The sequence below is a fragment of the Leguminivora glycinivorella genome, chromosome 2, assembly GCF_023078275.1.
Source record: "Leguminivora glycinivorella isolate SPB_JAAS2020 chromosome 2, LegGlyc_1.1, whole genome shotgun sequence".
In the NCBI taxonomy this organism is placed as follows: Eukaryota; Metazoa; Arthropoda; class Insecta; order Lepidoptera; family Tortricidae; genus Leguminivora; species Leguminivora glycinivorella.
The window spans coordinates 10,818,156-10,877,416 of record NC_062972.1 but is presented as its reverse complement, the minus strand read 5'-3'; the positions used below and the strand labels follow the sequence as shown (position 1 = coordinate 10,877,416).

General features: G+C 38.0%; 3 protein-coding genes and 1 long non-coding RNA gene across 4 annotated transcripts; 3 read left to right on the top strand and 1 right to left on the bottom strand.

Annotated features, from left to right (window-relative positions):
• The first annotated feature begins 5,327 nt into the window (after window positions 1-5,327).
• LOC125241743 (pyrroline-5-carboxylate reductase 3) lies at window positions 5,328-12,340 on the top strand. Its single transcript, XM_048150360.1, has 6 exons — window positions 5,328-5,455; window positions 5,759-5,845; window positions 6,731-6,990; window positions 7,732-7,953; window positions 8,965-9,176; window positions 11,316-12,340. The coding sequence occupies exons 2-6, from the start codon at window positions 5,773-5,775 to the stop codon at window positions 11,377-11,379; spliced, it is 831 nt and encodes a 276-aa protein (XP_048006317.1). The 5' UTR covers window positions 5,328-5,455; window positions 5,759-5,772; the 3' UTR covers window positions 11,380-12,340.
• Window positions 12,341-20,264: 7,924 nt separating this feature from the next.
• LOC125242247 (protein TRACHEARY ELEMENT DIFFERENTIATION-RELATED 7-like) lies at window positions 20,265-24,432 on the top strand. Its single transcript, XM_048150992.1, has 3 exons — window positions 20,265-20,407; window positions 21,138-21,494; window positions 23,444-24,432. The coding sequence occupies exon 2, from the start codon at window positions 21,153-21,155 to the stop codon at window positions 21,471-21,473; it is 321 nt and encodes a 106-aa protein (XP_048006949.1). The 5' UTR covers window positions 20,265-20,407; window positions 21,138-21,152; the 3' UTR covers window positions 21,474-21,494; window positions 23,444-24,432.
• A 1,049-nt stretch (window positions 24,433-25,481) lies between these two features.
• Window positions 25,482-28,796, top strand: LOC125237972. Its single transcript, XR_007178399.1, has 2 exons — window positions 25,482-27,405; window positions 28,464-28,796. It is a non-coding gene; the product is annotated as an uncharacterized LOC125237972 (long non-coding RNA).
• Window positions 28,797-33,377: 4,581 nt separating this feature from the next.
• LOC125242230 lies at window positions 33,378-45,174 on the bottom strand. The gene is made up of 5 exons (XM_048150963.1): window positions 45,036-45,174; window positions 39,302-39,511; window positions 38,051-38,262; window positions 36,902-37,051; window positions 33,378-33,642 (listed from the first exon to the last, which is right to left on the bottom strand). Exons 1-5 carry the CDS (start codon window positions 45,043-45,045, stop codon window positions 33,538-33,540), a joined length of 687 nt encoding a protein of 228 aa, XP_048006920.1. The 5' UTR covers window positions 45,046-45,174; the 3' UTR covers window positions 33,378-33,537.
• Window positions 45,175-59,261: the final 14,087 nt, after the last annotated feature.

Here is a 59,261-nt window from a genome sequence, read left to right as displayed (position 1 = left end):
TAGGACCATACGTTGAGTTTTTAAATTTTTTAAGTTTTATTTTTTTATGGCGAATTTTCTACGAGTGCCCGCAAATGACCTGTGTATCTTGATTAAGCAACGTCTTATGAAGGTATTTACAAAGTGGCATCGTAAGGACCCGATCCCAAGTATTTATTTCGGCCTTCGACATAGGACCATGAGTTGAGTTCTTCAATTTTATTTTTTTATGACCAATCTTCTACGAGTGCCCGCAAATGACCTGTGTATCTTAATTGAGCAACGTCTTCTGAAGGTATTCACAAAGTGGCATCGTAAGGACCCGATCCCAAGTATTTTTTTGGGCCTTCGACATAGGACCATAAGTTGAGTTCTTCAATTTTTTAAGTTTTATTTTTTTATGGCGAATCTTCTACGAGTGCCCGCAAATGACCTGTGTATCTTGATTCAGCAACGTCTTCTGAAGGTATTCACAAAGTGGAAACGTAAGGACCCGATCCCAAGTATTTTTTTCGGCCTTCGACATAGGACCATAAGTTGAGTTTTTAAAATTTTCCAGTTTTCTGCTTTTATGGCGAATCTTCTACGAGTGCCCGCAAATGACCTGTGTATTATGATTGACCAACGTTTTATGAAGGTATTCACAGAGTGGCATCGTAAGGATCCGATCCCAAGTATTTTTTTCGGCCTTCGACATAGGACCATATGTTGAGTTCTTCGATTTTTTAAGTTTTATTTTTTTATGGCGAATCTGCTGCGAGTGCCCGCAAATGACCTGCGTATGTTGATTGAGCAACGTCTTGTGAAGGTATTTACAAAGTGGCATCGTAAGGACCCGATCCCAAGTATTTTTTTTGGCCTTCGATATAGGACCATAAGTTGAGTTCTTCAATTTTTTCAGTTTTATTTTTTTATGGCGAATCTTCTACGATTGCCCGCAAATGACCTGTGTGTCTTGATTGAGCAACGTCTTCTGAAGGAATTCACAAAGTGGCAACGTACGGACCCTATCCCAAGTATTTTTTTCGGCCTTCGACATAGGACCATAAGTTGAGTTCTTCGATTTTTTAAGTTTTATTTTTTTATGGCGAATCTGCTGCGAGTGCCCGCAAATGACCTGCGTATGTTGATTGAGCAACGTCTTGTGAAGGTATTCACAAAGTGGCATCGTAAGGACCCGATCCCAAGTATTTTTTTCGGCCTTCGACATAGGACCATAAGTTGAGTTTTTAATTTATTTAAGTTTTCTGCTTTTGTGGCGAATCTTCTACGAGTGCCCGCAAATTACCTATGTATCTTGATTGAGCAACGTCTTATGAAGGTATTCACAAAGTGGCATCGTAAGGACCCGATCCCAAGTATTTTTTTCGGCCTTCGACATAGGACCATAAGTTGAGTTTTTAATTTTTTTAAGTTTTCTGCTTTTATGGCCAATCTTCTACGATTGCCCGCAAATGACCTATGTATCTTGATTCAGCAACGTCTTCTGAAGGTATTCACAAAGTGGCAACGTAAGGACCCGATTCCAAGCAATGTTTTCGGCCTTCGACATAGGACCATAAGTTGAGTTTTTAAATTTTTTAAGTTTTATTTTTTTATGCCAAATCTTCTACGAGTTCCCGCAAATGACCTGTGTATCTTGATTTAGCAACGTATTGTGAAGGCATTCACAAAGTGGCATCGTAAGGACCCGATCCCAAGTATTTTTTTCGGCCTTCGACATAGGACCATAAGTTGAGTTTTTAATTTTTTAAAGTTTTCTGCTTTTATGGCGAATCTTCTACGAGTGCCCGCAAATGACCTGTGTATCTTGATTCAGCAACGTCTTCTGAAGGTATTCACAAAGTGGCATCGTAAGGACCCGATCCCAAGTATTTTTTTCGGCCTGCGACATAGGACCATAAGTTGATTTTTTTAAATTTTCAAGTTTTCTGCTTTTATGGTGAATCTTCTACGAGTGCCCGCAAATGACCTGTGTATCTTGATTGAGCAACGTCTTATGAAGGTATTCACAAAGTGGCATCGTAAGGACCCGATCCCAAGTATTTTTTTCGGCCTTCGACATAGGACCATAAGTTGAGTTTTTAATTTTTTTAAGTTTTCTGCTTTTATGGCCAATCTTCTACGATTGCCCGCAAATGACCTATGTATCTTGATTCAGCAACGTCTTCTGAAGGTATTCACAAAGTGGCAACGTAAGGACCCGATTCCAAGCAATGTTTTCGGCCTTCGACATAGGACCATAAGTTGAGTTTTTAATTTTTTAAAGTTTTCTGCTTTTATGGCGAATCTTCTACGAGTGCCCGCAAATGACCTGTGTATGTTGATTAAGCAACGTCTTGTGAAGGTATTCACAAAGTGGTATCGTAAGGACCCGATCCCAAGTATTTTTTTCGGCCTTCGACGTAGGACCATAAGTTGAGTTTTAAATTTTTTTAAGTTTTCTGCTTTTGTGGCGAATCTTCTACGAGTGCCCGCAAATGACCTATGTATCTTGATTAAACAACGTCTTCTGAAGGTATTCACAAAGTGGCATCGTAAGGACCCGATCCCAAGTATTTTTTTCGGCCTGCGACATAGGACCATAGGTAAGTTGATTTTTTTAAATTTTCAAGTTTTCTGCTTTTATGGTGAATCTTCTACGAGTGCCCGCAAATGACCTGTGTATCTTGATTGAGCAACGTCTTATGAAGGTATTCACAAAGTGGCATCGTAAGGACCCGATCCCAAGTATTTTTTTCGGCCTTCGACATAGGACCATAAGTTGAGTTTTTAATTTTTTTAAGTTTTCTGCTTTTATGGCGAATCTTCTACGATTTTCTACGAGTTTTTCAAATTAAAAAGTTTTATTTTTTGTTCTCTGTCTGTTTCGATTGCCCGTAAATGGCTTAACTATCTGCGATTGGCAAGGTTTTCTGAAGGTATCCACAAAGTGGCATCGTTAGGACCCGATTCCAAGCAATTTTTTCGGCCTTCGACGTAGGACCATAAGTTGAGTTTCTCAAATTTTCAAGTTTTATTTTTTTTCGGTGAATCTGTTTTGAGTGCCCGCAAATGGCTTAACTATCTGCAATAAAAAAGGTCTTATGAAAGTATCCACAAAGTGGCATCGTTAGGACCCGATTCTAAGCAATTTTTTCGGCCTTCGACGTCGGACCATAAGTTGAGTTTTTAATATTTTCAAGTTTTATTTTTTTTCGGCGAATCGGTTTCGAGTGCCCACAAATGGCTTAACTAGCTGCAATCAGCAAGGTCTTATGAAGGTATCCACAAAGTGGCATCGTTAGGACCCGATTCTAAGCAATTTTTTCGGCCTTCGACGTCGGTCCATAAGTTGAGTTTTTAATATTTTCAAGTTTTATTTTCTTTCGGCGAATCGGTTTCGAGTGCCCGCAAATGGCTTAACTATCTGCAATCAGCAAGGCTTTATGAAAGTATCCACAAAGTGGCATCGTTAGGACCCGATTCCAAGCAATTTTTTCGGCCTTCGACGTAGGACCATAAGTTGAGTTTTTCAAATTTTCAAGTTTTATTTTTTATCGACGAATCTAGTTCGAGTGCCCGCAAATGGCTTATTTGTCTGCAATCAGCAAGGTCTTCCGAAGGTATCCACAAAGTGGCATCGTTAGGACCCGATTCCAAGCAATTTTTTCGGCCTTCGACGTAGGACCATAAGTTGAGTTTTTCAAATTTTCAAGTTTTATTTTTTATCGACGAATCTAGTTCAAGTGCCCGCAAATGGCTTATTTGTCTGCAATCAGCAAGGTCTTCCGAAGGTATCCACAAAGTGGCATCGTTAGGACCCGATTCCAAGCAATTTTTTCGGCCTTCGACGTAGGACCATAAGTTGAGTTTTTCAAATTTTCAAGTTTTATTTTTTATCGACGAATCTAGTTCGAGTGCCCGCAAATGGCTTATTTGTCTGCAATCAGCAAGGTCTTCCGAAGGTATCCACAAAGTGGCATCGTTAGGACCCGATTCCAAGCAATGTTTTCGGCCTTCGACTTAGGACCATAAGTAGAATTTTTTAAATTTTCAAGTTTAATTTTTTTCGGTGAATCTGTTTCGAGTGCCCGCAAATGGCTTAACTATCTGCAATCAGCAAGGTCTTGTGAAGGTATCCACGAAGTGGCATCGTTAGAACCCGATTCCAAGCAATGTTTTCGGCCTTCGACGTAGGACCATTAGTTGAGTTTTTCAAATTTTCAAGTTTTATTTTTTTTTCGGCGAATCGGTTTTGAGTGCCCGCAAATGCCTTAACTATCTGCAATTAGCAAGGTCTTATGAAGGTATCCACAAAGTGGCATCGTTAGGACCCGATTCCAAGCAATGTTTTCGGCCTTCGACGTAGGACCATAAGTTGAGTTTTTCAAATTTTCAATTTTTTTTTTCGGCGAATGTGGTTCGAGTGCCCGCAAGTGGCTTAACTATCTGCAATCAGCAAGGTCTTATGAAGGTATCCACAAAGTGGCATCGTTAGGATCCGATTCCTAACAATTTTTTCGGCCTTCGACGTAGGACCATAAGTTGAGTTTTTCAAATTTTCAAGTTTTATTTTTTATCGGCGAATCTAGTTCGAGTGCCCGCAAATGGCTTAACTGTCTGCTATCAGCAAGGTCTTATGAAGTTATGCACAAAGTGGCATCGTTAGGACCCGATTGTGTTATGAAGGTATGCACAAAATAGCATCATAAGGATCAAATCATCATAAGAATCATGCAGGAGCGTAAGTTGAATTTTTCAAATTTTCATTTTTTTTTGGAAAATCTAAGGAGGTCCTAACGATTCTAATATGTGAACAAACGTCAACTTATGATTATCTGTCGATTGAGATCAAAAAAACTTGCAATAGGTGGTTTGGGGTGGCTAGCGTGAAGACAGCCACCCCACTTTGAAAAAAAATAAAAAAATGAGGAATAGGGTCCTAACGATTTTAATATGTGAACAAACGTCAACTAATGAATATCTATCGATAGAAATCAAAAAACTTGGAAAAAGTGCTTTGGGGTGGTTAGCGTGAAGACAGCCACCCCACTTTGAAAAAAATAAAAAAATGAGGAATAGGGTCCTAACGATTTTAATATGTGAACAAACGTCAACTAATGAATATCTATCGATAGAAATCAAAAAAACTTGGAAAAAGTGGTTTGGGGTGGCTAGCGTGAAGACAGCCACCCCATTTTGATTTTTAAAAAAAATGATGTTAGGATCGGGTCCTAACGATTTTACCTACTGAACAAACGTGAACTAACGATGAACTAACGATTCCGATATGCCATTTGCGGGCAAAAAAAATGGGGTGGTCAACTTCACGAGCATACGTCAAATTATCAAATTCTATTCTATTCTATGTCGAATGTAGTCGAATTGCTCAAACTGGACTGGGCGAATTTGGTTTTGGTCAAGAAACTCTTAAGCCAAATTCTTCTCTATTGTATAAGAAGGCTTGACAATAGTCGCTATTTAGTTAAGACAGGTGAGATAAATAAAATTATTTCATTTCAATTTTATGTTAAAATATTGTCATTTGTTCACAAAGTGCTTTTTAACCATTGTTTACGATACTATATTTTCTAAACTTCGAGTAGCGTTAATATTGTGGTAAGCTAAGGATGTACTCTTACTGTATTACACGAATATCTACAAATTTTATTCTAGTTTTTAATACTAATATAAAGACTACATTCTAGTCCAACTTAAATATTCGAGGCCACTACGTCAAAAAGCACATGTCATTAAATCTTGGCATCTTATAATGTAACTATTATTTATGTTACAGATTAATCCTTCACAATGTCATTCAACTTAGGATTTATTGGTGGTGGAAATATGTCCACTGCTATAGTGCAAGGCATTTTCAAAACTAGTAAGTATTGTTCAAATACAAAAACCAATAATCTAAAAATAAATATCTTTAGAAACTTATAGCAGATACTTATAGCATAACAGCAGCACAAATAAATGCCATTCACACTAAATAGGTTCATGGCCTCAATTGATACTGCAAGAATCTGGTGACCCCTTGTTTCTTTTAAACCTGGTGCAACAGCTGACAGAACAAATAACAATTCTTCTATGCTCAATAGCATCAATTGCAGACATTTCTGCTAAACTAAACTAAATGTATGTCACCCTGTATGTGCTCTCCTCTGGTTATCAACAATATAAATCCTAATCTCCCTCTACCTAGCCCATTATCTGGGACAGCTGGTGACACCTCAATATTTATTACAGTTATGATTATACCTAGATATTTTTCTGGCACGAACGTCAAGTGCTTGACAAAATAAAAACATCAACAATCCTTTTATCGATAAAATAGCCTTACATAAGGTTAATAATTACCCCTAATAATAACCTCTAAAATCTTGAATAATAATGTAAGAACTTATGTAAACTATTAAAATATGGTTTGTTTTATTATTATTGTCCATTTATTTTCAAACATGTTACATTTGTATAAAATATTAACCTAAATTTAAGTCTATATTCCCTAAACGGGGTAGGCAGAGCACATGAAACTACTCAAGATCCAGTGCCACCGCAATAATTAATGACATAATTATAATAATTAATGACATATTATAATGTAAGTTATCGATGAACTAAATATCGGAAGGAAGTCACTAGTGTCACTTCGTTCGTGCTAGAAAAATATCTAAGTATCATTATGATAATAATAGGCATGGTCCCTATTGTGTTGATGTTAATCGAATATTATAGTTACAAGCAAGTTTTCTTTTCTTTACAGACACACACCCACCATCCAAGATATGGGTATCAGGACCTCGCCTTAACAACCTTAAGCACTGGAGTGACCTAGGTACCAATGTAACAAATAAAAATGGTGAAGTATTCTGTGAATGTGATGTGATTTTTTTGGGTGTTAAGCCAAGCATGCTCACAGCTGCTGTCAGTGACTGTCTTAAAACATTAACGACAACTGCGTCTTGTAAAGGAGTGCTTTTTGTTTCAATGTTGGCCGGGATTACTATTGCTGATTTGCAAAAGGTGTGTAATATTGATTATATGTAATTGTCATTAATTGGTGGTTTAAAAGTACTTGTCATTTTCATGCATTCCTTTTTTACCTTGATCTTTTTCCAAACTTTAACCCCCTTATTCATAAACATACACTAAATTTATCAAGTTGATAAAGTTCCTTTGTCCCTTTCTATCACACTGATACATCGGAAAGGGACAAACGAACTTTATCGGCTTGATAACTTTCGTGTATGTTTATGAATAAGGGGGTAAGTCTATAATGGATTGACATGCCACAAAATATACCTACTTCAGTACCTAACTATAGTAAATACCATGCCTATATATAATTTTCAATCCATTCTTTGTTAAAAAACGTAGCAAATTTACAAAAACATGGGTGAGGAAAGTAGTTAAGCTGAGTTTAGACATGCAAGTTATTGCTGCAAGTTTTGAGACAGAAGTATATGCTAGAAAGAGATGCAGATATTTGCCACTCACTCTTACCTATAGTTGCGTCTCAAAACTTGCAGCAATAACTTGCTGGTCTAAACTCAGCTTTATAGTGAGAAATAAACTTTGAAATCGCGTCTTTTTCAACTGACAAGGTTATTTAAAAAAATGAAGTTGTTCATGGACACATGAACCCTGCGAAAATAAATTACGTTTACTGGGTCAGTGTGTGTATAATTTTGACATTTTACTTAAAAATTATAATTTTTTCGCTTTCCAAGTTATTCCAATAAAAATTACTCAATGTAATTTCAGGCATTGAAGCAACTATCCAAAGATGTGAGAGTAATACGAATAATGCCCAACACCCCAATGACTGTGGGGGAAGGTGCCTGTTTGTACACCCCGGATGAAAGTGTGTCAGATGACCAGTGCCAGATGGTGGAAAAGCTACTCCGCAGTTGTGGCATGTGTGAGAGAGTGCCAGAGTATCTGATAAATTCTTTAGGCGCATTAACAGGATGTGGTCCTGCATTTGTAAGTATATTATTATGCCATATAAAAATGTCATAAATCAACCAGTCTTGTCTGGCTGTGGCCAGTCCACAGGGTGAGGCACATCATGCATCGCAAGACAATCTGCTCGCGCTGCAAACATCCAACATAAACACACTATGACAATTACTATGAGTATAGTAGACAACTTAAGTCCTATGGACCTAAATTTGCCTGCCAAGAACTACCTTCACTACTATGTATGGAATTTGTAATTATTATCATTATCACTGACCTGATATTGAACTCTTTTTTTATTATTATTATAAATGGGCTTACTCTTGGCCACAGACTAGCCCTGATACTTAAAAAAACCGGCCAAGTGCAAGTTGTACTCGCGTTGCTAGGGTTCCGTACACTACAAGAAGGGCTTAAGCGCCTCCTTTTTAGTAGGAACTTAAGTCATTTTTGCGAATAATCGATATTTTAAACAAAACGAAACAGAAATCAGTTTATATGTAACATCCGAACGCGCTCACACAATTTCAAGAGATTTGGTAACTCCTTGCAGCGGCAGTGAGTGAAATTCGTAATTTGAGTTTTTTTTATTTTAAGTCCGACTTACGCTTTACTGTAGATTTATAATAGGTTTTCCTGTAATCTATCGATTGAAAACTATCTCGTGTATTTTTTTGAACATATTACACTTAGTAGTTTCGAAAATAAGGGGGGGGGGGGGGATGGTAATTTTTTGCCTGTTTTCTTAAATTACTTGAAAATTGGCTGTGACAACGGACAGACAGAGATACGAGTGATCCTATAAGGGTTCCGTTTTTCCTTTTTGAGGTACGGAACCCTAAAAATCAGGCGAAGCCCGACGTACCCAATCACAAGCCGAGCCGAAGGCTTTCTCATACTAAAAGAGACACGCAAAGTCCAACGTCTGGTCAAAAGCTGGACGCCAAAGGCACCCTCATACTTAAAGAGACACAGTCTTACCGTTCAGATTGCGTGACTCAAGCGTTGATTCATTTGTTTACTTCTATTTTCCAGGTATACATAATAATCGAAGCTCTAGCAGATGGAGCAGTGAAGCAGGGCGTTCCCCGCGACTTAGCCTTGCGTTTTGCAGCGCAAATGGTCGCCGGCAGTGGCAAAATGGTCTTGCAGTCGGGGAAACACCCAGGACTGCTGAAGGATGAAGTCTGCTCTCCGGGAGGCTCTACTATATGTGGAGTTACTGCCCTTGAGGAAGGGAAAATAAGGTATTTTACATTTCTCTTTAAATCTGTAAGTAAATAGACTGAAAAAGTATACCACTCTCACGCAGCTCAGGTGCGCCTCGTGCGGTGGTCAGAAAAAAGGCATTTTAAGTGTTATGTGGAACTTTTAGCGAAGAATCATGGGAACTGATTAAGGAAAGGAAGATGCTGAAAAGTGAAGGTATTGACTCTGAGAGTAGAATGAACCGCTACAACCAACTACATGCTGAAATTCAAAAATCCACTCGTAGAGACAAAGACAGGCACATCAACAACATATGTGGTGACATCGAGAAACATGCTGACAGGTCGCAGACCAGGGATCTCTTTCTAAAGGTAAAAACACTTACTGGTACCTTCAAACCAAAGAGTTGGACAATCGATGACAGTAGAGGTAACACATTAACAGAGCTAGATAAGGTTCTGGAGAGATGGAGAACCTACTGTTATGAACTCTATAGGGATGAAGAGGGACTTAGCTATGAAAGAAGATGGGATTACCACATAAGGGAACCAGACCTTCTGCTTTCAGAAGTGCAAGATGCCATAAAACGATTAAAGCATAAGGCTGTGGGTCCTGATGGCGTGTCAGCGGCTATGTTACAGCATATGGGCAGCGAAGGTACAAAGATCATGTATCAAATCTGCAACAAGATATGGAGAAGTGGTCAATGGCCAAAGGACTGGACACAGTCAGCAATAGTACCACTGCACAAAAAGGGATCCACAAGGAAATGCGAAAACTACCGAACATTGTCACTAATGTCGCATGCTAGCAAAGTTCTCCTACGCATTATAAACGTTAGACTCTCGTCCTACGTGGATCGCCAGATACCGAGTGAACAGGCGGGCTTTGTGGCTGGTAAGGGTACTCGCGAACAAATTCTGAACGTCCGTATTCTTATCGAAAAGTGTCGTGAGTACAAGAAGCCGATGGTCCTATGCTTCATTGACTACGCTAAAGCGTTTGACTGTGTTCAGTGGAAGGTCATGTTTGATGTGCTGGTGGAGATGGGTGTACCTGAACACCTTGCTTACCTAATACAGAATCTGTACCTTGAGGGTTCATGCTTCGTGAAGCTGGAGAATCAGAAATCAAATGATTTCCATACAGAACGGGGCGTCCGTCAAGGCTGCATTCTGTCACCCAAGCTTTTTAACCTGTACGGCGAACAGATCATGAGGAAGGCACTTGACGGCTGGGAAGGAGGTGTTTCAGTTGGAGGTCGATTGATCAGTAACCTGAGGTACGCAGACGATACGACAGTAGTTGCGTCGAGTGAAGTAGAGATGGCGGATCTTCTGAACAGAATTGAAGATGAAAGCGCTAAGCTCGGACTTAAGATAAACCATTCCAAAACTAAAATAATGGTAGTTGACAGGGCAAATATACTTCCAGTTACCGACGCACTTCGCCAGTACGAAAAAGTTAGCGAGTTTATGTATCTTGGGTCGTTGATAACCTGCAACGGTGGCAGCACTGACGAAATACGCCGTAGAGCCGGTATGGCGAAGAGTGCTATGGCTAACCTCGATAAAATTTGGAAGAGCAGAGGAATCCGACGTCAAACTAAAGTGCGATTGGTTCGAGCACTTGTCTTCTCGATATTTATGTATGGTGCCGAGACTTGGGCTAAGATTGACGCTTTTGAGATGTGGTGCTGGCGAAGACTGCTACGTATACCTTGGACAGCTAGAAGAACTAACATCTCTGTTTTGGAAGAACTTAATATCACCACACGCCTCTCCAAAATATGCCAGGAGCGAACCCTTAGATTTTTCGGTCACATCATGAGATCACCAATGCATAATATGGAGAAGTGTATCATCTTGGGGCGAATGAATGGTAAACGCGCTTGGGGTGGGGCTCGTAAGAGATGGTCTGACTGTGTGAAGAAGTCGACTGGCGGCAGCCTATACCGTGCAGTCCACATGGCTTATGACCGCGTTCAATGGAGACACGCTACTTGTGGTCGCGATCCTCAGCATTGAGGGAACGAGGAAGAAGAAGGAACTTTCATGTATGCAAGACATATTGCGCATTCGGAAATGGATCGAAACATGTCCAGTGTTATTTCGACTTAATTAAAATGTTACCCACATTTTACACACCCGCTTAAAAATATTTTAATTTATTTTCAGGTCCACTTTGATCAATGCTGTAGAAGCCTCTACGTTGAGAAACCAGCAAATTGGAAAGAAGTAGCAGAATTGCCAGGCAAAATTTTTATCTATTTATTAAACACAGTATATTTTTTATTAATTAGAGAAACTAGGTTATTTCCACTGGTGACCTCCAGCTGGCAATACACCACGACAGTTAATTAAATATTTTAGAGCCAAGTTCCCCAATTCCAATATAAATTGAACCCGCCTAGTGGGTTTATGGCAGCAATAACGACTAGGACCCTCATTTGCTAATTTTCAAACATGCATAAAAATTATGTACCTATTCATATGTGGCAGGTCGTGCCGCTCGCGAATCGGCCTCCACAGTCACCAAACCCGTTGTCGAAGCAGAAATGTGTAAATCGTCTGCAATAGACGCAAAGGCCTGTGATGATTCATATATAATACATTGCGTAACGTCAATCAGCCAAAAAGTGCTTAGTTGCCAACCACAGATAACAAATTTTTGTCAAAAATCTATGCAACCACGGATTGGACCGATTTTTATTATTGCAACCTATTACAGTTGATATACACTGAGGTGCTAAAGACCCGCAGATTTAAACCAACGGTTCTAGAGCCTAATTAGAGTAAGTACCTACAGTTACATAGCATACAATCCAAAACAAGGCAAAGGCCCTCCCTAGATTTCCAACTGGAGGACCCTGCCTGAATGTACCGAGAAATCTTTAATAAAAGAAGAGAACCTACCTAGGTTCTCTATTATTTAAAACTAGCTTTGCCCGCGGCTTCGCTCGCGTTAGAAAGAGACAAAAAGTAGCCTATGTCACTCTCCATCCCTTTAACTATCTTCACCTAAAAAATCACGTCGATTCGTCGCTCCGTTTTGCCGTGAAAGGCGGACAAACAAACAGACACACACACTTTCCCATTTATAATATTAGTAATATAATATTAGATTAAGATTTGACAGTGGTTTTATGAATACGGCCAGTCATTTTCCGCCAAGTCTACGTTTTTTTTTCTAAGTGGTGTTTGTGGCGGGTCCATATTGGCTCATATAAAATTATTTGTTATAAAATTATTGCTTATACCGGTTTGTGCTCCGAATGATAATTTCTCATAATTTTACTTATCATAATTTTGTTTCATAATTATCAATAGTACTACTATCACTGTTCATAATAATCATTTAGCCGAAAAATTTTAATCATAAATTCTATACAAATATTGAATAATATTCATAATTTTGTGTTAAGGAAAATCATTCATCATAAAATTATTTAAAAAGTTTTGGGGAAGTTCTATGAAAAACTTGTGCCATTTATAGAAGCGTGCTTGGAGCTTTTACAGTGACATATACAATTTACATTAAAAAGTCGTTTCTGGTTTGCTCACAGTCAACCTAACACGCTCCTCCTCGCTACGCTCGTCGTCGCACCTAACTGGACTGTGTCATGTGATTTCTGTTCTGCTAACAATAATATAACGATAAATTATATTATTCGCAATCGTTATGATCAATAAGTATATAAACATTAACATTAGTATAAAATGTGTTTATGATGAATGACATTATGAACATAAGTCATTCGAAGTGACGATGGTTATTAACATAAAATTGTTATAAATAATGATCATTATAATGTAAAATTTTATGAGAAACATTTTCGGACTACCAATAATCTATATACCAATTTTATATGAACTTTGGCGCACCCGTTTGTGGCGTCTGAGTATTATTTTGAGACGTGGTGACCATTGGAAATAACCCTGTAGCTTTCTATTCTATCCTATTACGGTATATCAGATCTAGTCATCATATACTCTAAAGTGGTTACTTAAAGTATTTTCATTATTACCTCAGTTTAGTTTTAAACAGTATTTATAATAATAATTTATTTATTTGCATACCATTGACAGTAAAACTGTACCTACATGACATTTACATTTGTAAAAGATCTGAAATAACTGATTAAACGAGTAGTTGGTGAGACTAAGTATTTTTATTGTTTTTTTCCTCATCATGATAGAGTTGTGATTTATTTCTTTCTTTACTAAACTTAGTAGTTCTGTAAAGCCAACAGTGTCATTATAAAAAAAATCTTAAGTATTAAGTATTTACCTACTTATGATAATAAAGGGACCAAGCCAATGCACATGAGACTAATAGACATCAACATTAAGATGAGTATATTTTTATAACACTTAATGTCACATCACATGATATTCGTCAATCAAACGAAAGACCGAGCAAACCAATCAATACTTAGTGGAAAAGCAACTGTTCTAGGATCAGTGGGTGGAGTCATGGGTTGACTGGAGGATCTTTTTTTTTTCAATGTGTATTCTCACAGGGGACCTTCTGGCTTCTGCTACTTAGGTAAGTGTAAGGTACTGGTCACTATCGCCAAAGTAATCGCAATTGTTGAGACTTAATGTTTTCGTCAGTAGTTACCATTTTTCTGAATGAGCGAAATGCATATCAACAATCCCATTAGCACCGATCCAAGTTCCCTCACATCGTCACATATGCATATGATGCCGTTCAATTTATCAGTTTTTTTTAACTTCGTGATATTCAGCATACTTTTCATATCTGCCCCAAAATATATCTTCCTCGATGTTACTTTCGGTGTATACGGATGATAAGGATGCATACACACAGATTTTCTTCTAAAGAGGAAGAGCGAGGCGCGCCTGGCCAGGCCTACACTGATGTCTATACTTTTATGCCTGGGTATGTCTAACATGGGGAAATCATCACAATCATCATCGCTTTCTGCTTTGACGCAGCTCAATTTTCGGAAACGCTGGCGGACAGTGCTCAGTTTAGGCGTCACCGTGGAACGGATACTTGGTAATCTGCGCAGAAAAGACACTTTCTTTTTTGCTCCATTTTGTTTCGAACTCTTGGTAGTTTCCTCCGTCGTAATTAAATTTGAAACATTTTGTTCTGTTTCGATGTTTGTATATTTATTACCACTCATCACTATTGCTTCGGCAAAAACATTTTTACGTGGATTTAGTTCTTTATACCGGACTACTTGTGAGTGATGATCTCCAGCTTAACTGACAGCGTTGATTGAGTACCTGCTGTACGACGCAAGCTCGCGATAAGATAGGATTTAGATAGCAGTGATTGTTATGATTTATACGTTAGTGATTTATACAGCGATGCTAATAAATGTTTAACAGATTCCTAGGTTCCACTTAATGTATTTTACACATCACAATCATGGACAGTTTATTCGCCTGTTTTTGAATTTCTATAAATAAAAATTCTACGCTAAGCGTTAAATCTTGATTCCTATCCTTCTTTTACATTTCAAGGTATTACAGAACATATACTCATTGGTTTCTTCATATTAACAAATTAAAACTAGGTTTTTTTCTCCAATTATGGATTCTCCAGTAATGGATCCCCCATTATTTATAAGTTTAAAATTTTACGTTTAAAGCATAGTGCATCCAACAGTGGAACTTGTTTGTTAGGGACAAATTGAATTACTTTCATCCATGTGCACGACATCAAATTAATATAAATACTCTCCAGATTGATTTTATCTTGTCGCCAAATCCTTCAGACAGAACCTGAAACAGTCTACAACTCTAGTTTATGGTACATTGCGTAAAAGGATTTGTGTTTTTTTGTCCATAATGGCATCACCGTAAACAGAATGATTGGTCTGAATTATCATCCATGATCGAGCTCTCCGATTGATAAGACAGAACAATCAAAGAAACAGAATGATGGTCATTATCATGATCGAGCGGCCAATCAAAGACCTTTCTTAGTATAGGCAAAGAGGATCGAGTATTATAGAGAGTTACTGTCAAAGTAAAATGTGTAATCACAGCGCATAGACTGCCATCTCTCGATACAGGCTTAAAACTTTTGAACCTCAGTTTTGACAATTTGGCCCATATTTTAGTTTGATATGTGTTAAAATGTCAAATATTAATATTAGCGCCATCTAGCTGAGCGTACCCCAAAGGTGTAATGCCATCTAGCCCACCGTACCTTTTTCTGTATGGTACTGAGGTACGTTTTTTTCTTAGACTTTATCTGTCTATACGGAGTTATAATAAGTATGTCTTTGGTATAGGGCACGTGCATGAAAAGTATAAGGTAGCACAATGCCTCCTGTGTCCCTATATTGACACGAAGTTTGTGCTTTTAAGGAACGTAGAACTTACCCTATAGGTACCGCCACTTCCGCCGTCTTACGGCCCAGCCACGACATTGGTCTAAGCGCGACAGCGGTGAGCGGCAGCCATACGTGCGAATGAAAAGTCCCATCGCTGTGTCTCGCTCCAATGTATGGCCGCCGCTTACCGCTGCCGCGCTTAGACCAATGTCGTGGCTGAGCCGTTAAGGGTTACATTGGAAGTGCGTAGTATTAGTAGGTACGCAACGCATACGCACTAATAAAACGTGTAGGTAACGTACCTATTCTGTAAGCAAGTAAAATTAATTGGTGAACAATCATACCGCCTAACCGATAAATTAACGAGGTATTTTTAGATAAACAATAATTATAGGTATCTATGATAAATAATGATTAGATTTTATAGAAACTTCTCTGCTTTGCCCAAAGGTTGACTGGTAGAGAATGCCTCATGGCATTAAGTTCGCCTTTTGTACATTAAGTTTTTCTTTTGTGCAATAAAGTTTAAATAAATAAATAAATAAATAAACTTCCCAATATAATAGCTACTACAAAAGTTTTTCGAATAGCAAACTAAGCCTTTACCAGTTGGTGTGGTGAAAATATTTTTTACATAATAGGTACAACACTTACCTACAACGCGGTAGAGATTGTTGTTTTTCTTCCGCGGTAGAGATACTTAACGGAGTACTTACAATAATAGGCAAATATCGAAGTGACGAATTCTGTAGCAACCTTGAGCCCAGTAACCGTGACGTACCTTGCAACCGTTGCACCATGGTAGACTTCCGATGTCCAAAATTGACGTCAAGTTACAGAAGCATTCCAATTTTAAAAATCTGTTTTTGATTTGACATAGTTCCCTGTTCGCCTCTTTAGTACTTACGTATTTACTTGTATTATTTTGATATAAGTAAGCTGCAGAGAAAATTAGACCCCTTGGAAATATAATTAAGTTTGTGTGTAAATGTACTAATGAGTTCAAAATAAGCGATTAGTTCTTATTGCTGAATGTACGTACCGAAAATACGGTCGTATGCAATAAAGAATAAACATTGGTTATCAAATGTTATACTTATGTTGTTTTAAATAAACGCCCAATGTTAACATTTTTTTACGTTAAACTATTGTAAACTGTTTAGTACTTACCCAGGCACATTATATCCCTTCGGGTGGCAGCACGGATACGTCAAATAGCTGTCAGGTGGCGGCGCCATTTTGCGCGAAAATGCTCAAGTGCCAGAGGGTCTGAAGTTGGTCTGAACGGTGATCAGCGAGATATTGGCGGGAGATACAAATTTAATGATTGTTTCTTATTTTTGTATGAAAGTTGTATATAAAAAGTTTGACGCTAATATGTGCATAAAATAGGCTTTTAATTACACTGACAAACATTTGCTGTCGATATGTAAGTAATTAGCAAATCCTCATTTTAACCTAAACCAAGGAAAAATAATCCGGATTCTTGTATAAAACAGACTAAAAAATACAGAAAAAGCACTACTCTTAAGAAAAACACTTTTTTTACAAACATATACATGGATATACATCAGAAAAGGTAATAAAATTACACTTTGAGATTTTACATATTACAAGCGTATTAAAATTGGGTATGAAATCCGTCTCGTAAAAAAACTGAGGTAACTTTGAAATCTTGTTTCGTTATTATTTATCAATTATATGTTTGAAATTATATACTCGTTTTGTAGAGCGTCTTAAGATATATGTATTATCACAGGCTTAAGTAACAAAAGTTCCGATTTTCAAAAATAGATGAGTTCAAAATAAGGCATGCGAAAGCTAAAGTAGATAGATGACCTTCGTACATTCTTTCATAATACCAAGTTCTTAAAGTGGTTTAATTAAAATTTTGGGGATTTCAAAGCTACATTAAATAACAATGTCTTAGTAGTGACATATTTTAATAGAAAACGACATACAAATGGGACAAAATTCGTCTAAATTATTACGCACATTTTATCCACATCGAAAATTGAATAAAATGGCCACGGTCGTGACCTTGAATATTGTGTCTCGGTGATGAAAAATTATCGAGTTTTCAGTATAAAGATTATAAACATTGGTTATCAAATAGTTAACCTAACGATTAAAGTGTTTTTTTAGGTTATTAGTACTAGATATATCTAAATAAACGCCCAATTCCTCGGGCCAAACCTATTCATCACTCGATTATTTGAAATAAAATGCCAAATCAATAAGTAAAAACAATCAAATTTACGATTAAACTATTGTAAACTGTTTAGTACTTACCCAGGCACATTATATTTAAATCCGTAAGTATAGAAATACACACATAAAAACACAATTTGTTTAACATCAAATTTTTAGCAAAGGCCCTGTTGCCTGGCGCTTTTAAAATAAGGATTTTCTAATAATATTTATATTACAGGTAGGCAGGTGTTTTCCGCTATCTATTGTTAAAGTTTTTGTAGCTTAGGTGCGCGCGCAAACGTTTAATTTTCCCGCCAAATATGCAATGACCATTCGTGGACCATTCGGTCGACTCCCGGCGCCATGGCACTTGCGGACATTAGACAACATATCTTGTATTACCCCTCTCATGTGGACACACTTTTTGGCCTAACAACTCAATCTAGCTTAATAATATATAAATCTATGCTAGCAATTGCCGCTTTAATGTACAGCCATAGTATGGTTCGTGGAACGCTGCGTGTGCCATCTGGTGTATTATTAAATTTAGTGTGTTCTGTTATAAGTACCAAAAAGGTACAACAGGAACCCTTATGGTGCGACTCTGTCCGTCTGTCACATTGTTAAATATTAGAACTACATATGCTATCGATATGAAATTTGGAATAGTTATAAACATTGTGAACCTCTACATATTTTTTTATATAGATCACTGTCTGTTGTTATTTTTCTTGTAACGTTTTCACTTTTATTCTTTTTAACTGTTTGACCACTTTTCTTGTAATTTCTTTTGTCTGTTACCCTGTACTTTCTCACTTGATGGTCTCATCGGAAGATCAGCGCTAAGTCCCCAGCAACACGCTGAGATGAGGCCATTTCGTGGCACTTCATTATTTTCTGTCTTATTGTTATTATGTGTATTTTTGTCTTGCCTACGAATAAATGTTATTCTATTCTATTCTATTCTATTCTATTCTATATAAGCTGCAGATTAGACCCCTTGGAAATGTTATACTTATGTTGTTTTAGTGTTAACATTTTTTGTTGAATTAGACACACCAATATTAAATCAAGATCAGATTATTATAGCTCGGAATACGCTTTAACTTGTTATTTACCGACAGTGACTTAAATAAAAGGAAATTTACACAACGATTTCCTCATGTTTTATGGGCTTCCGTTATTACGGCAAGTCATGACAGTTTTCTCCATGATTAATTTTCATCAATACGTCTGTTCAACCGGTAAGACGAACGAAAGAATTTTGATGTGAATCAGAAGCGAGTCATTTAGGCTTAAACATGGCCCTACTGTTACCTACTTACCATGTTAAGGTACCTATATCTGTATATCTAGTTCAAAAATGAATAGTACCTACATCGAGCGAAAGAATTCTCAGCCTTAACAACACAACTACTCCACACGAGATGGCGCGCATTTCGCCACAAAAACTCAAATAGTGTATTTTCTATTCGTTTTAGCCTTGACCAGTACCTATCCTTAACAGGCACACGAGATGGCGCGCGAATGGGCGTTTTCCGGGATTTTAACCGATTTTTCACCCCCAAAAACCCCCACATAACAAATTTCTGTCGTTAGAGCGGTTTCCGAGGCTCGTTTAAAAGTATAAGATATGAATTTCGTATTAATAGGAATTAAGCGTGTGCCTATCTAATAACAAGTTTAAAACGTACCATACTTATTACCAAATTAATGTTCAGTTTTCAAGCAAAACATAGCCCTTAACTTAGGCATCGCTCTAATAGACAAATCCTATACCTAAAGATTGAGCTTAATTTTGGCCTTTTGGTAAGTGATAATGAGGTAACTTTTACCCGAAAACGTCACAAATGTGGGTAAGAGCTATAGTTGCTCATGTGAAACTTTGCTACATAATAGCACGTAGGCACTCGATGCTTAGCATGTCTGGAAACCATAAGGTTTTATGCTTGCGTGAGAAAGTTTAGTGCACTTAGGTAATGGACACTATTTTATTTTAATTACTATTTAAACAACACGACTCGTGTTGTTCTTGAACGTTCTTAGGCTCTTAGCTTGTTGCTATTACACTGAATCGAATCGAACAGAATAAAACTTTATGTTATTTATATTAGACTGGACAAATAGGAATTGTGCTGTGTTGTATTGATTTTGCGCCGAATGTGTTGGCTCTCAACTATTACAACTTTTCATTGGTAAAGAGGCTATTAAAAAGTCGACGCTTTTTACTTTTGTTCCCGAATTATATTAAAAATCAATGTGATTTCAATTAAATTCGAATAGATCTCAATTCAGATCACGGTACTCGGTATTTCTCAGTAAACTACGCGGTAAGGACGTGAGTAATAGCAAGGTTGGTTGGTTCTCATTTTCCAAGGTGTGACGTATTTTGTTGGTCTACCTGTTTCTTTTTTCATGCCTTTTTCTTATAAGCGTAAGAGAGATAGCACAAGGATTGTGTAGGCAGTCTGCGCAGGCGTTTACGTCATAGCTCCTACATAATTTTGATCGCATTTTGTCGTGGACTGTAAAGTAAAACTAGTGTAACTTGAGCTTTGTAATACGTGACAGCTTTGGGTTATGAGTGATTACATTATGACTGGTTAGTCTGAGGCAAACTGCACGTTGAGCGTTGTAAACAGCAGGCCGGTTTTCCTCGCCAGCACGGCTGTTAGTAATAATGCTCCAACACTGGAACTAACACGGATTTATTATTTTTCAACTACTTGAAACGTGAAGGTGAAACTTGAAATTGAAAAGGTATTGTAAACTATTCTGAATAACCTTCGATTTTTTTTGCTTACTTCTCAGTCATCCACTTGGGAAATTGGAAATCATGTGGCGTTTGTTTTGAAGCTTTTTCATTTTTCATTTTTTTCAACAAAGTTATTTAAAACTGTTTACGATGTCATCGATATCATCGTTGATGCTTGAATAGACGAAGTATTAATGAGTTACTACTAATAATAATTATGTTATTAATATCTACCTATACCTAACTACGTCGAATGTCTTTCTCACTCTGTTTGTTTTGTAGTCAGTTGTCAGTGTTGTCACACATTAACAATCACTGAATAAATAGCTAATACATAAACCTTCTTCCATTGGATTTAATGTAATTGTTCATTCTTCCAGATATTAACCTATCATTAAAAGTAATCTAAAATAGATCTAGTGATTGTCATAAAGATGATTGTCCTATGATGATGATGCGATGCGAGGATATCCCTTTTATTTATCATTGTGAATACTCGCATTTTTTTCTTTAACCGTATAAAGTGCCATTTATCGAGAACTAGGTGTGACTAACATTGCATATCTCTTTATCATTAAGATAAAACGCCAACATGTGATAATAATAAATATGTGATAATGATAACCGCTTTGTTGGAACAACCAATTAAATACCTATTTTATTTTCAAGACAATAAAGCCTTTAAATAGTTCAGATAGCGTGTATAATTTATAGCGACGGTTTGTGTAATTTTAGTCAAAAGCGGACGTGATGGGATTGTGCTTTTCACTCGACTGCGGGGACTGTGACGTGTGTTGTAACCCGTGCTGCCTGGCGCTGAGTGCTTGTTGCCTGGTGCCCTGCCTGTGTCCCAACGCGTGCGGCCAGCAGCAACAACAGCCGCCGCAGACAGTGCACATCCACCACCCGCCCGTGGTGGTCGAGCAGCCGCCGCCACCGCCCGGAGGCTACCCGTACCCGCCGCCCCCGCCTGGCGCGTATCCCGGCTACCCGCCGCCACCTCACGGCGGCTATCCTCATCCGGAGTACCAAGGCTATCCTCCTCCGCAGCCTCACCCTATGTATAGGTGAACATAGGCTAAAATAAATAAGGTGAGTCATTTTATTTCACGTACGCAATTTTCGTGTAGTGGATGACTGTTGCGCATCAATTAGGTATTCTAAAAGTGCTGGCAAAAAATAAATTTAACTGAAGCTAACTATGGAACAAATCAAATTATTTTATTAAATATTTTTCTAATTTGTTGCTTTTCAAGTAGTCACACTATATTTAATAAAATGATTATATCTTATACTATTAAACGAGCAATTCTTGTATATTTATTTATTTATTTATTTATTTATTTATATATTTATTTATATATACCGACGATCTTGGAAACCGCTCTAACGATTTCGCTGAAATTTGTTTGTGGGGGTTTTCGGGGGTGAAAAATCGATCTAGCATAGCCTTAGATCCCGGAAAACGCGAATTTTCGAGTTTTCATGAGTTTTTCTTTCGCATTTGTAAACGTAAAATATGGTCCTTAATTTCGCCGCGCGCGCATCGATTCCGCTTAGCTCAGTCGCACGAGGTCGGTCTAATGTACGCAGATAGATCGTAGGTGTCAGGGTTTCGAATCCCGGTCAGAAATTAAGTTTTTGTTTTTTGTCTTTTTTTTTGTTTTTGTATTTATAAGAGTTTTTTTTTATCTAAAGACGTGATATATTAAAATAGAACCGAGCGAAGCTCGGTCGCCCAGATATTTATATTTAATAAAATAATTTGAGTTTCCTAGTTGTATAGAAGATGGCAGCACCATCTCTCTATACCGCAATCCTGTAAAGGATTCGTATAGGAGGTGCAAGCACACTTTGCTGGCCCTTAGAGTTGATGGTCAAAGGTACCTCGGCTTATCAGAGATAACATACACTAGAGAAATTTCGTCGGGTACCACGGCGGGCGGGTGGTCTAGTGGTAAGGATGTTAGCCGCGTAAGTTGCAGACCCGGGTTCGATTCCCGGCTCGACCACCAGTGGGCCTTGTCGTTCTTCTTTCGTGTATGATATCTATTTCAGTTTAACTGAAGCTAGGTAATTGAAAATCTTTCACAGCAACATTGTATTGCAAATCAGCTATATTTAAGCGTCTGTAATATTTTAACAATACCAAGTACATTTTTTTAAATCATCTCATAAATAGTGACTGTGAATGAATAGGAGTGGACATAAACATGAAGTGCTATAGGTATTGATACCTACTTAGTAAAACAGTGCGCCGTTTAAGGTAATGCAGCGAGCGTTAACCATTGTGATAAGTTGCACCTTGCTCCGCTTTTCACCTTGACACTCTGTTTTTGTCACGAGTTTGCTTTTTGTTGTTTTGTCTATTTTATTGATAGTACGGGTATTATTATGGATTTACGATGCACAGTGAAATCTAAATTTATTTATTACGATATAAATATGTAGTAATAATTACTATAATGTTAATGTTTCACGTTTTGATAAGATCTAAAATGAATTCAAAGAAAATACCATTCATATTACAATTAATAGTAACAGTGGTAACGTTTGACAAAACATTAGTTTAACCTATTTCTATTTTAACAAAAAAAATATGGACAAAGATTGACCGAAACGAAAAATCATGGCAAAATCTACGAGTCAGATCAGGGTGCGTAGCCGAATGGCACTAACGCTCACAAAACGCTCACGAAACGAAACGCTAGTAGATATCTATCTCTATCGCTCGTGCGTATTGGCGCGACAGAGCCGGACTAAATAGCGCGGCGTTTCGTTTTCGTTTGGCGTCGGAGAAATGCCATTCGGCTACGCACGCAGAGGATTCAAAAGTTGATAATCTAATAAGTAGGTAAGTACCTAATCCTGCGCTGCGGGCGTAGCAAGCTAGAGTGACATAGCTTATCACGTCGGTGCGTCCTATTCTCATTTACAGAAAAGGCCGTAAAGTTTCCATATCCACCAGGGTTTTAAAAATTTAACAAAAACATGGCGTTTTCAAAATCCCACATTATAAAGGAATTATTTCGCATTTCCAGTATGGGTTGCAACATCTCCTGCCGGCCGTGCTGCTGCTGCTGCATCCCGTGTCTCTGCTGCGACTGCTGCGCGGAGCCGCCGCCGCCGCCACCGTGACGGTGGTTCACCACCACCCACCACCCGTGACCGTCGTCAACCAGCCGCCACCACCATACGCCAGATAGAACTTTACTATAGATAGAGTTATTCATGAAGACGCGCGCCTTGACTTTGTATCATCGTTTTATCAAATGTTAGATTTGAAAAATGATAAAATGTATACGTCTTCGTGGATGACATGAACTATAAAACCGTCAACCGCCACCGTGACGGTCGTTCACCATCATCACCTGCCGCCAGTCCCCGTTGTTAACCAGCCTCTACCATACGCCAGATGGAAACTATACTTGATGCGGTGTATGATGATCTGTGATATCCATACAGGCAAGCATGGTCGAGTGATAAATTATATAATATCAGGCCGTCCCTTTCGCACTATTGGTAAGTGCGATAGGGACGGCCTGATGTTTTAACGTTTATCGCGCGACCATGCTATCAGTGCAGTTTGTCAACATTTTTGGAAGGATTTCATTTAAAAAATAAATGATGAGATAGATTTTACGGTACATTTACTGTTTAATTGTTAGGTACTTACATGTCTAATTCAAAAACTTTGTTGTAGGTAAAAAAAATACAAAAAAATTACATTGACAGTTTCTTGCTACAAAACTGTACTTTACTGTCATATGGATCATCAACCATCGTATTCATCATCACCTGAAGTCTAATACCAAACACGATCATTTATGACTACATTTTAACTAGATATATTATATCAAATTAATTAAGAAAATTCTGAAGTGGACAGATGTCGGCATGGTTCTAGTTTCAAACGTCTATGCTCTTTGCCTGTTATTATGATGAATAAAATAGATGAGCGGTTGAGCATAGTGGAATCAGTACAATAAATGTACCTATAGGTTTTGTTATATTATACGTAATAAATAGTTATTTTTCTCAAACATGCAAAGAAATATTGTCTTTATTTTGGGCAGACTTTTTGGGCGCAACAACTCGAGAGGAATTTCATATCATAGGCGTAAATAAAATATTGTCCTTGAGCATTTTTTTTATGTACCCACTTGTATACCCACTTGCCTGGAAATCCTCATTTTCCCGGCTTCTGATGTAATGTACTATTGCAGACTCCAGGAAATCATATCATAGCGTGAAACATAGCTTGTTAAGCAGATACTGAAAATATGTGAAATACTTACTGTACTTATATTACAAAAACATTTCGTGTAAATTATTATGTTTTCTTGAAAGTCAAAATTACAGGAGAATTTATATAATTATGTTGTAAATGCCTATTACAATTCAACTGATAGAAACATAATCACATCAACCTTGATTATTATCTTTAATTACCTAGACATTATATGATTTGACTGTAATAACAAGTTGTTAAAATGTATAGGTATCAATGAATGCCAATGAGCCTTGTAAAGCCTGACCAGAATTATATGACTATTGTCAGGAGGGCGCTGTTATTCTTATGACAGTTCAGAATAATATGAAGATAACCACAAAATTAAAATTTTGAAAAAATCCCCGACCGCGACATAGTTGACCGATTTTCATGAAACATGGCTAAGAACTCAGCTTTCAAACAAAAAAAAACTAAATCTAAATCGGTTCATCCGTTCGGGAGCTACGATGCCACAGACAGACACACACAGACAGACAGACAAACAGACAGACAGACAGACAGACAGACGGACAGACAGACAGACACGTCAAACTTATAACACCCCTTCGTTTTTGCGTCGGGGGTGAAAAATAGTTCTAATGAAATTACGGAACATGGCGCGTAGTCATATATTTCTGGTCAGGTCAGGCTTTATAACTTGAGGTACAATAAGTACAAAATCTCTACTACATGATTGCCGCGAGATAAATCACACGTCTTCTTCTAACTGTATTTAAATGACATAAGGATGGGTAGTCTATCTTACGGCGACATACTCTCGCGGCAATCATGTGCTAACGGCCTAGCCACGACAATGGTCTAAGCGCGACAGCGGTGAGCGGCGGCCATACATTGAAGCGAGACACAGCGATGGGACTTTTCATTCGCACGTATGGCTGCCGCTCACCGCTGTCGCGCTTAGACCAATGTCGAGGCTGAGCCGTAACTCTGCTGAAGTACGTATAGAGTGTATAGTTTATAGTAGGTATATTCAGTGCTAAGTCGCTAACTGCCCAAACCTTGATAGTACATAGGTGTAAGAACAAACCTCAATGATGGGTTAATTTTCCATCCTTCTCTTTTTTTAATTATAAATAATTAAGTATTTTATACTATAGGTAAATCATTGCAGAGTAATCTGAACATCTGACGGGCAAGCACGGTCGCGTGATATGGCCTGTGCGTCTTTTTCGCACATTCTGTAAGTACTAAAGTCTCGCACCGACACGATAAGCTTTATCACGCTACCGTGCTTGCCCGTATGAACAGGCCTAGGCTCTTCAGGCTCGTGTCTAACATCTTGGCATTGGCTATACATAATTATTTAGACGCGTTATCTGATACGCGTGAGTACCTTGGGCGCTCAGATATATCTGTCTGGATGGCTAATTGGCTATTATAAATATTATGTAGGTACTTAATAGTTAACACATTCGTGGACACGTATGCTATATACGCGTAGTCATTTGTTTCCTTTGGTCTATGACAGATGACGTCACTAGCCTTCTGTGAACGTGTTAAAAGGTATTCCTGAATTTAAATGTATAGATGGACATAGTCCCCAATATACCTGTAATATAATTATAAGTGTAAATAATATTTATTAAATTATAAGAAAACATTTCATCTATTATTTAGAATCTTATACATTTAAGTTGCTAAAGCTTCCAATTACCTTTACGGTTTATTTTATGTTTCATGGTTTTGCATGGTTTCAACGATCTTGTAATATACTATTTTTTACTCCCGGACTGTTATTCGTCATTTACAGAGTCGTCATAGATCTTTAAAACCCTACGTAAAAGTCCCCAAAGCCAGCGCCCGCCGGTATCCCGCGCACGCGCGCAGTAACAAAAAAAAATTGAAAACGCATAGTTTGGCTCTGTAACCATGGCAAACGTTCGATATTTGAAACAAATGACTAACTATGATCGGTCAATTCCATCATCGCAAGTATGATTATTTTCTCAAACATGATATGAAATATTGGTGTTATGTTCCTTATGTCTAGGCAATATTTTGGTGCCTACGGTTTGATTTTTTCGGATTTTTTTTTATTTTTTGCTTTCTCGCTTTTTACCAGTTCCAGTTGGTGTGGTGAAAAAAATGAAAGTTAGCTAGTTAATATTACTTAACCTAATTTACTTATTGTAAATCGATAAAAGTTTCAAACCTACAATGAGCGTACTCCCTCTTAAAGGCCAACAACGCATCTACACCATAACGTCCATAACCCTTCAGGTGTTTCGGGTGACAATAGGCGGCGTTGACCGCTTACCATCTCTGCTCGTTTAGGTAGAGTTTGGTGAGATTACTAGTGTAGCAAATGTTAACCTTAATGTAACCCATTCTCCAAATGCATGAATAAATAATTTCATTTTCCTATCTTTTAAAAAAAGTTGAGTAAAAACATATTTTAATCATGTTAATACGGAAACGTAGAAGCCTATCTATTCAAAGAAACTATTCTGATTAATTAAATTTCATACGCAAAACAATGAATTGACTAGTTTCTGACATAATTATCATAATTCAGATTTGGCAATCAAATTTCCCTGAAACTGTTACTGCCTAGCTATGTGTCATGATAGACAACAGTTTTATCGATGAGATACCGCAAGTGGCCATACATTAGTATCTTATCAGCCCATAACTGGCATCAATTTGGCCAGAATTGAAATAAAATACCTAGCAATATTAGTACATTGCTGTAACTCACAAAGACAAAACGTAAGTTTTCGATTTTTTAACACTTATTCATTAAAAAATTAACATGTCGTTATCACCTATTTAAACCGGATACTGTAGTTTGGTTTTCTTATAAGTAAAAGGTAGGTAACCTTTCTGGTTACCTTTTCTAATCCATTAATTATGTAATTAGTTACATTATTTTGCATGTGTATATTTGTTTCATTTCCTCGTCATGAAATACAAGACATCCTAAAAATAATCAATCTGAGATCTTATCAGCTTTAATTGTATAACACTGGTACCGGTTGATACAATTAACTATTATTTACTTTACCCATACAAAAGAGGTATTTGCTGACTTCAGTATAAGCACAGAATATATAATAGTACAAGTACAGAAGGCCCACTGCTTTGATGTTCACGACATGCCGCCTTTTTAAATGCCTACAAAATTCTAACAAAGAAACGAGCCGCACGTCCGCGGCGCCCGGCGATAGGGTTGCCTTTGGACTAAAACGAATTAATACTCAGATAAAATGTTATACTATTATATTCAAGTCTTAGGTACTTTCTAGGTATATATATAGTATTTACTCGTATATATTTTAGTTTGAGTTCCAACATCACAAGCCTCATTGAATCTTTTTGGGGGAGTTAATCAGTAGTAGATCTGTTTAAAAATGTCCTATGGTATTTATTTTATTCATGATATCTATTTAACTATGCATTATTAGCCATTCCACACGCGGGCATCGCATATGAACCTTAAAAAAAACTCGCGATGTAATGTAACATTAGAAGGTGCGAGCGTGCGTTCCGTGAGAACGCGCGCCACCCCTGATTAGGCCGCGAACTCGCGGCCGCCGGCATGTACTTGTAGCGCGGCGATAGAATCGCGGAGTGAGCCGCCCCTGGTATAAGTTTAGTCTTCCGTGACCACGGTCAGTGCAGTCGAAACTTTAGAAAAATGGTAGGTAACCATTGATGACGGTTTAGCATACCTTGCGCTTGCTATGGACTCGCGGGCGAGAACGCAAGGTATGCTAGCCCGCCTGATATTGACTTTAGATATGAGTTAAGTATATTTTCTATTCCAGAATAAACATGGGTGGGTGCAGCAGTTGCTGTGGCGACGATGGCGGCGGCGTGAACGTTGCAGACCAGCCTCCGATGCACGACATGGGTTACCCTCAAATGGCGGACGATGGCGGTGGTGTGATGGTGGTCGATAGCCCTCCTGGCCCGGGACCGATGGGAAGATAAAAATATGTTCAGTGTCACTAGAAGCAGCAAATTAAAAAAAAACCATTATATTATTATATGTCTAGTGACAAACTTGTTTGATCGGCTATGGATTGAAATTTCTGCTTGTTAATGTTATTTTGTAGTTTATGGGTAATAAATAATAATAATTTATTTTAATTAAGTAAGTGGACCTTTGTAATTATGCACAATGGTAGTGTATGTACGAACCTTTTACTTTTTACTTTAGCCCTAATACTCTTGGGTCGACTCGTTCGTTTTTCGTCACTAAATTTGTCCGATTCTGCTTTCGTCAGCCATTCATTCGCCAACTTAGTCTGCAGTCATTATCGTTTTTGACCATAATGAGTTGTTGGCCTTTTTCTTATTTCGACTCAATCTTTTTTCGTCATTTCGTATTTGGTCATATTCTAAGTTGGTACCGACCTAAGACTACAAAAAAACCGGCCAAGAGCGTGTCGGGCCACGCTCAGTGTAGGGTTCCGTAGTTTTCCGTATTTTTCTCAAAAACTACTGAACCTATCAAGTTCAAAACAATTTTCCTAGAAAGTCTTTATAAAGTTCTACTTTTGTGATTTTTGTCATATTTTTAACCGTCGCCTCATATCTCTCAAGAAGGACGGTTATCAAGTCGTCTGTATGTTTTTTTATTTTATTATTATTATTTTTTTTTAATGTTTGTTCCTCGATATCTCCGTCGTTACTGGACCGATTTTGAAAAATTTTTTTTGATTGAATGTATATGCATACAGATTGGTCCTATTTTTCTCAGAACCCAGTTCTGATGATGGGATCCTGGAGAAATCGAGGGAACTCCTCGAATCTGAAAGGCATACATGTGGTGATTTTTGTGTTTTTAAAGGAACAGCATGCATTTAGGTACGGAACAGTGACATGTGGTGCAGTGGAACTGCTGATGATGGCCAGAACGGAACTCTTCAAATCTGAACGGCACGCTTATAGTGACTTTGGTATTTTTATAAGAACAGCATGCACTTTCGTCCAGAACAGTGACATTTGGTGCAGTGGAATTGCTGATGATGGTCAGAACCGAACTCCTCAAATCTGAACGGCACGCTTATAGTGACTTTGGTATTTTTATAAGAACAGCATGCACTTTCGTCCAGAACAGTGACATTTGGTGCAGTGGAACTGCTGATGATGGCCAGAACCAAACTCCTCAAATCTGAACGGCACGCTCATAGTGACTTTGGTATTTTTTATAAGAACAGCATGCACTTTCGTCCAGAACAGTGACATTTGGTGCAGTGGAATTGCTGATGATGGTCAGAACCGAACTCCTCAAATCTGAACGGCACGCTTATAGTGACTTTGGTATTTTTATAAGAACAGCATGCACTTTCGTCCAGAACAGTGACATTACTGAACAGAACAGGGCAAATACTGTGGAATCTAGCGTCTGCATGCATGGCAACTGATCATGGTACCTATGTCACTAAACAATCAAGAGGTGTTGAATATAAATGTTTGATTTCTAAAGTGTGTTATCGATTGTTAAGATTGTTGTACAATTTACATAAGTAAATAATTTTATGACTAAGCCGTGATTAATCAAATCACATATCATATAGATAACGTTTGCGTAGACCTTGGTTCAATAGCTACATTACATTAGGTATGTTAGGGTACATAGCAGGTAATTGATTAACAATAAAATAATAATAGGACCATATCTTGCAAGTAAGTCGTCCTTATGTACATTTGTAGGTAAGGTCAGTGCGGGCAATACCGGCATAGTTTATTTGAATTAAAGTTTGAGTGGATAAAACTCTATAATTAATGTAGTCTGGCGTTATGCGCATGGTCCTATGGGATAGCAAATATTATATTTTACAAAGATTTTACAACATTTTGGTGAATTAAGGTACTTTTAAGTGATAAAAATCACATTTTATAAGGCTCGGCGGGTTGACCGTCCTCCCGCGATGAGTACAGAAAGACCGTCTAGTGCTTGTTGTCGCGTAATTTCATATGAGACTAGGTTCCAAAATCATGATCATTGTTATTTTACGTAATAACAGAGCAGAATGTGCTAGATAATTAATAAAATAACGTTGAAATTTTGAACATATAAGCATTTTTCTATTTATAAGGCAAGACCGGCATATGTCCCGTAGATGGGGTTCATAACCTTTTCTTTTCAGGTCCAGATATTGCATAATACTGTTTTTCCAACGAACACCTGCTAATCCAATTTAGTCACGATAATTGACCCATGACACCCTGACCCATGACCCGTTGACCCATGACAACTTTTTTGTCAAAGTGACAGTCAGCAATGTCAGATTTCCAATTGGTCATTAATTTTGAAGTCAGCACCCAAAAACCCTATTTGACGACACCCATGACGACTTTTGTGTCAAGTGACAGGCAGCAATGTCAGATTTCAGATTGGTTATTCATTTTGGAACCAGAGCCCCCGAGAACCTATTTGACCACACCCATGACCACTTTATGTCAAAGTGACAGTCAGCAATGTCAGATTCCAAAGTGGTGTTCAATTTTGAAATCAGCACCCCCGGAAATCTATTGATGACACCCATGACAACTTTTATGTCAAAGTGACAGTCAGCAATGTCATATTTCCAATTGGTCATTAATTTTGAAGTCAGCACCCCCACAAACCTATTTGACCACACCCATGACCACTTTTATGTCTAAGTGACAGTCAGCAATGTCAATTAACGGTCGGGTAGCCGTAAAAGAGTCGGTCAAAGCCGTTTTAAAGGGTACCCATGCGGTCCCTGTTGGGTAATGCTGATCATAAAAATATAAATTACCAACTTGAAACCCTACTCTCTTTGGAAATATTTGTCGTCGTATGTTGCACAATCTACATAATTATACAATACTTAAACAAAAATAATAAAAAAAACCGGCCAAGTGCGAGTCGGGCTCGCGCACAAAGGGTTCCGTAGCAGCAAATATAATAAACTTATTATGTCAATTTATACACCTGCCAAAATTACAGTTAAATCAACCTATCTCAAAAACTATAAGAGATACTTTGATCAAACCAAAAATCGTTGAAAGAGTTAATTAGCATGCATCACCTCTATTTTTAATTTTATACCCCGTAGTTATAAAAATAGAGGGGGGGGACATACTTTTTACGACTTTGAGAGCTGATATCTCAAAAACCGTTCACTTTAAGAAAAATGTTTTTTAGAAAACTTTATATCATTTTAAAAGACCTTTCCATTGATACCCCACACGGGTATGTACATCGAAAAAAAATTTTCATCCCTCAGTTACATGTATGGGGGCCCCACCCCAATTCTTTTTTTTTACTATTTAGTGTCATAATTTTGTAGCGGTTCATACAACACATATTCCCATCAAATTTCATCACTGTAGTACTTATAGTTTCCGAGTAAATCGGCTGTGACAGACGGACAGACGGACAGACGGACAGACGGACAGACGGACAGACGGACATGACGAAACTATAAGGGTTCCGTTTTTGCCATTTTGGCTACGGAACCCTAAAAACGGGTAGAACTTATGATAATTCTACCAACTTAAATACGATGATGAATAATGCAGTGTAGGCTTACTTCTCTTCACCTCTTATCATTCTTCACAATTATGTCACATATATTTTTTTTTACTTAATACTTTCGAATGATTTTTGTAACATCATACGAATCATTATCAAAACTGTATTTCGAAGTTAAAATCAAAAATGGTACATCTATCATAAGATTCATAAGCCAAAAACGTACTTATATATTGATATTGTTTACAATCGAAAGCGACTGCCATCTGACCTTCCAACCCGAAGGGTAAACTAGACCTTATTGGAATTAGTCCGGTTTTCTCACGATGTTTTCCTTCACCGAAAAGCGACTGGCGAATATCAAATGATATTTCGCACATAAATTCCGAAAAACTCATTGGTGCGAGCCGGGGTACGAACCCGCGACCTCCGGAACGAAAGTCGCACGTACTTACCGCTAGGCTACCAGCGCGTACACACGTATTTAGTTACAAAACATTAGAAAATATGAAAAACTTAGTACCTATTGGTATATTTTAATTGGATGTTATAATACTAAATAAATAAAATAAACAATATTTTAACAGGATATATTAGTACATTACGATACAAGTGCGTAAAAAAGGAAGTTCGAAACGAGTGGCGATAAATTAAAACACGACCGAAGGGAGTGTTTTAAATCGACACGAGTTACGAATTTCCTTTTTGCACGCGTATCGTACGACGTTTTTCAGTACAGATGACCCTCTGAAGTTTCGACCTGGCATATAATGAACCACTTCTCGCACTAGTGCGTAAAAAAAACACCATCTGTACTGAAAAAATTATTACAATTGTTAATTGGTTTTACATTACATATAAATAAAAATAAAACAAATAAATAAATATTATAGGACATTGTTACACAGATTGACTGAGCCCCACGGTAAGCTCAAGAAGCATATGGTGGCTTTTTCTCGCACTAGTGGGCAATAAAGTACTTAGTCCATTTCTTGTCAGGTCGAAACTTCAAACGGCCATATTATGCTAATGATACACATGCGAAAAACAAATTCTTAACTGTTTTAATTTTTCGCCGCTCGTTTCGAACTTCCTCTTCCGCACTTGTATCGTAATGTACTACTTTTCAGTACAGATAGTGTTTTTTTACGCACTAGTGCGAGAAGTGGTTCATTACACATATGTCAGGTCGAAACTTCGGAGGGCCCATCTGTACTGAAAAACGTCGTACGATACACGTGCGAAAAGGAAATTCGTAACTCGTCTCGACTTTAAAACACTCCCTTCGGTCGTGTTTTAATTTAATATCTCCACTCGTTTCGAACTTCCTTTTTTACGCACTTGTATCGTAATGTCAATGTGAGAGCACCATAAGATTTCAATATTCCCTATCGCCACGTAGATGTGTTAACTTTGCAAAGAACTTCGTAGTGCTTGTAGGAATGTTCGCTGCCTCCAAACGAGATATACGCACAGCCGTGGCTAGGGTGTACCTGCAAAAATTAAAAATATATACAGGTTGTCACAAACATAGTTTAGCGTATCAATGGGTATAACGCTATAACTTGATACCTATATATTTAACCTATCGAGTTCACGTTCAGTGTGCGTAGCCCAATGCACGAGATTGTGATCTTTCGTAGCTATCTATCTATCTCTATCGCTCTTGCGTATTGGCGCGACAGAGCCAGACTGCAGTTCTGCGGCGTCTGGCGTCGCAAAGAATGGCATTTCTACGACGCGAAACGAAAACGAAACGCCGCGAAAGGTAGTCTGGCTCTGTAGCGCCAATACGAAAGAGCGATAGAGATAGATATCTACGTGAAGAAAGTTGATAATTTCTTTTTTCTACTCCCGTGTTGTTATTCGTCATTTACAGTGTCGTGCATAGATCGTTAAAACTATAAAAGATGCCCGCCCCCGCTCGGCGCCCCGCGCACCCACGCATACGATATAGCTCTTAAAGCATTGTTAGGAAGCCTTTAAGGGATATAGCGTGGGTGCGCGGGGCGCCGGGGGCTGGCGACATCGCGGGGGAGTGCGAGCGACAGGGTGAGGCAGGAACAGAGGGGAGGCCGACAAGTCAAAATACAGGAAATAGTGCGAATTTCACGAAAGTTATTCTAGAAAACTATTAAAAAGTAAGTGCATGGTCGTAGAAAAAGTATTGTATTTAACTGACAACGGTGTTTAACTGAGTCAAAAAATACTCGTGGCGTCTTTATTAACAATTTTCGGCTTCGCCTCAAATTGTTACTCACGCCACTCGTCTTTTTTGACCTCACTTAAACGCCAGTTGCATAAAATACTATTAACAAAACACGATACGACATGTTCTTGAACAGATTTCTGCTAAAGCCTGACCAGAAATATATGACTACGCGCCATGGTGCGGAATTACATTAGAAATATTTTCTTCATACTAAACTGAATGACCCCATACATCAGAATAAAAGTTCCTTCCTGACAATTCAACTTTAGGCTAGACTCCGTCCTTAAACTGACCAACATTTGTTCAGCGACTTTTAAAACATATGAAGTCTTTAAGTTTTTAAATTTTCATACAAAATAAATATTTGCTTCAATGTAGGTATGCCATTATTGTTGTTATTGACGTTGTTCGTCACACTTTAGACTTGACAGAATTCGCAATGCATTACCTCTTAGGAAAAACTTTCAAGGGTGATAAAAATCAAAATACAAGTTAGTTTTTAAAAGTCGCTGAACAAATGTAGGTCAGTATGAGTATAGCGTACAGTTTAATTTTTTGCTTTTTTTTATAGGGCCCACCCGGTATTTCTGGTCGGTTAATGTCTGGTTAGTGTTCATTAAAAGTTAAAATCATGACCCTCCTTTTGCGTCGCCGTAGTCGGGTAATAAAATGAGCATATAATTTAACACAGAACTAAATCAAGATAGAAGGAAAAAGTGTATCTACTTCGCGTGCGGAAAAGTTAAATAGCGAGCAACATTGTTCGCCGCGCAAGTCAGTCTGCTCCCGACCGCTGCCCGCGAGTGACATACAGTGAAAAATACAAAATGGGTCGGTATTCGATAATTAACTGTTCAAACACCACCAATAAAAGCAAGAGTGTTAAAAAAAGTGTTTCCTATCATCGGTAAGTACCATTTGTCCTAAAATATTTTTTATTAAATAAAAAACACGATTTTCCTATTTTTATCATCAAAACATTAGCTGACGTACGGCCGTCAAACTAGTTTTCCATTGCGGCTTTAATTTGACGAGTCCGACTTGGCGTGCGTTTAAAACAAGCGATATAAAAATAGGCTATTCAAACTGTCGAGACAAAGTGAAGGTAGATTTGTTATTTTGTCCGTCGAACTCACGTCGAACTTAAGAATAGTGGTGCACCACGGAACTGCGATTTCCTTATTCGATTTAAATCGATTTTGCGAAGCAGTGGAAATTATAATTATGTTTTTATATTGTTATGAAACTATATATATAAAGTACGAGTGAAAAGTAAATTTAACTTTAAAATAGGTTACAGTTACGGTATTAACGTTGAATTTGTGGTCGGCAGAAAAACAAGTACAAACATAATACGCTCTATATTTATTATGAATAAAAATAACTCTAAAAATGTGTTAATGGTTAATTATATTTATATATTACTACAATATTTATATATTACTGTTATTTATAACAAATAACATGAGGATAATGAAGTGAGTACATGGTCGATTTTCTTAAAATTATTACGAAATATTAACTAGTATTAATACCTACCTACTAAAATCTTTGTTCCTGGCCTTAGGCAAATTATATACCTACTAGTGAATTGTTTGTCATCACACGAATACAGGTATATACTTACTTCATTTCACAACGAAGATGAACATCCGATATTTTTAACTTCGGCGGGCATCCCGCACGCAACCTCCACAATCGATCGAATGGGTTACGCGGCGACAACGTTCCCATCACTAAAGTACACTCGTGACGTCATAGGCTCGACACAAAACGTTACACGCTCGGTTTCGCTGTTAATCGCCGAGCATTTTCCTTCTATCTTGATTTAGTTCTGTGTAATTTAAGTTTATTCCATTTTGGGGCCTCCCCTACGGGCTACGATGCTACGGCGTAGCACATGTAGCACACGTAGTGTAGTGTGTAGTGATTGTGTATGTAACAGTGCTCGCTGAAATTTCATACATATTTGTACATTTTTGAGAATCGAGTTTCAAACATGACATCAAAATATTGAAATTATATGGTTTCCATCTGAAAATACTCCTTATGCATATGTAGCAAAAGGGTCCTTTAGGCAAGGAAGACCATGTAGGTACCCGGTCTTCACAAAAAGAGTATGTGACGAAGAACGTGGATCCTATAATTCACGGTCTAATATATCATATTCTACATTTCTTCATTTCTTGAAATCTCCTCTAACTATACCCTTCTCCGTATCACTATATTAATTAAATTAAATTAAATTAATTAATTAATATTGGGGACACCTTACACAGATGGACTTAGCCTAAGCAAAGCTTGTACTATGGGTGGTTACCGGGATTTGAAGCCTGGACCGCCAGGATTCTATGTTTCATGAATATAGTATATTTTACCCGATTGCGTCAGAAAGAGTGGCTCACCTTAGCAAATGACAGCAAGTGACTGTCTTAGCAAATGGCAGCAAGTGACTATTTCGAAAACATAAGTTAGCCATTTTTTTTGTTTTTATAGCAGTAATTCTAATTCCTCTTGTTCCCAACCAAAAACGTGTTTACCTTTCCAGGGGTGACGGATCTCATGTGCTTCACGCGGCATATGTAGAGAGGCTCCGCGTTGTGCGTGTTGCCGGCTATAATGGCGTCGGGGGGCACGCTGCCGTGGCTGGCTGTCACCCAGTGCACCATGTGCTCAGGTACGCATAGAACCTGTAAATATAAGGAGTAAATGTCATCATAGTCATCCTCCTTGCGTTATCCCGGCATTTTGCCACGGCTCATGGGAGCCTCGGGTCCGCTTTGACAACTAATCCCAAGATTTGGCGTAGGCACTAGTTTTTACGAAAGCGACTGCCATCTGACCTTCCAACCCGAAGGGACTAGACCTTATTGGAATTAGTCCGGTTTCCTCACGATGTTTTCCTTCACCGAAAAGCGACTAGCAAATATCAAATGACATTTCGCACATAAATTCCGAAAAACTCATTGGTGCGAGCCGGGGTTCGAACCCGCGACCTCCAGAACGAAAGTCGCTTGTACTTACCGCTAGGCTACCAGCGCTTCTATAAGGAGTAAATGTATTATTTATTAAACCTTAAGTGGATAAATTATAGTTTTACATAGATAATTATTTTATAAGTGTAAGTAACGCAAGGTTATATCTACGCTTCAGTTGTTGGGTCCGAATTTGTAATTCTTGTGTTGTAGTGAACTGCCATGGAAGATACTGCAGCTTTAACTAAATATTTTGAAATTATTACGCATAGTAATCTCCTATCAGTCTTTGGGGCTACGAAAAACTGGTGTAGAATTATAGCTCGCCCAACGCAGAGCGGCTTGCTCCTTGGTTGGTTGTCGAAGCTCTCTAAATTATGCATCGACACCTCAATCGTCTGTCTCATGGGAAGCTTTGTCGAATCGAACTTGACACTGTGATGCACCCTGATTACTCAGTGACCACTCACTCACTCACTGATCATCCCAAGTCTCTTTGCTTGCACTTGACGAATTACATTTAGCATCTAGTGGTGACAACTGGGGCCCATTTCGCAAAACTGAAAGTTACAAGTTACAAGCGGAAGTCCCTTTCCAACTTGTCATACGAGTATTAGACATTGACAACCACTTGTAAATTGTGACTTGTAGCTTCAAGAAATGGGCCCCTGGTAGTTGAAGTTTTCTGTTGCACCTAAATGCGTCGGAACTTACCTCAAAATTGTGCACCGGGACCTCCTTCCCTCCGTGCGGTATATACGCAGAGCGGTGTTTAATAGCCAGTTTTCCCGGGACTAGCTCCCCACTGTGGTGAGCCCTGATAACACAGAGCGGACTACCGTCCCAAGCTTCCTTGCCGGCTACGAATGCTCGCTCCACTAAACCGGGAGCAGAGAAGCCGGTCGCTGGCACCCAGTCTATCGGATCTGGAAATCAGGGATTTCGAAATGAAATGGCTGTTGTATTTCTGTGTTACAACCTTTCAAAGTGAAGACGACCAATTTCTTTTACTGGCCAAAAAAAATTGTGAGACAGTTATTTTCTCCTGCGGAATCGAAAGAGCCCATGATTCTGAGTAGAAAAAGTACAAAAATTCCCACATTTGGTGAAAAAGTAAAACAGACAAGAAAATAAAAATATGCCCTTAATAATAATAAGGTTAAGATAACGTTAAATTTTTAGTACGAGCTTGACACAGATCAACCCCTATAGACATCCATTACAAGACGACTCGTGGTCGCCAGCCTTCCTAGTATTTGCACTGATATAAGCGCGGGCGCTCGCCGTGCCCGATCAGTAGCGACCAAGTAACAGACCCGAAAGCAGCGCGTGTTTTTCGCAGTAAAAAAATTGAAAAAGGGTATTTTGATGTCTTAAAGATGTCCACCTGTAGTGTGAAATGGTGTGGAAAGGTAACAAGAAGCTCAAATTTAAAAACAGACGACATTACATTCCACAAATAAGTCATATCTATAATTTATTCAGAGCCGGCATAGGTCAACTTACACTGGCCACTTACGCGACAGTAGAGGGACAGTCATACTTCTGTCCCTTTTCATCTGGCGCGACTGCCCGCCGTCCTTGAAACGGCCAATCACAGCGCGCTTAACACATTCCCCGCCCGCTCCTCGCACCCCTGGCACTGGTGACTCGTATCGCGAACAAAATATACAAGAATGCTACTCTATAGGAGGTTCTCTGTGGAGCTTGATTATCGCTGACAGTAATTTTTCGATTCGAGTCAATTTCAACAACCCAAAACAAAACGAGGTTGCCTTGTTTCATCAGAATTTCTACAAGCAGACGATCAACTCCTGTTTCCTTCATCAGATCATCTCGTATCATAATTGTCATCCTACTTAGGTAGGTACATATATTATATAGTTTATGTACGCAACTCTGCAGCTACAAGGGAAACCAGGAAACCACTAAATTATTAAGTGAAACTAGGAAAGTAATATTTACCAGCATAAGGTTGGGGATGCGGCGGCGGCACATAGCTCGGCGGCGCCGGGTGCGGAGTCGGCTGCGGCTGTACCACGGGATAGACGGGCATAGCCGGCACGGGCATCATCACCGGAGTAGGAACGTAGGCGTACCCTCCCGGCGGCGGCGGGTACGAGTACCCCGGGTGGTACGGCGGCGGCGGGTGAGGCGGACCGTGGGGCCATGGATCTAGAAGCATTACAAGCTATCATAGCTGGGCACCGTTAATCAAATAGTTAACTTCGTTAATCGCTAATCCGTTACTAAAAAAGTTAACTTCGTTAATCGTTAAAGCGATACATTTCGACAAATTTAACGTAAGTTAAAGTTAATCGTTAATCCGTTAACACGTGAAAAAAATTGAACTTTTCTTTAATTATTTAGTTGCATCAGTATCCACTATAACGTATTATATTTCTGTAAAAGGCCGAAGTACAGCTAGCCTATTAAACTCTAGGCTGCACGTGGAAGGCAGTGATCGCCTGAGATACTGCCAAGAGCTGTGTCAGGAGAGATGCTGGCGGTAACGGGACTGTTGTGGCACTTTGGGCGGTAGAGGCTAGGGAAGCGAATGTGGTCGTAAATAGGGCTCGAATTTGCTGCCCTATCACTACAACAGTCGCCATGGTAAAGCTTAGGATTCACCGAATCAAAGTTAGTAAAAGCAAATCCACGTGAAGAATACTTTTTTAGGTAATATTTCGAACTTTTAGCAATCGACATCGGTAAAACCTAGGATTTGCCGTACTTCGGGCTTTTATAGTAGCGTTCAGAACGTGTTTTTCGCAGCGCAGATGGCGCCAGTGCCCTACTAGATTAACGATTAACGGACTCGGAGAAATTTAACGGAAGTTAACGAGTCCGTTAACATTTTTTCAAGTTAACTTAAAAGTTAATCCGTTAATCGAAATGTTAACTTCGTTAATTAACGATTAACGGATTAACGAGTTAATGCCCAGCTATGCAAGCTATTGTTATGTTTGGGCTACTCATATTTGTCTCAAGCGCAAACATCAGATGTATTATTTATTCGTCTATGAAAACTGAGTGATCTATGACCCAAACCAGACTCCAAGAAGTAGACATGTACCTATTTAGTGATAAATATCTGGGTACTTTTTAGCTTCACACCTACTCCAAATCAAACACTGGATATTTAAGGCCGCAATACCTTCTATCTTTCAGTTTGCCGCCCGTTTAGAGCATTTTGCATCTGTCGGACGATTGTAGCAATAGCACAGTATAATAAAGAGTATTATAATATCGTACAGTATGGCCACTCCCGCTCCCCGCTGAAAGTGCCGCCCACCCCCTCTCGGTTACCTCACAGTTACCGCCTGTCAAAAACGCGAATAGACGACCTGTCATATTTCACTCATACAAGCATAGTACGCGTTCACCTACACGAGCATAGGCACGACACGGCACGACCTGTGGCACGACTGTGTGCTAGGAACGCGCCTCTTTCATATATTTGATCGCCGAGGTGTGGCAATAGGCAACTTGACTGTACTTAAATTAAATAATTTCTACCATGCACGAAATAAAGCATCAGATAATTATAAGAAGAACAGGGACAGAAGTTATTTTGAACTCCAATTTATATTTTATAAATCAGATAGAAATATATAAAGTAAATCAGTTGACCGTGACGTCACTCAATTCGATTTTATATTAATTCCTTATTAGCAAGTCGTTCAAGATCGTTTTGACAGTTCTTAAAAAGAAGCTGATTTGTCTAGCAGGAAAGTAGCTTATTGTTTAATCAAGAGTATTAAGTTAAGACACATAAAACGACACACGCAACAACTTCCTCACTCAACACTTCCGTCTAACAATTATCTACTCTAATTAACAATAGAAATATAAACAAACTGCTTAGCTAAGAACTGAATATGCCTAATAATAACCGATTGTGGTGCTTGCTGTGTCAAGCCCTACGGTCGGTGTCGCGTCACTAGTTGGCGCGGGTGGAGCTGTCAGAGGATCGTCCGCCATTACCGCGTCGTGCTGTAAATTGTACCAAGCTACGCTCTGTTTTCTAAGTGTTATGTATTAAAACCTGTATTTGATGATGTCTGGTGTTTTCCCCTTTAACAGGTCAGAAGTGAGATCCGTGAACTACACGTGCGATATATTGTAATTGGCGTAAAAGCCGTATTTGCCTACTCATTATTGTTCACGAAAGTAACGCCGGTTCTTGTGAATTACTATACTTCTGGCGCCATTCATCATTGAATACTGAAAACAGATAATCGGTAAAGCCTTGGTAAGGCATATTTTCGAGAAGAAAAGGTTAAGTAAGTTACTGATGATCCAGTACGTGATTGAAGGCCATGTCGTTATACGACTTGGATACAATACAAAAAGGTGGTAGAATTACAGAGTATGGTAAGCTTTATCATGTAGTTTCAATTGTTGGAACGATGTTTAAGTCACGTAAGTTATAATTTTATATATGTTGTGACAAGTTCAAGAACTGAATGTTACTGTATGAGATCTTGAATATCATTAAGCAATCAAGGACAACTTGTGAAAGGTTATGTTATACACTTGTTAAAGAAGAGTTTTTACCTATTGCGCATAAGCAGCATTCTTAATTCTTACCTTTATTGACATGGACAGATGTCATTAATAATTTTATTGCCATTGACTCTTAGTCTACTCTTCATAATATTCAAAGAACAGTAATAATAATATTGGACTATGAATGCCAACTATGGCAGCTAGATGACTACAATAACATCATAGTCAGGCACCATAATAATTGCCCTGAATCCTAATCATATAAAATCCATTCATCGGTAACAAGCTCAGAAAATTCTGTAGTTGTGTTGGAAATGCTTATGATATTTTATCAGCTAAGGTTTCTGATTTATTATTGAGCTTTATTAAAACACTGTCTAAATCTAATGGTTTTTACCAATATTACTGGATTCTATAATTTAACTTCAAAAAGTATTGCTTATTAATTACCCCATAAGTTACCATTATGAGAGTTCGGTGATTTAATATTGAGTACTTACCTATTATTGTCACTAAAAATATTTTAAGCACTGAATGGTTGTAAGTAATTAGTTGAGAACTACCTGTGTGGTGTGTGAATATTACTCCTTGGATGTTATTATTGCAATTAATAATATAATGGAATCTTAAATACCTATTTATGCATTACCGGCATTGCTGTCATGGGATATTGAACAGCATGTTTCTCTTATCACAAAATTGAGAGTGTTGTGTGAAGTGTGGCATTATTAATTATGGAAGCATGTTGGTAATAAATGTAATTTCAGGAAAAGTTGTTGCTTCAATTGTATGTTCACAGAATAAACATGTTATCCTGAGTTTATAATTTACCAGAGAGATGAACAAGATGGATGGGTGTCTGCCAATCTGCACACCCATAATAGAAGCCTAGTTCCTGCATTTTGCAGGAATCATTTTGATTGCACAAATATGTGTAATATTGTTCTGTGTAAATGGAGGTACATAAAATATAGTAAGCGGGACAAAATTGAACATGGTAAGGTCAAATTATATCATATGAGGTTTCACTTTTATGTGATTGATATTCACATATGTAATTTGAAGTAATAAATAGTAGTTCATGGTTAAAATAATGTCAATTTATTACTGATCAAATATAAAACTCACATACAAATTATTATATGAGCCTCTTGGACTTCCCAAGAGATATGAGTGGACATGGACACTGAATAACTAAAATAGAGCTAATGTGTCAATGTTTTAGAAATAAAATAGAACAGGCGAGCTATGACACCAATGCTTAGCGAGCCTGTAAGACGTATCAGCTTAGCGAGCCATGATACGAATGATTAACAAACCTGTGAGGAGTGTCAGCTTAGCGAGCTATGACACCAATGCTTAGCGAGCCTGTAAGATGTATCAGCTTAGCGAGCCATGATACAAATGATTAACAAACCTGTGAGGAGTGTCAGCTTAGCGAGCTATGACACCAATGCTTAGCGAGCCTGTAAGACGTATCAGCTTAGCGAGCCATGATACGAATGATTAACAAACCTGTGAGGAGTGTCAGCTTAGCGAGCTATGACACCAATGCTTAGCGAGCCTGTAAGATGTATCAGCTTAGCGAGCTATGATACGAATGATTAACAAACCTGTGAGGAGTGTCAGCTTAGCGAGCTATGACACCAATGCTTAGCGAGCCTGTAAGATGTATCAGCTTAGCGAGCTATGATACGAATGATTAACAAACCTGTGAGGAGTGTCAGCTTAGCGAGCTATGACACCAATGCTTAACGAGCTATGATACGAATGTTTCTTAGTGAGCCCAATAAATTAAATTATCTTAGAGCCCATGTTAAGTATCAGCTTAAAGAGCTATGATACCAATGCCTAAAGAGCCCCATAAATATAATATAATTTAAAGAGATATGAGGTATCAGCTTAAAGAGCTTATGATACAAATGCTTAAAGAGCCCCATATATTTAAATTAGCTTAAAGAGCTATTATACCAATGCTTAAAGAGCTCCCATAAATATAATTAAAGAGATGTGAGGTATCAGCTTAAAGAGCTTATGATACAAATGCTTAAAGAGCCCCATATTATTTAAATTAGCTTAAAGAGCCCCATATATAAATTAGCTTAAAGAGCCCCATGTGTAATTTAGCTCAAAGAGCCCATATATTAATTAGCTTAAAAAGCCCCATATATAATTTAGCTTATAGAGCCTATATGAGGTATCAGCTTAAAGAGCTTATGATACTAATGCTTTGGGAGCCTATGTGACGTATCAGCTTAAAGAGCTTATGATACAAATTCTTAAAGAGCTTATGATACAAATTCTTAAAGAGCCCGTGATCTTAATAACCTTAAAGAGATTGTTGTACAAAACTTAAGCTATAGCAGCTTAAAGAGCACAAGTTCTTTTGCTGGTTGTTTTTGTTTTAATTATGTTTCTTGATGAAATAATAATAGTTGTCTACATGAAGCTTACTCTAAAAGCAGAGTATTATCTACATGATGTTTTCCTTAAGACAGCCGCCATTAGTCTAATGTCGTGATGTTATCCTTTAGACTTTGATATTTGATTTAATAGGAAGTTGTTTTAAATGTCTATGATCCTTCCTTAAAAATTGTTGGCTGTGAGTGCGATATTCGCCTACATGATGTTTTCCTTTTAGGCCAAACACTTGACAGTGGATAATATCGCATCAGTTGAAAAAAAAATACCACACTAGTATTTAAAGGGCCAACAGTAATAAAATCGTAACTCTGATGTGGCCTCAACATTAGGAGATTACTTTCTAAGTGAGAGATGCCAATTGGTATCGTTTTCGTTTGTCTTAGAAGCTATCGGATATGCTGAGCTCCAATCGGCTGCGACACAAGTCTGATGGAACGACTTGGAAGGCGCAGAAGGTGCAAGAGTCCTGTGGTGCTGCTGCTGGTCTTCGTGGGCGAAGAATTCTCATCAGGGAGGCCGAGCTAATAACCGATTGTGGTGCTTGCTGTGTCAAGCCCTACGGTCGGTGTCGCGTCACTAGTTGGCGCGGGTGGAGCTGTCAGAGGATCGTCCGCCATTACCGCGTCGTGCTGTAAATTGTACCAAGCTACGCTCTGTTTTCTAAGTGTTATGTATTAAAACCTGTATTTGATGATGTCTGGTGTTTTCCCCTTTAACACTAATTAGTTAATTACCAATTAATGAAAGAAAGTGCAAAACTTACTGTGTGACATTTTCAAATCGTTGAAATCCAAATTCAAAACAAATTGCACAAATGTAAGAACCAATATGAGCTGTTTTTTTATCGATAACGTGTGTTATATGCCCTATCGTTCGAAACTTCGTTGTGATAAGATAAATAAACATACAGGTATGAAGTATTTTCTAGCAAGTACCTCTGTCCTATCTAGCACGATGTTTCATTGTTCTGCTTAAAGATACGAGGCTTGTTATGATTTATGCATGCATGTATAATTACGAGTAAGTAGATACCTGATATTAGTCGAAGCAGAATTTTATTGTGGTTACTTAATAGTACATTACGATACAAGTGTGTAAAAAAGGAAGTTCGAAACGAATGGCGATAAATTAAAACACGACCGAAGGGAGTGTTTTAAATCGACACGAGTTACGAATTTCCTTTTCGCATGTGTATCGTACGACGTTTTTCAGTACAGATGAGCCTCCGAAGTTTCGACCTGGCATATAATGAACCACTTCTCGCACTAGTGCGTAAAAAAAACACCATCTGTACTGAAATAGTTATGGTCCAAGAGCTGGCAGGATTTTGGAGTAGGTCCTTGAGGCAACCTGGAAAGGTGCTCAGATGCTTCTCTGATCATAGCCAACATCAGGTCTGCAAGTCTGGCAGCTGGGGAGCGGGGCTTTATCGAGCTATGAATTTTTAAAGATTTAATTTTTTGAGGCCCAAAAAAGGTGTTTGAGGCAACCTGGAATTATTAAAAAGTGAAAATAGAGTTCCTCAGAAGTCGCATAGTATTTATGCCAGATCATTTGGCCGGGTCCTTCACCGTGCCAGAACGGTACAAAGTGGTAAAAAAAAAAATTCCAAAAAAGGTTCTTGAGGCAGTCTGTCATTTTTACCAGTGAAAGATGAGGGTCTAAATAGCCATGGAAAAATAATGCCATGACATGAGGTGGGGTCCGTACCCTGCCATTCGATCTTGAAAGTCAATTTTTTAGTTTTTCGTAAATAACTCGTAAACGGTGGCCCACAGCAAAAAAAATGTTAAACAGAAAATATCTACATAAAATTTCCTACAAGAAAGGTTATGTACGTTTTTTCGATAGGATCAATATATAAATGGATAATTTAGTAAGAAAGTTTTTTTTAATCGATTACATGCTCCGTTTTTCGTCAATACCTCGTAAACGGTGGCCCACAGCAAAAAATTATGTTAAACAGAAAATATCTACATAAAATTTCCTATAAGAAAGGTTATATAACTTTTTTCGCTAGGATCAATTTTTTAGTTAGAAAGTATTTTTAAATAGATATTTGGGCCGTTTTTTGTTGATAACTCAAAAACGGTGGCTCACAGCCAAAAATAATGTTAGACAGAATTAATCTACATAATATTTCCTACAAGAAAGGTTCTATACGTTTTTTCGCTAGAATCAATATTTTAGTTGGAAAGTATTTTTAAATACATTTCATGGGCAGTGTTTTGTTAATAACTCGAAATCGGTGGCTCACAGCCAAAAATAATGTTATACAGAATTAATCTACATAATATTTCCCACAAGAAAGGTTCTATAACATTTTTCGCTAGAATCAATATTTTAGTTGGAAAGTATTTTTAAATAGATTACATGGGCCGTTTTTTGTTAATAACTCGAAATCGGTGGCTCACAGCCAAAACTAATGTTACACAAAATTAATCTACATAATATTTCCTACAAGAAGGGTTCTATAACATTTTTCGCTAGAATCAATATTTTAGTTGGAAATTATTTTTAAATAGATTTCATGGGCCGTTTTTTGTTAATAACTCGAAATCGGTGGCTCACAGCCAAAACTAATGTTACACAGAATTAGTCTTCATAATATTTCCTACAAGAAAGGTTCTATAATATTTTTCGCTAGGATCAATATTTTAGTTGGGAAGTATTTTTAAATAGATTTCATGGGCCGTTTTTTGTAAATACCTCGTAAACGGTGGCCTACAGCTAAATAAAATGTTCACGAGAAAAAATCTACATTTTTATATATAAATATACGTTTTTTCGCTAGAATCAATATTTTAGTTGGAAAGTATTTTGAAATGGGCCGCTTTTTGTTGATAACTCAAAAACGGTGGCGCACAGCAAAAAATAATGGTATACAGAATTAATCGTCATAATATTTCCTACAAGAAAGGTTCTATAAGATTTTTCGATAGGATCAATATTTTAGTTGGAAAATATTTTTAAATAGATTTCATGGGCCGTTTTTTGTAAATACCTCGTAAACGGTGGCCCACAGCTAATTAAAATGTTCACGAGAATAAAATCTACATAAAATTTCCTATAAGAAAGGTTCTATACGTTTTTTCGCTAGTATCAATATTTTAGTTGGAAAGTATTTTGAAATAGATTACATGGGCCGCTTTTTGTTAATAACATCAAAAACGGTGCTCCATTACCAGAAATAATATTAAACAGAAATAATCTATATAATATTTGCTACAAGAAACGTTATGTAAGATTTTTCGTTAGGATCAATATTTTAGTAGGACAGTATTTTAAATAATTTTAGAACAAAACGGGACTTAATCGCGTAAACACTTAGTCCCAAAATTCTATCAACGGAACGTCTGTTCTACAGTAGAAAAGTACGTGAAGCGATTGAAATTAGGAAGCATCGAAATTTCAACCAAAATGAGGGACAGGGAATTTCTTCTTCGTGGAATCCAGTGATTAGCAAATGTAAGCGCGAAAAAACACCGAGGGACACAACGGCTGATGTCGTGAGTGTTGTGTGTAGGCAAAGTGACAACCCTAGCGCAAAAGTGAATAATCAAGAACAAGTGCGGGTAGTTCGAGAAACTCGCGCGGCTAGAAGATGTTGATGCAATTCCTCGCCAGTCTACCCGTGACCACGAACATAATGTGATGTTCGAAACGTCGGGCCTAATATAAATGTAAGTGTTTACGCGATTAAGTCCCGTTTTGTTCTAAAATTATGAGTGCAAATCGTGTTAGTCTAAATCAATATATAGTATTTTAAATAGATTACACGAGCCGTTTTTTGCAAATAACTCGAAAACGGTGGTCCACAGCTAAATCAATCTTCAACGGGAATAACAAACATAAAATTTGCTACAATAAAAGTTTTGTACGTTTTTTCGCTAGGATCAATAATATTTAAATAGATTTATTTATTTTATTTATTTACACAAAGAAAATTACACAGTATGACAGTATACAAAACTAAAGCACCGTGAATTTTAAATAAACATTACAACAAGTAGCACAAAATTAAACATTAAATAAACAGCAAAATCAAAACATTACATACCATAACATAACTAATAAATAACAGATGAAGGCCTAGCATCCAATCCCACACAAAACCTCATGCATTCGTCACGTATAAACGCCCATCTGCTCGCAAGAATATCAACATTAGGTGCCACGTCTAAAAACTCATTCACTATTTGCAGTGCACGAACTAGCGGTCACTTGCGGCAAAACACGGTTCAAGCGGCCGGCACTGCCAGTAGGGGGTGCCTACATTCACGAAAAGCATATTTCGTCACAGAGGGAACAAATAGACAGACCAGCTGGGATACTAAAACCGGGCAATCTGACTCCCCTTCAAAATACCACATGCAACAGACATCAGCACGACATTACGCCTAACTTCTAACGAGAAGAAACCCAACGTCCCCAAAAGGAATTTTGTTGGGTACAAGAATCGGTAATACCCGTACATTTTTTTATAAAAGAAACGCAAAAATATTTTTTGGACCTTTTCGAGCAGCAGGATGTAGAGCGCTTCATGGGGATTCCAAACGGCTGAGGCTGTCTCAAGCTTACTTCTCACGAGGGCAGTATAAAGAAGCTTTATGTCCCTGGGATTGTCAAATTCTTTGGCGTTGCGGACAACAAACCCAAGCCTGCAGTAACAGTCTGCAGCAAGCATTGTCATGTGCTCATGAAAGTTAAGGTGGGAATCTAAAACAACCCTCAAGTCCCGTATCGATGTGACACGGGCGATGGGTTTCCACCCCAGGAGATAGTGCCTACACAGGGGACTACGCGCTTTACAAAAAGTAATAACCGCACAGTTGTCAACATTGAACTGAAGTTTCAGAAGTTTGTTTACAAGACTCAATTCATAAACCCGATCAATATCACTTTGTAAAGATTGTAAGTCAGAATCTTCCTGGACCCTGTAAATTAGTTTCAGGTCGTCAGCATAGAGTAGGCATTGCGCATGCTTAGGCACCAAGGCCAGATCATTGACCATAACACCAAAGAGCAGAGGACCCAGAATAGAGCCCTGACTGACCCCGGAACGGGTGGGGTAGGCACTCGACACAAAGCATCCGTGCTGCACATATTGCCGTCTATCACGTAGATAACTAGCAAAAAGGCAAAGCAGTTTAGGCGAGAAACCAATGCTGCATAATTTGCTTAAGAGTACGTCGTTATCTACGCGATCAAAGGCTTTTTTGAAATCAAAGTACAGCACGTCCACCTGCATCCCTCTATCTAAGTAGCGCGAAACGGAATCAACCAAGGTTAAGAGGCCTTATTCCTAAAGAAGAGCGGTTTTTGCAAAATGTAACATTTTTCATTCAAAACTATAAAGAAACTATACTTAAGTGATTATTAAAAAAAACCGGCCAAGAGCGTGTCGGGCCACGCTCAGTGTAGGGTTCCGTAGTTTTTCGTATTTTTCTCAAAAACTACTGAACCTATCAAGTTCAAAACAATTTTCCTAGAAAGTCTTTATAAAGTTCTACTTTTGTGATTTTTTTCATATTTTTTAAACATATGGTTCAAAAGTTAGAGGGGGGGGTGTTACGTTATCTATGGTTCTAGTTTATGGTAGAATTCGTATTTTGAATCAGTCGAATAAATAATGGCTTGACAATCATTGTCTTATTATTTTATATAAATATTCATAGTGATTAAACATGGTGTCAGAAGTATAAATACTATAGATAGACATAACAATGGGTGAGTCGAGCAAAGATACTATTATTCCTACTATTCCCCAATCCCCACCCCGTCCACAATACTCACAGCGGCATGCCTTCCTCCGACCCCTGGAATTTACGGAATCCATGGAGGAGAATTGGAAACTATGGGTCCAAAAATTTAAAATATATCTTCTTGCCGAGGACCTGGAAACAGTTTCCGACGATCGTAAGGTCGCATTATTACTCCACAACATGGGTGATAAAGGAGTAGAGATATATAACTCATTTAATTTAGATACAAAACAAACCTTCGATGAGGTCCTAAAGAAATTCAATTCTTATTTCATCCCAAAAGTTAATATTACCATGCAGCGCCACAAATTCTTCACGAGGGCACAAGGACCTACCGAGTCATTTGATGAATTTCTTACTGACCTTCAAAATAAAAGCATGACATGCAACTTTAGTGATAAGAGGGAAGAACTCGTGCGGGATGTCATAGTAATAGGATTAGCCAATTCCGCTATGAAGGAGAGGCTACTGCGCACGGAAGATCTAACCCTCCAAAAGGCAATCACTATGTGCAGAGCGGCCGAATTATCCCAAAAACAAGTCGCAGAACTAACGAACGAGATACCTGCAACCTCCGTGCTCAACGTCAGCTCAACGCCGATTCACGACGTCAAACACGTCAATCCTGTCAACACGTCAAGAACAAGAAGCATCAAGATGAGAAAATGCTATCGTTGTGGCAATAACTGGGATTGTACTCATCAATGCCCAGCCATGGGTTGCAAATGCCAAAAGTGTGGCATCCCTAATCACTTTGCAAAAGTCTGCAGGAACAGACAAGTTGCAGCGATAGTGCAACAACCAAGTGAGGACGTCGACATGGACAGCGAGGAGACTTACTTCGTAGGCTGCATCAATAGCGAGTGTGAATGTGAGTGGATTGAGACATTCATTATTAATAATAAAAATATAAATGTTAAACTAGATACAGGCGCCCAAGTAAACTGCATGTCCTTAGCTACATACAAGTCTCTCAATCTTGATGAAAAATTCATAGTTAGTAAGCGCATTAAATTGGTGACAATTCATGATAAATGCATACCTGTCAAAGGTGTGTGCACCATTAAATCTTACCTCAAAAATGGAAAGTATGATAATATTCAATTTGTTATTGTGAATACAGAATGCATGACTATCCTAGGTCTACGATCATGCGTGAAATTGAAATTAGTTACTAGGAACATGGTCGACACTATTCGTGTGTCAGATAACACCGACACAAATAAAATTATGTCGGAATATACTGATTTGTTCAATGCATTGGCTGTTTTAAAAAACCTTATAAAATTGTATTACAGGAAAATGCAATTCCCAGAGCCGATCCACCTCGTCGGGTCCCTATAGCACTAAGACAAAACCTTAAAGAAGAGTTGGAAAATATGGTGAGACAACAAATAATTACCAAAAATGAGGATCCGATGGAGTGGGTCAACTCTACTGTTGTAACCAAAAAGAAGAACAATAAAATTCGCGTATGTATTGATCCCCGGTATTTAAATAAGTTTATTATAAGAACGCATAAACAGTTGCCAACTGTCGATGACATACTAGATAAGTTATCAGGACCTAAGTATTTTTCCAAATTCGACTGTAGCAGTGGATTTTGGACCGTACAGCTTGACCCGGAGAGTTCAAAGTTGTGCACGTTTTCTACTCCATTTGGAAATTACTCCTATAAAAGATTGCCATTTGGACTTTCCGTGTCAACGGAAGCGTTTCAGGAACGTATGGAAGAGACGTTCAGTGACATCGACAATGTACAATTTTATGTGGATGATTTAATTATTTACGCTAACACCGTGGAAGAACATAATAAAGTGTTACTAAATGTATTGAAAAGAGCTCAGGAATGTAATGTCAAATTCAACAGGGAGAAATCTCAAATTCTGCGTAAAGAAATTTCATTTCTAGGTATGATTGTAAGTGACCAAGGGGTTAAACCCGACCCAATGAAAGTAATGGCTATCTCTGAACTGAAATGCATTCATGACAAGAAAGAACTTGAAAGATTTCTAGGAATGACAAATTACCTGTCAAAATTTATCAATAACTATTCGACTATTACAAGCCCGTTACGTGAGCTTCTTAAAAAAGATATATTATTTAAATGGCTTCCTTCTCATGAAAGTGCATTTAATAAGCTTAAGGATGCATTAACGAATGCTCCGACACTTAAACTATTTAATAGCAATAAAGATATTGTTGTATCAGTAGATTGCAGCTCAGAAGGGGTAGGCGCTTGCCTTTTACAAGACAGACAGCCTGTTGCATACGCTTCAAAGGCACTAACCGAATGTCAGAAGGGATATGCACAGGTTGAACGTGAGATGTTTGCTATTGTGTTTGGATGCATTAAATTCCATAAGTATATTTTAGGAAAACATGTCTTAGTTGAAACCGATCATTCTGCCTTAGAAATTTTATTTAAAAAACCTCTGTCTTTAGTTCCTGTAAGATTACAGAGAATGATGCTTAAAATACAAGGATATGACATTACTGTCAAGTACGTGCCCGGAAAACAAATGTACATATCAGACTTTCTCAGTCGCTCATTTCTAAACGATAAAAATGATGAAACAAAACAACTTGATGAAGACTTTAATAAGGAAATAATTTGTCATGTAGAGATTATGATGGATTTGCTGCCTATTTCTAGCGAAAAGAGACAGCTCATTGCGATGAAAACTACTGAGGATCCTACACTATCTTGTTTAAAAAACTATATTCATCATGGTTGGCCAATTTCTAAAAATAATTTGAATGACTCAGTAAAACCTTTTTGGAATTTTCGCAATGAATTGTCTGTAGTTGGCGATATTATTTTAAGAAATAATCTGGTTGTGATACCATTGACATTACAGAAAATGATGTTAGAAATTATACATGAAGGTCACTTAGGATTAAATACATGTCTTAGAAGAGCTAAAAATGTTATGTTTTGGCCTGGATTGACAAGTCAAATTAAAGAACTCTGCAATAACTGTCAAACATGTGCCGTGTTTAGAAAAAATAATACCAAAGAACCAATACATTTTCATGAGATACCCAGACATCCTTGGTTAAAGCTAGGCACGGATCTTTTCGAATTTAATAAGCAATATTTTTTGATAGTTGTGGATTACTACAGCAAATTTTTTGAAGTGGTTCGAATAAATGACTTGTCTTCCAAAACCATTATCAATCACATCAAGTCTATGATAGCTCGACATGGATGTCCATTAGAGGTTGTAAGTGACAATGGCCCGCAATATTCTTGTAAAGAGTTTAAAGAATTTGCAGATGCATATGGATTTAAGCATATTACTTCATCTCCTGACTATCCAAAGTCTAACGGATTAGCAGAATCGTGTGTCAAAATTGTGAAATCTTTATTCAAAAAGTGTAAAGAGGATAACACAGATCCTTACATAGCTTTATTAAATTTTAGAAATAGTCCTAAGGAAAATAGCCCTTCTCCAGCTAATCTTCTGTTTAATAGAAACCTTAATGATCGTTGTCCTGTGTCTGCAAATTATTTAAAACCTAAAATATATACTAGAAACTATAACTTAGATAAAACTTTGCAACATAAGGTAGGATACCATTATAATAAAGCAGCTAAAATACTGAAAGAATTAGAAGTAGGACAGAGTATCATGTTTAAAAAAAGGTTTTCAGATGACCGCTGGCAAAAAGGCACTATTGTAAATAAGGCTAATTTTCCTCGTTCTTACATTGTAGAGGACGAACAAGGTCGCCAATACAGGAGGAACAGGCAATTTCTGCGTAGCATAAACGGCTTTGAACATGCTAATTCTACTCAAAACGAGTCTGTTAACCCTAACCCTTATGCTATAAATTATGACAGTGATGACAGTGAGTCTGATTCTTTTTATGAAGCAGAGGAAAGGGATGCTGATGATCAGGAGATCATAAATACAAGCGATGTAAGCCAAAACAACACTGAAATCATTGTTGCTCTGGAAAGAAATCCTGATCTGTATAAAACTAGGTCTGGGCGAATAGTTAAGCCCCCATCGAGGCTAATTGAATCTTTGTAGTTTGTGTTTGTTATAATTTTATTAAGGAGAGGAATGTTACGTTATCTATGGTTCTAGTTTATGGTAGAATTCGTATTTTGAATCAGTCGAATAAATAATGGCTTGACAATCATTGTCTTATTATTTTATATAAATATTCATAGTGATTAAACAGGGGGGACGCACTTTTTTTTCCTTTAGGAGCGATTATTTCCGAAAATATTAATATTATCAAAAAACGATCTTAGTAAACCCTTATTAATTTTTAAATACCTATCCAACGATATATCACACGTTGGGGTTGGAATGAAAAAAAATATCAGCCCCCACTTTATATGTAGGGGGGGTACCCTAATAAAACATTTTTTTTCATTTTTTATTTTTGTACTTTGTTAGCGTGATTGATATACATATTGGTACCAAATTTCAGCTTTCTAGTGCTTACGGTTACTGAGATTATCCGCGGACGGACGGACGGACGGACGGACGGACGGACGGACGGACGGACAGACAGACATGGCGAAACTATAAGGGTTCCTAGTTGACTACGGAACCCTAAAAACTGATAATGTTCCTAAAAGAACATATCTTAAGCTAGTTAATCATAATATAATATTTTAAAATATGTCTTTTTATACTTAAAACAAATCAGTTTTTTCGGTACACGTTTTCAAATTTCGTAGTGGGATCACTCGTTTAGAATCGTGATTGTGCTGTTAAATATGTTATTTGGGGTAATAAATGATCACAATCCTATTTGTTATATCCAGCATGGGAAGCATGGTCGCGCGATAGACGATAAAATCTATCGCGCGACCATGCTCCCCGTGCTGTACGAGGTAATCATAGTTTGACATTTTAAGATTTATTTGAAATGGTGGATAAATAACCTTCCGTATCTTCCCCATTTTTTCGATAAAAAGAGGTTTACATTATGTATTTTTCCTGCGATTCCTGCATTTATTGTAACTCTTAAATAATATTATCCTAGAAAACTCTTAATATTATCCTAAACTAGAACTTCTTGTTGACATATAAGAAAAAAATTATACATATAGGACATACCTTTCTGTCGACAGTCATTTTTTTAAAGCACCTGAAATTCGAATAAAATACACTGTGTTGATACGGGCCCGCTCACTCCGCTCAGTCTGCGCCGAGCGCTCGTAGACAACGGACTTGCGTTCGATCGTCCGGCGCTCCTTGCTTTCGTAAGTAGCTAGATAGTTCCGAGAAATGCTGTATACTGCGACTTAACAAATCTTGATCCCGTGGGTGGCAAACAGGCATACGGTCTTATATATAGCTGCAACCCCACTGATTTCTAACCTCTCCCTATATCTGGAGAACGGCTAAACCGATTTCGACGGTCGAAGTGTCTTTGTATAGAGGGAGCGGGGAGACGTGTGGAAAAAATATGAAATCTGGTCTGCGACTCTTGAGTCAAAAACTGTTGGACGGCCTGGCTAAACGGGGGAGATATTGGGGGGGTGCTCGACCAAATGTCATAGAAGACCCTGGGCAGTTTTTGAGGCTGCCATTTTTTTTTCAAAATGGCCGACTTTTTTTTTTGTAGATTTTTCAAGTTTATCCTAGAGTGCTCAAATTTTGGTCATAGAATCTCTCTAGGGTCTAGATTAGAATGATATAAAAAATTTTTGAAAAATGCTACAAATGTGAAAAAAAATTCCACTTTTTGTATGGCAACTTTTAAACCGTAAGAGATAGCCGGGGGGTGCTCGATCAAATGTCATACAGGAGCCCGAGTAGAAAAAAGTTGCATCAAAAAAATTCAAAATGGCCGACTTTTTTTTTCAAGTTGGTCCGAGCGCGCTGAAATTTTGCATGCGGCTGTATGGGCCCCTAGAATACAAATGTCAAAAAAATTTTTCGAAAATCCAAGATGGCCGCCGTTATGGCAAAATAAATTTTTCAAGTATTTTCGCGAACCCGAAGGGCGAGCTTCAGGGTGGGAGGCCGAAGGCCGACCCGCGGAGGGCCGCAGGAACGGAGCTCACCTTTAGGCTCCCACCCGGGCCAAATCCAAGTAATTTCACTGCGGGCATAAAGTGCTCCCATACAATTTCCTTACAAAAGTGTCTTAAACAAGCGTAACCGGCGGGCCGAAGGCCCAACGGTGGAGCTTCGGAGCCGAGCGAAGGCCGAAGGCCGAGCTCCGCGTAGGGCCTAAGGCCCGGAGCGTCCCTGATCGACTCGCCGGCGGTCCGGGAAGTTGGAAAAATACTTTCCAACTAAAATATTGATCCTAGCGAAAAATATTATAGAACCTTTCTTGTAGGAAATATTATGAAGATTAATTCTGTGAAACATTAGCTTTGGCTGTGAGCCACCGATTTCGAGTTATTAACAAAAAACGGCCCATGAAATCTATTCAAAAATACTTTCCAACTAAAATATTGATTCTAGCGAAAAATGTTATAGAACCTTTCTTGTAGGAAATATTATGTAGATTAATTCTTTATAACATTATTTTTGGCTATGAGCCACCGATTTCGAGTTATTAACAAAAAACGGCCCATGAAATCTATTTAAAAATACTTTCCAACTAAAATATTGATCCTAGCGAAAAATCTTATAGAACCTTTTTTGTAGAAAATATTATGTAGATTAATTCTGTCTAACATTATTTTTGGCTGCGAGCCACCGTTTTTGAGTTATCAACAAAAAACGGCTCAAATATCTATTTAAAAATACTTTCCAACTAAAAAATTGATCCTAGCGAAAAAAGTTATATAACCTTTCTTATAGGAAATTTTATGTAGATATTTTCTGTTAAACATATTTTTTTGCTGTGGGCCACCGTTTACGAGGTATTAACGAAAAACGGAGCATGTAATCGATTAAAAAAAACTTTCTTACTAAATTATCCATTTATATATTGATCCTATCGAAAAAACGTACATAACCTTTCTTGTAGGAAATTTTATGTAGATATTTTCTGTTTAACATTTTTTTTTGCTGTGGGCCACCGTTTACGAGTTATTTACGAAAAACTAAAAAATTGACTTTCAAGATCGAATAGCAGGGTACGGACCCCACCTCATGTCATGGCATTATTTTTCCATGGCTATTTAGACCCTCATCTTTCACTGGTAAAAATGACAGACTGCCTCAAGAACCTTTTTTGGAATTTTTTTTTTTACCACTTTGTACCGTTCTGGCACGGTGAAGGACCCGGCCAAATGATCTGGCATAAATACTATGCGACTTCTGAGGAACTCTATTTTCACTTTTTAATAATTCCAGGTTGCCTCAAACACCTTTTTTGGGCCTCAAAAAATTAAATCTTTAAAAATTCATAGCTCGATAAAGCCCCGCTCCCCAGCTGCCAGACTTGCAGACCTGATGTTGGCTATGATCAGAGAAGCATCTGAGCACCTTTCCAGGTTGCCTCAAGGACCTACTCCAAAATCCTGCCAGCTCTCCGTCTATTATTTGTTATACAAGGGGCCAAAGTTGTATTTTAACGCCGAGTGTGGAATTGAAAAACGAGCAAGTGAAAGGATTCTATAGTTGAACCACGAGCGAAGCGAGTGGTTCGAGAATAGAATCCTAGCTGAACTTAGCGAGTTTTTCAATTCACGAGAAGTAAAATACATTTGCACCCGTGTGTAACACAAAACTTTTCCCCTCACTATAGCGAGGAAACTACAACGCAAAAAATGCGTTTATCACTGCTTCCAGTAGTTCCACAGGTGGTAAATCATCTTCATTACTAGATTCACCTACTTTTATCAATTTTAAAGCAGTTAATTTGACTATATTCAAGGTCAAATTACTTTACCCACTAGTGGATAAAATGCGTTTTAACCCGCTGGTGTTAAAGGATAAAACACGTGTTTCCGAGCTAGTGAGGGGAATAGTACATTACATCAGAGGCCGGGAAAATGAGGATTTCCGGCCAAGTGGGTATATAGGTTAGGGATACGAGGCCGGGAATCCGTTTTCACGCCGAGGCATGTATAGTGCTTTTCTCAAACATACAATGAAATTAAAAAAAAATGCTCTAAAGGACAATATTTTATAAAAAAAAGTTACTTTGCAGGCCTAGGCCTGAAAAATAATATGAAATCCCTTTACAGTCCTCTCGAGTTGTTGCGCCCAAAAAGCGATACTTCTCAGCCCACAATATTTCATTGCATGTTTGAGAAAAAGAATTTTACTGCCTGAAATGACCGTTTTATTACCTTCCTAGGACACTTATTAATATATATTGATAATGATACGATTAGGGATTGCAATCCGGTCCGGCGGATCCGGTAATCCGGCCGGATCCGGTGCTTTTTTCATGCTACCGGATCCGGTGAAATTCGCCGGATCCGGTACCGGATCCGGTAATGTAATTTAATATGTTAGAATAGTGCAAAAAATAACATTTACGCTAACATTTGAACGTAGCTCAACAGGGGATTGCAATCCGGTCTGATTTCCAATCAAAAAATAATTTAATACGTACGTTTTTTGCATTACTAGGCCGTTTGGAAGTAAAATAATGTGCTCAAGTGACGCGTCAAACTTTCCGTCTTTGAAGCTGTAGTGAAATTTGTGCAATTGTTTGCTTGGATGCAAAATGTGGAATAGTGGAGAGTGACAAAGGGCCATACGACAAAACTTTTCGTTAACATGTCACTGAGGTCGACCCTTCGCGTTTTCTGGCCAAACACTATCCGAAATCAAGACCTATTGAGTATATGCCAGCATCAGCAAACACCCATTAGTGAGGAAACCGCGACACAAAAAGTACATTGGTAGCACACAATTCCAAGAGTTCCGTCTAACGAAAGAACGCAACCTTTTCTTTCGGCTGGAAATCGCCTGCCGCTGGAAGGAGCCTTGGCTCCGGGCGCCCTGTAAACTCATGGAAGCGGTCCGTTGAGGATGAACTACGAGCGACCGGGTCGAGCTGGAGCGAGGCCACGAGGGTAGCTGAAGATAGGAAGGCATGGCGCGAGCTTGAGAAGGCCCTTTGCATCTTTGTGGTGACGTAGGACTACAAGAACAACAACGTTTTCAGCATTGCTACAAGAATCATAAAAAAAACAATTCAAAGCTTAAATATGAACATTTTTGAAAGGTATCCAGTAAGATTCTGGTTTCAGCAATATCAAATAATACTAAGGTCAATTATTCTTGATCACTTTAATTTAATAGCTACTGTAGTTTCTGTAAAAGTTAACTGTAAAA

Bases quoted from the DNA above. Each gene is read 5' to 3' on its own strand.
- LOC125241743 (XM_048150360.1), top strand. From the start codon at position 5,773: ATGTCATTCAACTTAGGATTTATTGGTGGTGGAAATATGTCCACTGCT. The intron at 5,846-6,730 runs GTAAGTATTGTT...TTTTCTTTACAG, and splicing joins GCAAGGCATTTTCAAAACTA to ACACACACCCACCATCCAAG. The intron at 7,954-8,964 runs GTAAGTATATTA...TCTATTTTCCAG, and splicing joins CAGGATGTGGTCCTGCATTT to GTATACATAATAATCGAAGC.
- LOC125242247 (XM_048150992.1), top strand. From the start codon at position 21,153: ATGGGATTGTGCTTTTCACTCGACTGCGGGGACTGTGACGTGTGTTGT.
- LOC125242230 (XM_048150963.1), bottom strand. The intron at 38,263-39,301 runs GTAAATATTACT...CCTGATTTCCAG, and splicing joins GCATCCCCAACCTTATGCTG to ATCCGATAGACTGGGTGCCA. The intron at 33,643-36,901 runs GTAAACACGTTT...TAATTTTTGCAG, and splicing joins GATCCGTCACCCCTGGAAAG to GTACACCCTAGCCACGGCTG.